This window comes from Condylura cristata, unplaced genomic scaffold (assembly GCF_000260355.1).
Source record: "Condylura cristata isolate star-nosed mole 26May11 unplaced genomic scaffold, ConCri1.0 scaffold00015, whole genome shotgun sequence".
In the NCBI taxonomy this organism is placed as follows: domain Eukaryota; kingdom Metazoa; phylum Chordata; class Mammalia; order Eulipotyphla; family Talpidae; genus Condylura; species Condylura cristata.
This window is the reverse complement of record NW_004567116.1, coordinates 15,720,883-15,792,971: the sequence shown is the minus strand read 5'-3', so window position 1 is coordinate 15,792,971 and position 72,089 is coordinate 15,720,883. Positions and strand designations below refer to the sequence as shown.

Genomic DNA, 72,089 nt, shown 5'->3' with positions numbered 1-72,089 from the left:
GCTACTATAGGATCATGACCAGGACTTTGGGACCTGGCCTAGTGTGACACTGAGGGAGGCTGACAAGTTGGTTTTGTGCTTATCTTTGATTTTTTAGGAATTATTTATGAAAAGAAGCTACAAAAAAGAGGAATTTTCATAGAGTTCTGAAGAGTTCCCTGAGGACATTTTAGGGAAGCTGATCTCTATAGCTTGCTTGGCTTTAGTGAGGCAGTCTCATCACAATGGTTTAACTGTTTTTGTTATTTTTCTTTGTTAAAAAAGATTTATTTATTTATGCATACAAGCACTGTTATGTAGGCCAGAGGTGCAGGGGGTGAGAGGATTCACCAGAGACAAGAGTGGGGAGCAGAACAGGCACATTGATGGCTGAGGGGAGTAGTAGGCAAGACAGGAGAGGTCTGCTGTCCCATGTGGATCGGCTCCCTGGCCAGGGATCAAACTTAGGCTGCAGTGGCTGGCAATAACTTGATAGCACTGAGATTTTAACCCCTGTGCTACCAGGGAGGCCCATGTTATTTTTCTTTTGTAGCAATGTTATTGACTTTCTGCAGTATGACTTTCATTTAGGTAGTATTCATCCTGAGCTGGCTTTATGGGAGGGGTTATGCTAAAGGAATTTATATATGGGGAAACTACTTCTGTCAATATTAATAGATACTTATTCTGAACGTATATGAATGTGCCTTTTGTATTAGGCATATAGCATGGTTGTCATGGAATTAGGATGGTAACTCCAGATTGACTATTTATTTTACTGTGTGGAAATAAAGGCTCAAAAAGGCTAAATAAACTGCTTACTTGACTGGAAGAGCTGGAAGAGAGGATTGAGCTTTAAGACCAATCTGTTTAGTTCCAAAGAATATACTTTTTCCCATTTGTCTACCTTTCTTTTTTAAACTACTCTTTCTTTGAGTAGAGAAGACTAGGTATAGTATTTTTCTAATTGATTTCTTTAAAAATCTCCATTTTGTTTGGTGTCCTGTAATTTTATGAATTACAGGATGAGGACTTGTTTTTGTTTTTCTGATAGGAACATGATGTGTATCTAAAATTTAATGATTCCTCTTTTTCAGTCTAGAAAAATTTAGTTACTATTTCAACAAATGTGTTCTCACTTTTACGTTTTCTATTTCTCTTTCTAGAAATATTAACTCTTTTTATCCCTCATGTCTCAAATTCTGCCATATATTCCCCTTCTCCTAATCTTTCTATGTTGCCCCTGGTGATTTCCTCAATCTGTCTTCTAGTTCCTAATTCTGCCTTCAATAGTATCTAGGTGTTATTTAATACAACCCTGAACTTTTGTTTTGTTTGTCTTTTAAATTTTAATGATCTCAATTTCTATTTTCAAAGTCCTCTTTCATTTTTTTTTGTGAGACTTTATTTTTAGAGAAGTTTTTGTTTCATTGCGAAAATTGAGATTTCACTTATACCCTCTACACATATAGCCTCACCTTTATCATCATCCTCTCCAAAATATTTCATGTCTTACAATCAATGAACCTACATTAACAATTCATTATCCTCCAAGTGCTAGGAAAAAAATATTTTAAATAAAGCACTTATATCCAGAATACATAAAGGACTTCTACAACTCATTCTTCATTCTTGGTATTTGGGTTTGGAAAAATGTCTAATGAAACTTACCCACCATTATAATGGGTTGTGGGAAAGTCATGATGTACTTTGCCCATAGAAAAAACACATCATGACTTTTCTGACAGCACAATAGTGTCACACAAGTAGTTTCACCACCCAGAAATCTTGTGTCCCTCCCTCTCTACTAGCCTTTGACAACACTAATCATTTTACCATCTCCATCGTTGTTTTCCAGAATGTCATATACTTCTAGTTATATAGTATACAGCCTTTTCAAATTGGCTTCTTTCACTTAGCAGAGTGCATTTCAGCACCTTTCAACTATTTTCATGGCTAGACAGTTCATTTTTTTTTTCCAGAATAAATGGTATTCTACTGTCTGGATATACTGGAGCTTACTGGCCTACCCATTCACCAACTGAAGAACATATTGGTGGGCTCCAAGTTTTGGCAATTACAAATAAAACTGATATATACATCTGTGTGTAGATTTTTGTGTGAGTATAAATTTTAAATTCCATTGAGTAAATACTATGGAATGTAATTGCTGGGTCATATGGTAAGACTATGTTTAGTTTTATGAAAAACTGCCAAACTCTCTTCCAGTGTAGTATTTGGTTCTTTTTTAAATTTTTCCAATTGCTTTTTATATTTTCTTATGTTTTCAGAATATAGTCAATCATTATCATTCTCAATTATTTGAAAAGTGGACATCTGATTGCTCAAGTATTTAGAGTTCTAGGGTATTCTAATCCTGCTGTGTGTCTCCTTAATTTTGCATATACTGTGCTTGCAGGTAAAACATAAGATACCCAGTTAACTTTAAATTTTATATAAGCAATGAGTATTTTTTAGTATTGAAATATTGCATGCAATATTTCAGGCATGGTTTTCTTTTAGCTATCTGTTCTTTATCTGAAATACAATTATGGGCATATCTTGTGTTGTTTTCCTAAATTTGACAACCTCACTCTTATTTTGTAGTTTTGAATTTTGTAATTTTGGGTTGTAAACCCATGTTCATCCAGACTTTTATCTGTGAGAGCTCATTTTGCTTGGAATGGAGATATGTCCTTCCCAAGAAGTTTTCATTTCCCTGTGGCAGGCACTGTAGAATTAAACCTAAACCAGCTCACTTTTATATTAATTATTTTGCCTGCAAGTTGAGGCAGCAAACATAAATATTAAAATGCATGATGATAGGGAGGCTCTTCCCAGAAACTTTTATTTTCCCCAGCCAGAATTCAAGCTAAAATAGACAATCTGTACTCCCACCTCCCTTTACTGAGAGGGTTCTTTTCCTATTAGAGTGCTAGCTTTGTGTAGAGTCTTAGAAACATCCAGCTTCCCCTTAGCTGGGATATATATTACACTCAAGTAATCTGACTATACAGATCAAACAGACCCATGCACATGGACGCTCTCTCTCTCTCTCTCTCTCTCTCTCTCTCTCACACACACACACACACACACACAGTTGGAACAGCCCGTTTCACTTCACACTTATCATTCTGGTTTAGATTTTCTCTTTGTTTTGGACCCTTGGGGATTTTCCTTATATTTTTATGACTTCAGCTATGCATTTAAAAAGATGTTTGTTATATATTATAAAACATTTATAGGGAAGGTTTATGGGTCAGATGGTTTGCCTTATTGCCTGAAACTGAGTCCACCTGAGCTCTTTCTAAACCCCGCTATCAAACCTTGCTTGCAATAAGCTAGCCCTTACTTGAGGATTAGGTGCCTTATTTGGTTATTCAGAGAGATTTCCCAACAGTGGAGACATTTACTTTAAGAGGATTTGACCTGAAATAATCCACGAAACAAGTGACCCAGAGTCAATAACAAATTTTGTTCTGTTTGCCACCAGCAAGTTTGAGATATAAGCCTGGAAAATGATTAAAAGGGAAGACAAAAGAGAAAGATTGGGAGCAAGAGGAAAGGAGAATGAGAATGAGAGACTGTTAAAAAGAATCATGTGCAGTCCAGTGGCAAAGGGGAATCTTTTGCTTCTGGAACATCTAGCCCTTAACTTGACCTTCAGTCAGCATCAGCAAGCAAAGGTGATGCCACATTGCAGGCAAAAGAACTGGAGCCTCTGCAGGTTACATTTAGGATTAAAGAAAAGGTCAAGAAGCTTCAGGGCAAATTACTCTCCATCTGCAGTCGGCTTCCTACCTCCACCACAGCTCCCGACTATGCAAAATCCAACCATCGCCACTTGATCTTTGGTCCCCTGACACTGAAGCCCAGGTTCAACCAACCTTGTGAAGAAAACAAAGCCTGTGCCATCACTTGTGACTCTCAACCTTCCCTTCCAGGGGCAGTGTATTCAGTTTCAGCATTTAGTGGGCCCGTCTCTAGTGACCTATTAGCAACATCAGAAATGCTAATGAAGAGAGGGGTTAAGCATCTGTGACTTCTCAAGTCATCCAGCTAATGCAAGAGGTCCAAAAAAAGTGACTCTGTATGCCTGTCTCCCTCTGTTTGTAGCTGAGGCCCATTCAAAGTCTCCCTACAATGTAACATTCATGACCCAACTCCACATAAAGCCTGTGTCTTTTCTGATGCTATGATCCTGGGTGCATGACTCAGGCCATACAAATTATTGTAATACCTCTAGATTTAGCAACTCAGAAGCCAGAGCTCCATGTGCAATCTCTGTTGGAGTATTTTCAAGTGATTACTCACAGAGCAGGTATGTGCAGTATATATCAGTAGAGTTATGTTGGTTATTAGGCTATTGAAATACTTCCAGTTCAGCTGATAAATCCCTACTGCTCGAGTTCCCAGATTGCCTCTCTCACTATCCCGAACACCCCAGTCCTTCCTCTTGCACACCACCCACACTTTTCCACGGTCCAGCTACTAATAAATTAACATCTGGACCAGAATATCTCTTGGTCCAGTACCCAGCACTAAGGTGAATATTAAATTCTGATTATTCCTCACATAACTTGGAATAAGATCTTCTGGGCATATGGTATAATGGTACAAATCTCAGAAATGTGGGCTTGTCACCCTGAGCCTTATCTTTGATTTCACTGACTTAATCTAACTTTTGTTTCTTTGGCAAGCAGACATTGAGCATCTTTTCATTTCACAAACATTTCCTGACTGCCTACTTTGGTTCTGGCGCTGTGCTATGTGGTGGAGACAGATCAGTAAACTAACAAGATCTGGCTGCTGGTTTTGGGGAGGTAGAGTCTTGTAGAGAGACCAATGAGTGAATCATTACTGTAGTAAATGGGATGACAGGAAATGAATGGCCCTAAGAAAGTGTTGAAAGAGGACAGCCTCACAGTAAAGTTGAGGGTTGGGGGCTTTGCACAGAGCTGGAGCAGTGAGGGGAGTCAGCCAGCCTGGAAGGAAAAAGAGGGAATACGAGCATTTCAATCAGAAAGAATTGCATGTTTGAGGCCCTCGAGAGAGAGGGAACTTAATATGCATAAAGGAAAGAAAGCCAGTGTGGTTAGATAGTAGATTCCAGAAGGAGAACTTCAGGGTAATCTCTCAGTGCCAGGCACAGAGTGTGGGTCGTGGGTAACTCCACAGGGAGACACCAGAGCACAGGAGTCACGGGCTAGTTCCTAGACAGAAACTATGGGTGTCAACCGTAGCTCTTCCTTTTTCTGACTCTGTGAACTTGAGTACTTTTCTCTCTCACCCTCAGATTTTGCATCTGAAATCAGGGATAACAACAAGACCTACCTTTCGTGAGTTAACCCATATCAAGCATTTGGGAAATTGTCTTGCAGATAGCAAGCAACAGGAAATATTAGGAACTCTGTGCTAGGACACAGGAAAGACAAACAGCACAGACAGAGGGGTGGCTCCTTCCTATCCATATCTGCCATTCTAAAGCAGTAAGAGTATGGTGCCTGCCCTGAGCGTCCCAACTGATACCCAATGTTATCTGTGTTATTTTCATATCAATAGTTTATGAACAGTTTATTTGTTATCCACCCCCCACGCCCAGCCATGACCCTTTTCAAAATCTGATTCCATATATCTTCAGGGGTTCATTATTGATCTTGCCCAAACCAATCCCTTAACCTATTTCTCAGAAGAAAGGCCACAGAAACATGCTGATGAAAGGAGACCATCCAGACAGTGTCAAAGACACGAGGTCATCATCTACAGAGCTCTTGAAAAAAAAGAAAGAAAGAAGGAGCAAGGACAAAGCTACCTTTCTGAAATCGATCATGATGAAAAATAGAAGGAAAAGAAACTCCAACTAAAAAGGCTCACCAGGGCCCCGCAGCACTCCTGACTGGGCTACAAAAGACTTTTCCGAGTGCTTGGTCAGTGCCTGTAGAGCTATACAGAAGCCTGGGAGGAAACAAATCGTCCTAGGATGCCATCCCAAGATTATAGCTCTGGGGATTCTGGGAGCTGTCATCAAGGTTGTCATGGCATTAATCACAGGGGTGGGAACTGGAGATGCTGAAGGTGCAAAGGGCTGATTAAGTTCTTAAGTCTTTCCCCTGAGAATACCCCATGGGGAGCTCTCTGTGAAGTGCACTCTTGTGAACTCAATAAACTTTGGGATTATTCAAACTGAAGGCAGGGAGCTCCTCCTTTCGCTCCAGGTCATTGTTTTCTGCAGTCTGGTGGACTTTGGGGTTTTGTACTGGAAAAGGCTGCCCTTATGTTCTGTGAAAGGCTAGGTATGCCGCCATGCCGCCACCCCCTCCCCTCCACCCCCCAGATGGGAACCACACAATCTTTCCCTCTGGGGGGACTGAGAAGACAGAGTGAACATTTGTCAAGGTCATGGCTACCCAGCATCCCTTCTTCAAGAGGTTCAGGTTTCCTTTGAGAAATTACTCAGTGGTGGATAATTTTGTTGAGTCCTAAATGTCAGATCCTCTCTCCTCCCCTACAGCAGACAATTGGGCATAGAATCAAAACTCAGTCATTTGGATTCTCCCTCCTAAGTGTTTGCTTTTTAAGTCAGACAGAATTAAAAGTTTAAAGTCTGTTTATTCCAGCTTTGAGACAGTTGAGGGCTTCCTGCCACCAGAACTTTCTGCAGCTGCCTTAGACATGTCTATTCTAAACCACCTACTTCAAACTTCCCTTCAAGCCTGTAAGCACTGTATCCTAACATTAAATCCCCCTTCTTTAATTAAGTTGCCAAAGTTGTTTTTGTTTCTTAAAATCAATGGTCCCTAACTACAGAGAATATTTTCAAGGCAGGAGTAGAAATGATCCCGGGAACAATTGTCTCTGATGACAGATATTTCACTTAATGCATCATCACAAGGACAGGTGGGGTGAGATGCCAGGGTCAGGGGAGGAAACCTACCTGGCTCTCCCATAATTGCTCATGCACTTTGACCTGGAAGCAGCCCTGCTCTTACTGTCCAGGACTATGGAGAGGATCGTGCTCTGTGCCCAGCAGTGTGTTAATAGATGTTGAATAATTGGGTCCAGGGCAGGGAGAGGGGAGAGGGGTCAGAGTTATTCTATCCATTTTGTGGCCAAGGAAATCAAGGCCCATTTAAAGTCAATCTACCGATGTTCATTATAGATAATAAGTGATCAGAGCAAGGTGAATTTTTTTTAATCCTCTTCATGTCACTGATGCGGAAACAGGCACAGCCAAGTTAGATAACTTGCTCCATGTGTTCTTAAGTAATGAGTGCAGATGCAAACCTCATCCTATCCGCTGCCAAGTCCATGGGCATTCCACCAGCCCAGTGACTCTCCCTCTAGACACATCCCCAATAAGTGATTTTCTAGAAATTCCTATTTGGGTGACTTGGGAAGTGACTCAACCAAGTGTCCCTTGAAGGACCAACTGCCATGTTCAGAGGGCTCCCTTTTAACCTGCAATTTTCTCATGATCCTCTAAGGCAACACTTTTTCTCTGAAATGCTCACCTTTCTTCTAAGGTCGGCAACAGGTCAAAAGTAATATCACAGATAATGAAATTGGTTACTGAATAGTGGTGACTTCTGATGTACAACTTCTCAAAGGGGACCCGGTTGGTGGCATGTATATCACTGGAATGCAGGAGTCTCCTTCTGTGGGATGCTAGCACTGGCTCTTTGGGATATATACGAGACCCAAGCTGACTGCCTCGACAGGTGTAATATGGATGAGGTGCTCCCATTATTGGTGATAATAAGACTTTTCAGTGTCTGTCAGTTATGGAACAATTGATGTCATCAGTGACTGGCAGTTGCTCGACTAACTTACTGCTCAGGGGCAGGGCTGCTGAAAGATCAAATGTTTTGAGGAAGTCACTGATATTGGTTCATGAAGGGTTAACACACCCCAATGTGCCTGTCTTAGCTCTTTCAGCAGAGAGAGGAGGGGGTGGGCTGGGGAGGGATGTGTGTCATGTTCAGACATGTATCCAACAGCAAAAGAGTGGAGACGCCATCTTTAACCATATTGTTCCCCATTCTGGTTTGCATACTAATATCTTTGGGCTGTCTTTCCCCAGCTCTGGCAATCTGTTACCTATAACTGGGGAGGGAAAGCAGGCAGCAGAGAGCCTCAGTGACTGAGTAGACACTCTTATTTGTACAGAGCTGCCATAAGTCTTTGAACTGGCTTGGGGATTGAGGGTGGGGCAGTCCTACAGGAGCACCTGAAAGCCCCCACCCCTATCAGCCCCCAAAAATTATCTATAGAATTAGCATATGGCCCACCAAGCCCATATCTGTACACAGGCCCCAAAGAAGTGAAAGCAGGACTTGGTCCTCCATGCTCATGGCAGCATCATTTATAGCAGCAAAAAGGTGGAGACTGCCCAAATGACAATGTGGTAAATACAGACCATGGAAAGAAGTTCTGACGCTTGCCACAATATGGGTGCCTCTGGAAGATGCCATACTAAGAAAAAGATGTCAACCATAAAAAAAAAAAAAAAGATGTATGGGGTGATTCTACTTCTATGAGGTCCTTAGAGTAGTTTAGAATAGTTAAATTCACAGAGAGAGAAAACAGAGTGGTGGTTTCCCGGAGATGGAGGGAGGAGAAAATGGAGAGATATTGTTTAATGGGTTCAGAGTCTCAGTTTAGGAAGATGAGATATTCTGGAAGTGGATTGTGGGGATAGTTGCACAACAATGCAAATATATTGAATGTCATGCTCACTAGTGACTAGTTAAGATGGTAACTTTTACATTATTTTGTATTTTTGCATATTTGATTTATGGTGTACTTTACTATAAATTAAAAAAGACAGTCAGTATATGTGGTCAAATTATTTTAAAAGCATGAGCTAGGGCCCCCCCCCTGTTGGCCTAGGGGTTAAGCCACACACTATCACTCAATGGCTTGAGCTTGTCTGGGCCAGGAGGTTGGCCCACATGGTGATGCAGACCTCTCCTGTCTTGCTCACAGCTCCCTTCAGCAGTGTATTGCACCTGTTCTGCTCCCCACTCTGTCTCTGGTGAATTCTTTCACCCTTTGCCCCTGTACCTCTGGCCTGTACCTCAGTTTTTGTATGCATACATAAAAATAATTTTTTTAAAGTCATAAGCTAAATGAAAGAGTTTGGGTATTCATCATTGTGACCCATAAAAGTGCCCCACGCATGTGAGCTAAATGTATGCAACTTGCCTTAACCTACTCAATCTTCAGGAGATGACAGCAGTTTCTGTTGACATAGCAAGAAATAGAAATTCAAAGCGGTAAACTAGTTGCCTGGTTTCACTGTCGTGAGAAGGAGGATTTAAAACTTGATACGTCAGTCATCAAATGCAGCACAATTTGCATACTCCAAAGTGCCTAAAATAAGTACTACTCATTCAGGATGTTCATTTGCCAGTCAGATGAAGTTGATTTTACCTGCTTTCTGAAACATGGGCAACCCAGACCCAGAAATACTTTAGAATTTGTTACTAGAATTCAACTTATAATTCACAGAACTAAAATATAGAGTCTGTGCAGATAATAGCTAAATAGAGAGTTCTGCAGAATTTCTCTATAAAGATGTAACTACCTGTCATGGGTGATTTTAGTTGGTTGATAGAAAGAGAATCAAGGAATTCAAAGTGTTCCAGTGTCATCAGGAGCCATGTCTGACTGTCCAGGGAATAACGACAGACTGTGTGTTATTTTTCTAAACCCAGTTGGAATAACTTACTTAGCACTGGTCCTGTTTTTCTCTTAGTTTGACATGATAATGGTCATTCTTATTGTTTTTCTTACAAGATTGATGGTCTTGAGGATGTATGTTTTTCTCAGGTATTTATGGGACCCCCAATATTTACATTTGGGTGCACATCATAATGTGAGCCCAGGCATAGCAGTTAAGATCTCAGGCTTTGAAATTTTCCTCCCAAGGCACAAAATTCTTGCTTTATCAATTAGTGCTTTATGGTTTCGACCAAGTTACTTCACATCTCATCCTCAATTTCTTTATCGGCAAAATGGGGCTAAGACTAACACATGCTTCATTAGCACTTTGTAAGCGCTAATTTCTTTGAATGTGTTGATGTGTTTTGTTTCCCAAATCCCAGTGATATGGAAAAGGGCTAAGATTGTTTATCTTCAGAAGTGCACTCTCTACTATTTCCAGGGGGAGAGAGAGAGAGAGAGGCAGGGACGGGAGGTGAGGAAAGGTGGCTTTGAACCAAGTATAAGCATCACACATTCTCCTCTGGTACCAATTACTGTGATAAATTGAAGGTGACAAGTTATTTTATGACATAAATGCAAATCAGCATTCACTTCACTGTTATTTTCCAGTGCCCTGGCACTTTAATGGTCCCCATAAGTTTGCTTCACTTGCAGCAAGTATCGGTATGTTCACAGTCAGCCAGAGAATTTATTTTTAGGTGGGGAGTGCAATGAACTGAGCCCACCGGCTGACATAGAAAAATGATCACATTGCCATCCACAAATTATTCACAAAGCTAGTTAGCATTTGAGCCTTTGTTGATGCAATAACACAATAAATAGAGATTTGTCAAAAGGGCTCTTTTCCACCTGCCAGACTTGACTCTAAATATTGAGCATTCACACTTATGTGAGTGTGTGTGGGGGGGAGGGGGTGCGGTTATATGTGCTTATTAGGAAAACAAAAACCTCTCCCTGAATTTAATGTTCTGTGCTCAAGACAAGGAGTCAAGACCTTTTACTTCTTCATCAAATGCTGTGGCAAGAGAGAGCCCTCCTGTCTGTTAAGCCAGGAAAGATGGTCGATGGGGTGCCCCTGGCACCCTCTACCTGCATCCCTAATGTGGGTGACTTCAACATGAAAGGAGACCTAGAGGAAAGACAGTGTTTTTTGTTGACTTTCACCATTGAAGTTGACTCATGCTCTTGCCAGTCCCATTTTCCCGTCACCCCTCTCTTTTAATGTAGATGGGGAAAAACACAAAAAGTCCAAACAAAACTAACAACCAAACCTAAGCAGGACTATTGTCACCCTAAACAGGACAGCCCCTCCCCACCTGATGTGTGGTGCCCGTTGGCTTGAACAGACAGTGGAAGCTGTTAGAGGAACTGCTTAATTAATTTAAAATGCAACTTCAGAGAGACAACCCTTAATTGTTAAAAGCATCTTTATTGGGACATAAAGATAATCACAGAATTAAATCATTAGCCATCATCATAAGGAAAGTGGTGTACAAAATAAAATGTGATTCCCAATGTCACCCTTTCTCGGCTGAAGAGCTCAGGGCAATCCTCATTTGTTTATTTATTAACCGAGTTTTTAGGGAACACCTACTACCCTGTTCCTGCCAGGAAGCCCTCAAAGGTCCTACATTCTGAAGATATGTGACTTTTTACAAGGGTCTTTTCTGCTTCACCCTAACAATTGCTCTGTGTGTGTGTGTGCGCGCGTGTGTGTACACAGTTTACATTCTGAAATGCAGTCAGCATGCTGGTCTCGAGGCTGAGGGAAAAGGGCAGCAAGAGACATTTTTTATGCATGCTACAGAGCAGGGAATCTTTCCATCAACATCACGCCTTAAGTGCACTGCATTAAGCATTCCATCTGACAAGTTACCACTTGGAGAGAGTCTCGTCCCCTCCTTCAGCCTCCACCCTGAAAACTGACATTGCTTCAATTGCATCAAGTATTTAATTTCCCATTGTTTGAATAAAATGGTATGTAAAGCATGTGTTGCCATGGAGGCAAAATCCAATGATGCTTATAGAGCTTCCTGAAGTTGGTAACTTAGGATACAGGTAGCAAGGAGCTGCACAAGGTGAAGGAAGAACTGACCTTCTCCAAAGACACTTTCAGTGGAAAGTTCTTCAGCTGTAGCCTCACACTAGCACCAAACTCTTCTGTTTAGAGAGAGTGTATCTGTCCCATTCCTTCCTCATGTGTTATCAAGAAAGCCACTTTTTTCTCTACAGGATGTTTCCAGGGTTCAAGTCATTGTCTAGAAGCTTCTCTGAAAAAGCTCCTGAGTTGTGTTATTCTGATTCCTGTGGGGTAAAACCCAGGCAAGGTTCATTTCTACACAGCACTGAAGATTGGGCAATATCTACTAAAATCAGATATGTGTACAATTCCACTCCAAAGTACAGATGCATCCATATCTTCACAAAAGACATGTAGTAGAACATTGATAAGAGCACTATTCACAATAGAATACCATAGCTTGAAGGAGTACTACAGAGCAGTGAGGAGGAAGGAACCATAACTACACACGGCTCACAAGAATGTAGCAGGAAAGAAGTCAGATCTGAAAAAGGACCCCTGTAAGGTTCTATTTATGTTCAACATCCAAATAGATAGAATGTGTGTGGGTAGTAGCCTTTAGGGGAATAAGGAAAATATATTGATTGGCCGTGGATACAAGGAATTTCTGGGGGTGCTAACAATGTTTCATTCCTTGAAGAGGTGGTGGTTTTGTTTACCTTCTTGTTTTATGATACAGTTACAGAAAATAAAAAGTAGTGTTTGTTGTTGTTAATCCCTTAAGGTTGGTCTTGAGGCAAGCAAGCACCATTAACCCCCAGGCTCTGTTTAAGTCTGAGGTTTCCTTGGAGTCACTTCAGAAAAGCCTCAAAGGCAACTCTCAGTGGCTGGCACCCAGCAACATTCAAGTATTTGTGCTCCCACCCAAAGAGTCTCTTCATTGCTGGCAATGAAGCAAGCTGTGGTGCTGCCTAAGTTTCCAAAGGTGCACATTCCTTTAGAAATGAGTTCACAATGGCCTTTGGTTATTAACTTGTTCATATCATTAAAAAATTTCAAATATAGGGCCCTCCCTGGTAGCGCAGCCGGTTAAAGCACGGCACTAAGAAGCTAAAGCCACTTCAGCATGAGTTCGATCCCTGCCCCAGAGGTGACCCACATGGCGCGGAGGTGACCTCTCCTGGCCCGCCCACTCCTCCCCTCAGCAGCGTACTTCATTGATCTGCCTGATCTGCTCCCCACTCTCTCTGGTGAAGTCTCTCACCACTCCTGCACTTCTGGCTTGTACCCCAGTTCTGTATGCACCAATAAATAATCTTAAAAAAAAGAAAAAAAAAAGAAGCTAAAGCCACTTCAGCATGAGTTCGATCCCCAGCCCTGGAGGTGATCCACATGGTGTGGCATACCTCTCCTGACCCATCCACTGCTCCCTTCAGCAGTGTACTTCATCAGTCAGCCTGTTCTGCTCCCCACTCTGTCTTTGGGGAATCTTCTGACCTACACCCCAGTTCTTATATGGTGTACACCCCAGTTCTTATATGCATAAATAAATTTTAAAAATGAAAAAAATCTTTAAACAAAAAAAGGAGATACCCTTAAGGAAATAATAGCTGGAGGGCAGAAGAGACACCGTTTTTCTCCTCAGTAGTTGGAAGAAGACCGTGGGCAGATTGAGATCTTTGTGGCTTCCAGGTGGGCATCTGACAAGCAGTTGGACCAGACAGAGTCTGCAGAAAGGAAGAGATAGTTTTCCTCCACCCTCTTAGAGTTCCTGATTAAAAATTAAAGTGACATATTCACAGCAGAAAAGTGGACAAATATTATTGATTTTTCATAGGTATGGAGGAGCTTTTGTGAGAGAATGAAAACTCCGAGTAACCAGAGGGTGCTTTTATTCTTTTTTGACAAAGAGGCAATACACCTGTGAAGGGATCACAGACAGGTATAGCAAAGGGTAATGTATGGTGAAGCAATATCTAGAAAGATCGTTTGTTGTACAGATTTCTCAGCTACAGATTCCTCATCTCTCCTGATAATCAAGTCTCCTGTCCTATTGGTGCAGAGAGAGGAACTTTCACCTCGGAAATTTATGACCTGCTTCAGGGAAGGAGCAAAGGGGCGGGGGGAGGTCAGAGGTGTGACTTCTGCTGTTTTCTCACACTCCTTCAATTTAAGATATTCGATATGCCCAGATAACATCATTTGGGATAATATGTCCTGGATGTCAGCAGCTGTTTCTTTGACCTCTGCTCCATCATCCCTCACCTCAGTTGTGTCAAACTCTAATTCCCTCAGGATAACCCTTCAGTGTTGGACATTGCTGAGTGGACTCTACTTTTCCCAGCTGAACCTGACTAGGTGGAACAATGAATAATATAAAGACACACCCGCTCCCACCCCCAACACACACAGAGAACTCTGCCATTCCAGGGTCTGATATTGAGACTTTTCACGGGGCTATGAAGCTTTGCTAATTGCTGGTCTTCATCTGAGATGCTAGCTTCCACATCAAGGCTGTGAGGGCTCAATCCTCTGACTTCTGGTTCTTTCTGTGAGTGACTCCTAACACCAATCAACCCTCATCTCTGAGCTCCAGCCAAACTAGACCATTTTTGTTTTCATCTCTTTGACTTATGTCAATCTAGGCTGAATCTAAAACTCCATACCCTTCCCCTTACCTGGGATCCTCTTATTCTCAGGGCTTCCATCATTTCCCTCAGCCGTTTAACATCCACCATCAGGTATGACACAATCACTTCCTCAAGGAGGCATTCCTTACTTATTTGCAACGCCAATTCCCACCAGACTCAGGAGAGCAAAAGCCAGGCCCCAAGAGAGATCACTGCCTCTGGAGCACCCAGTGCCCTTCCATAAAACTCTGTTGGAATGCCAGCCCCCTTCTTCATGTGTAAATAATGCACTTCTCTCAGGATGGATGGGACTCTATTTCTTGAAGTGGAATTGACAGGAGGGAGAAAGGAGAATTCTCATCCCTTTCTGGGCACCTTGCATGGGGCTAAGCACTTTGCTGACATTATTGCCATTTTATCCTCACCAGAGAACCAAAATGCAGATACTATTAATAGCTCCACTTTACAAATGGGGGAACTGAGGCTCCAAGTGGTTAAGTAGTTTGACCAAAGCCATGGAGTTGCCCCAAGTCTCAACGCCTCATCGTTTAATTCATCAGTAATTGTTCATGATGTCATATGTCCCTTACATGGCTGGCAAAAATGTCTCAGAAAGAGCAACAGTTAATTTCCATAATAATTACATGAGGTTGTTTTGAATGTGTCCTGATATTCTATTTTGTCACTTTAGCAATGACAGGCTTGCATTTCTGCATCGCTTAGCTACAGTGGCTTAGTCTTGACCTCTAACCTCCCCCGACTCTTTGAAATTGCTTCATTTCTCTCCCTTCAAAGGGAACCAGCGCTGCTTCAGTTAGGAGCCCCACAACAATTTCCTTCTAAATCCCTCTTTTCTCAGACTGCTTTGAGGTTATTGTTTCTCTAAGAGGCTCCCCCACCCCTATTCCTAACTGGCCTCCAGGGTGCAAGGGCTACTGGCAAAGCAGGTGGGTGTTCAGCCCCGTGGTGTCATGGCCCAATGTATGTGTGGGCTCTTCAGTCCCCTGCACCTCTGGCTATACCCCAGCTCTTGTGTGTATAAATAAATAAACAATAAATCTTAAAAAATATATATCTGTTCACGTCCTGACCATGTAAAGTCAGGTCAGCTACTCTGTCTGCCTCTGTTCCCTTCTGTATAAAATGCAAATGATAATAGTATTCACCTTACAGGACTTGAAGGGGTTGAATGAGCTAACAAAGGGAGGGTGCCTGGCTAGAACAGTGCCTGGCCCACAGTATAAGCTAGATAGATGTGGGCATTTGTCAACATGAACGCTGCATACAAGCATACCTCATTTCATTTCATTTGCTTTACTGTGTATCACAGATAACTGTGCACTTTACAAAAGGAAGTTTTGTGGCACCATTTTCCCAACAGCTTGAGCTTGCCTAATGCTGTGTCACAGTTAGAGAAGACATACACTTTGCTTTTTCAGACATAATGCCATTATCTACTTCACAGATACAGGATATCTTGTATGATCCCTGGGAAGCCCAAGTGTGTGACTCACTTAATTGTGATGTTCACCTCATGGTGGTGTGTCTGGACTTGAACCCACAATACCTCTGAGGGGTGCTGCGTACCTGAGAAGTTCAGACAGAATGTCAGCAGCTGTACCCATGTCCAAACTGCACCCCGGGACTTCTTTACTATCTGGTTTTATTTTCCTTCTCCAACTGGACTAGAAGCTAAGTATCCTGGGCATTTTAGCATTGAATTCCAGGCTCCTGAGGGGAAGAAGAATACACCCTGTAGGGTGAGTCACTGGTCTTCATTCTTTCTTTGTGGAGGAATTTTTTTTCCCCTGACCAGCGCTATCATCTGCTCTCATCTCTCACCAGTGCTCCTATGGCAGAAAAATTCATTCCCCTTTCTAACTGAATCACAGCTTTAATAAAGCTATTGTATTTGACCACAGGCTTAGGAAACGGTAATATAACATAATAAGAGAAGGTCATTAAAGTTCTATAAAGCGAGCTTTCAGCTCCTTCATTTCCAGTGTCCCCAAGCCTTAGATAAGGAATAAACATTTTTAATCAAAATCTAAATAAGAGTAAACCTCACTTTTCATTTCATTTCAAGCATTTTTCCAGTTAAGTATGTGGTGTTTTCTAATTTCCTGTGTAGATCAGACAGACTATAAAAGATTTGTTTTTTTTTTTTTTTAAAGTTTTCAGAGCACTTTTATGACTGCAATCCCAGCACGTCTTTGGTAAGGTTGTTGGAGGAGTGAGCCAAGAATGATTAAAATTCTGGAGACAGATTTGTAAAAGAACAAGAACAAATGAGTACTGGGAGGTAAAAACACTTACTGGAGGGATAACTGGGTATGTAGCTCAGAGAGACTGAGAAAAAGCAGACATTAATTATACGATGCAAAGAGCTATGCTTGCAAAATTTGTTATAAAGGAAAATAGAGACTTCCTGCCTCCCTCCCTCTTTTTCTGTCTTTTGCTTAGATCACGGTTAAAAGCATTAACACTAAAGTCCCAGAAAAAGATTTGAGTCTTATTTCTGTCATTTGCTAACTGGTGGGGCGTTGGCCAAGGAGCTAAACTTCTAGGAACCTGCAAATGGCAGTAAACAACAACAACCCTCCTAATTATTAATGAGACAATCATGAGAAATCAAGGGGAATAGTGAATTAATTCACTTACCACATAAAAAACATACTTTATTATTAATGTGTGGAAGTCCTTAAGATCATAATTTTGAACAAACAAAAACTTCCAAAGGAATTATTCAAAGAGAACTTATGTGAGACATTTTAAGACAGTCTGGGTTAAAGCATAAGAATCCTAAATCATGGATCAGTTGACAGTGGATCAGCAAATTGGGACCTGATACTTCATCAACATCATCATGCCGCAACAAACTTTTGCCCTGTTTTGTAAGATGTAAGATGCATCTTTTTTCATATTTTGACATCTCTTCAAATAGGGAAGTCTTGCAAATCATCGTGTTTTTTTCTTTCTTAATGCAATATAATAATGGCATATTGTCCTATGGATGGATGGCATTTAAAATTTGAAGATGTATAGCCTCAAGCATTAACCTTCCTGGTACACTGTTCTCTGTAAATAAGCCCAGCCAGTTCAGGCCCCCCTGGTAATTTATAAAGCAAGGTGGCCACTGTCCAAAGATCAATGAAATAGCTAAGTTAACACTCTTGGAACAGCAAGAATTATGGTTCTTGTTGGCAAAAACCAACTGATTAATTAATTAATTATTTTAAGTTTCATTTCACCATTTGTTTCATTTGTTTATTGTGTAGATGTATTCAAGATACTTAATTTCTAAGAGCCTTGATTTTTCCCCTCCTCATAGGAGCCCATAATGTGATTGAAAGGTCCTGGTGGGGTCTGAATGTGCCGGACATGGCATGTTAGAAGACGTGGCTCTCATGCCTCCTGCTCCTTCTCATAGTCTGTGCACTCCTTGGCCAGCACTAGACCACACGAACACCTCAAAACCAATTAGTGACAAATTTCTATAAAGGTCCATGACCCAGGACTGAGGATACTGACATCTGACTATCTAGAAAAAAAATCAAGCTTCTCTTAGGAAGAAAGGCAGACGGCAGCTGGACTGTAACAAACTGTGCCTACATTAGTTCTCTGGAAAGAAATTGGGGAGTTTGGTGACCAGGAGGAGGCTGAGAAGACACTAGCTAGCAAAAACCAGGGATTTCTACTGGGGATACACTAAAAGCACAGGTTTCAAGGCCTGGAGCATACTAGGTACTCACTGGGGAATTTTTAGGGCCCATAAATCAAATTGAGGGGAAGTGGGATTGCCTGAGAGCATTAAGTTAAATTTTGAATGGTCAGAACCAACATTTTACTATAAGGATTATGATACACGCATACCTTGGTTTATTATACTTTTATTGGGCTTTGCAGATATTGTGTTTTTCACAAGACCCCCTACTAGCAAAAAGATTACAACCCACTGAAGGCTCAGATGGTTAGCATTTGTCAGCAATAAAAAAGTTTTAAATTAATGTATGTACTTTATTTTTTAGCTCTAGTGTGATTGCACACTTAATAAACTACAGTGTAGTATAAACATAACTTATATATGTACTAGGAAGCCAAAAAACTGTGTCACTTGACTTATTGCAATAGTCACTTTATGGAGGTAGCCCTGAACCAAACCTGCAATATAGCCGAGGCGGGCCTGTAATGGCTTTGAAAAATAGTCAGGACAGTCCCTTCCATCCTGCAGGCCTTTTATAAAGTGACTTTGAAAATCTTCACAAGTCTCAATTGACATCTGACTTGTTTTCACAAATATTCTACCTTGGAGATAATGTTTCATGATGTGTTACCTAGGTCTTAGAAACTTCAAAGTTTCCAATTTTTTTTCCCTCTTGGAAGTTGGCTGCCACATAAAGAAGTCTCAGATTCTGCTGGAGGGGCCCCATGGAGAAAGAATGACCCTAGAGGATGAGAGTGCACACAGAGGTGAGCTGAAGCTACCATTTGCAAGAATGTTCTGGTGGCAGGTAAGGAGGGAACAAGAAACAAAAGACGTTTAACTTGAAATTCAGGTACAAAGGCAGAAGCAACCTTGTCTTGCTATGTGGTTGCATTCTGAGAGCCTGGAAGAAAGCAACCAGTCTTTATTGCACAAATGAAAGAGTGAGTGACATTCTTCAAGACTGCCTGTTCTCACCACTCAACCCACCTGCATTTGAAGAAGTTGCCTCAAGAGTTTTCAGGGCGATGCTTTCATTTTTGACTGTGTCCTGGGCCTTTTTGCTTTATATTTCTGGAATTGCAGCCGCTTAGTCCAAGCAATTCCACTCTTACCATGTCCCATTATCATAGCCTGAATAACTACTATGGTCATATACTTATCTTAAAACTTTTTTTTTTAATACCACTTTTAGGGTGCATTCTTAGGGGAATAAGCCACCTGTTACCTGTCCTCCACACATGTTTCTTTATTCATGGTTAGTACTATGCATTAAATGAAGATTTTGAGACACCTGTCTCACCCTACAGAGAAAAATTAAGTAGTATCACCACCTAGATCACATACAAACGTGACCTGTTGATGACCCTTAATGTGAAAATTAAAATCTTAAAGATAAAAGTAGAAAATGTTGAGAGTGTCTGCATATGATTTTGGGGTGCTGCTCAAGGATTTCTTAAACAGTATGGTTTCACCTACATCAAAACTTAAGTTCTCTATTGAAAAAAGACAACACTATAACTTGTTCCATGTTAATTAACAAGTGACAATTCAGGAGAAGATATTTGTAATGTCTTTAACTCACCAGGATTCATTTAGAAGGTACAAGAAAATCCTGTAAAACAATTAGGAAATGGCAGAGAACACAAAGGTAGATAAAAGCTATAAATAGGTTGTTTATAAAGAGCTATTTAGTAGTAACCCTAAGATAAAATATAATGCCAAAGGATTATTTCACATTGCTCCCATTAGAATGATAACATTTTGAAATTCAAATAATACTGAATGTTGTCAAGGAGTGAATAGTCACATTCACAGTTTGAATTTAAAAATTAAATGAAAATAGTCCTAAGTGTCATATTTATGTCAAGTTTAACACACATGTAAACAAAACAATAGAGTCCTTTTTAAAGATTCATATACATTCAAGGATATTTATCAAACACATTAGAGACAGTTTCTGTGGGATAAAGTTGGGGGATTGGGAGTGGAGCTTGGAGATCAGGAAGAATAAAATAGAGTTAAATCAAAATGAAATGAAATAAGAACACTGACTTGCCAGGCCTGAACACAGGTTATGATCTGAGTCGTATGATTAACTAGCCTAACTGCCCTTGAAATCCAAAATAAATAAATAAATGGAGAGAACAAGCCTCAGGGAGGTTTTCCTTCACAATCCCTGATTTACAAGGGCAGTGCATTAATCACTGAAATGCAAAGTCTTTAATTAGTTCCTGTCCATAGGTGAGTGTTTTGCCAACTGAAATAATAATGGGAAGCAAATGTAGGGATTTTCCTCACTCCCAAAGAGTACTGACCTCACAGATGATTAAGTATCTGCCCTCCTTGCCTGCAGTCCACTCAGATGAAAACCAAGACCACCCCTCAGAAAGCTTCCCCAAGGAGAGAAGTTTGAAATGCGTCATTTTACCAAAGTGAATTAGCATCTCCCAGGCATTAGGGAGCCAGCTTGATGACCAGGGAGAAAGGCAGAGATTACTTTATAATTGACTGGGTGTTCTTTTAAATAAATCTCTTTGCATGTAGTTTCCACCCTGTTAAAATGGATGCATCTACCTTGCAGGGACATTGTAGAAAGCATCTGAGGAAAATGAAAACTTATTAAATGAATGTAACCAAAATATTTTAATCAGAACTAACCAGGGACTATCTTTAAACATATTTGTAAAGGGTGGGAGTGTTTAAACACTGGATTATTAACAATGAGTCATTTACTTGTAAGAACTGGATGAAATGAAAATGTTCAGAGGAGTGTTGGGCTAACGAATCATTTCAGTATCTTTTTTCAATAGGCTTCTGAGGAACAGGAAGTGTCAGGTCCAGCCATAAAGGTTTCATTCTTCATATTTTGGCAGGGTTGGGATTGGCTAAAGGATATCATATTTCACTGCCCTGACTTTAATGGAATAAGATGTTGGCTAATATGATAACAGCATGAGATGAACTCTAGGTGATCTCTTGGGCTTTGGGCAGGGGAATAAAATCATTCACCAAAGTGACAATCTAATTACTGAAGAATGGGACCAGCTGACGGGGTGCAAATACCTTCACCGATGGGGAGAACTTAGAAATTGCACCCTGTCCTTTTTTCAACTTCTAGAGGTTTTTTCTGAATTTAAATTTATTATGTTATGAGTCTTTTAAACCCAGATGGTCATTTTGGAACAGGCAGAAGGGATAAAATTGATTTCACAGCTAGGAGAAAAATACTGGCAAGATTACTGGGGAGTACTTAAGGAATTTGGGGCTATCACCTATTCATACCACAGGTGAATGTGGTAGAAGTTAGAGGTCTGAGTTTAAATCCAAACTCAGTAGCTTTCTGGCTTAGTAAACTTTACCAAGATTCTTCACCTTTCTGAACCTAGTTTCTTCACTTGTATAGAGTTCAAATGTCTAGTGCCTTAAGCACTATTACCACATACTTAGCATAAATCTGTCTTATTTCTTATGGAATACTTCATTTATTTCTGAAATTCCTACAGTCACAAAACAATATAAGATGCAAACTGCTCTGTCCACATACGCCGCCTGCTGAGTGTCTTAGAGATGTCTCACATCTGTTGCTTACAATGTCAACGCCAAGTATAGTAGTTAGATGATTCAAAGTTTGTGGATAATTTATTATGCACCAATAGACAGCTAATATACTTTTTATTGTAAGAAGTGAAGATCTTTGGTAGAAAAACCTTAAAGTGTTGGAATATCTTTGGAACTGTGTAGTGGGAGAAGCTGGAAGAACTGTAAGGAAAAGGTTAGTGAAGGCCTAAAGAATCTTGAAGAGACTGTTAGTAGAATGTGGATGGCCTTTGAAAAGGCTGTAAGTTGAAGGGTTTAAAGGAAAATGAGGAAAGCGTTACAGGAAGTTCAATGAAAGGGGTTCTTGTTATGGCGTAGCAGGAAGTTTAGCAACATTGTCACCTACAATTATGTGAAAAGTAGAAAATGTGCAGGTATTCTAGTTCACATTTTCAGGTGTAATATTGAAGGTGCTCAGAGACGTCTTCTTGCTGATTGTAGCAAATTGTGAGACTAACGAGATAATTTAAAGAGAGAAGTCAAAGGGAAAAAGAATCCAGTAAGTGCTAGCTTTGAAAATGCCCAGCATTTTTTGACAGCAAGTATTGATAAAATGAAGAAATGGCTTCAAGGCAAAGGTAAGTTCTGGGGTACTGCAAGGAAAATGTTTCAGATGATGATGCTAAAAGTTTGGCTGTAAAATTCTGTGTTCACACTTCACTAAAGCCTACAGCAAGGATGAGAAAATAATTGAGATAAACAATAGGACTTCAAAGACACTTATGAGTGCTGTGCCTCTGTATTTTCAAAGGAGGGCTCTCCAGAGTCCAGAAAAACTCTTGGGTATGATTTTTGTCCAAATAAGTAAGCCTCAGTTAGATTCGCAGGTGACTCATAACATTTTAAACAGATTATATTGACAGAAACTTTGCCAGTATGGACGAAATGGGACAGAAAATACAAAATGAAAGGGGGGCTTGAAACCCCTAAATTCTACTCATAAGAAGCCAACTTACAAATTTCACAGCTGCAAACATGGGATATATTTCATGGAAAAGAAAAAACGACTCAAAGAGTAGAATCAAAGGATGAAATTGAGAGCCATGGAGTGTCATTTCTGGCCAAGAGTAGGATTGAACCCTGATGACCTGAAGGAACTTCTAACATTTGCCCTCGTGGATTTCAGGATCACTATGGGCCAGTAATCCTGTGTCTCATTTCTTTTCTCCTTCTTGGTCAGGCGTGCCTGTACCAACTACACCAAGACCATTGTATTTGGGAGTGTGGGGAAACACAGGCTTTAGATGAAGAGGATCTGTACCTGAGGAGGTGCACTTAAGATACTACACCTAGGAGCCTCATCCAACACCTGGACCTGATTTAAAGATGTATTTATTTATGCATACAGAACTGGGGTAGGAGTGGGGAGGGTGAGAGGATTCACCAGAGACAGAGAAGGGATCAGAACAAGCAGACTGACAATGTACACTGCTGAGGGGAGCAAGCGCATGAGGCAGCAGAGGTCTGCTGGGGCATGTGGGTCGCCTCCCTGGTAGGGGATTGAACTTGTGCTGAAGTGGCTGCAGCTAGCCGCGTTACCTGACATCTCAGCCTGACTCCAAGCAAGCTTTCAGAAAAAGAGACACAGGGTGCTGCTACCTGAGAGATCCTGAACCCTAAGAGGCAGGAATGCAGACATTGCAAACAGACAGAACATAGTATTGGCTCTAAAATGCCTGTTTGCCCAACCTGATTCTAGAACAAACACAACCCTTCCTGGTGCGCTTTGGAAATCCCAACGGGACAGGTTGAATGGTCAACAATACCTGATTCCTGACACCTTGCAGAACAGGCAGCAGCAGGGTCTGGGGCCAGCACCCCCAAGTGGAAGGAAAGGAACTGAAATACAAGGGTGCACCAGCCTAGTGGCCTTGGAAGATTAGGCTGACACCTCTAGGGAGGGATGGGGGAGGCGGCTCACACTGCAGGCTCCAGAATGAGCTTGCAACCTCTCCATCCTCCTCCTCCTTCCTGGGGATGCTGAGACCCTCGGGAAACGCAAAATAAGGCGATTGCCACTTTAAATGACTCAGGAAGTGAAAGAAGCCTTCAGCCTGGGAAAGAAAGTGGAACCGGGGCAGCGCTGCAGCTGGAGGCGCCGCAATCTAGCCGGGCAGCGGGAGGCCGAGCCGGCGGCTGGCGCTGGGGCAGACACGGGCGCTGGCTGCCGCCGGAAGTGAACCGGGCGGCGGGAGGAAGCGCGGCCGGCGCCCTGCGCGGGCAGGCGGGCTGGCCCTGGGCTCCCGGGCCGCGCAGGGGCTGCGGGTAGCCGGAGGCCGTGGCTCCCCCGGGCGTGACTCTTGGGCGGGAAGGTGGAAATAGGGAGGAGGCGGAAAAAAGGGCTAGGGCCGGAGGCAGAGGCGAGCTCCAAGCCCCCGAGGCTGCGCCCGCACCAACGTGGACGCTGGCGTGGGCACGGCCCTTGAGGAGCTGCCCTAAGAGGGCACGTGTGGCGGGTGTGAACCCCGCGAGGCTCCGCGGGCCGCGGGGCTGGGTCGGGATGCACCTTCTGCTAGGCAGCCGCCATGGGGCGCACGCACGGGCACAAGTTCCCTGGCCATCACCTGGCTGGATATGTCCACGCAGCTGTCCCTGCCTGGATCCCCCGGTGCCCATGTGGAAGAAGAGGGAAAGGAAGACATTGAAGCCAAGGAGGAAAATGAGAGGGATAGAGAGAATGAAGTGGAGAGCGAGAGCGATATGAAGGAAGAGAGTGAGGGAGACATGGAGGATGACCGAGAGAACAAGGTGCAGGAACAACCAGGAAGGAGAATCTGAGGCTGAGGGAGAAACTGAAGCAGTAAGTGAATTTGACCCAGAAATAGAAATGGAAGCAGCAAGAGTGGCCTAGAGAAAATGTCTAGCCCATCGACTCGATTTGAGCACCTGTTGTCAGGAAGATAAGCACCTCACCTGTGGCCTGTGCCCAGTCATTGGGGCACACCAGAGTCACCAACTCACCACCCTGGACTAAGCCTTCGAAGAACTGAAAGTAAGTATTGACCAATCATAGCTTAGGCCTAGCGATCAGGACACCTGGGCTCAACCGGGTGCTTTAGTAGAGTTCCAATTTCATCGTGTCCCTACAATTCTAGTCTGTTCAGCTTATTAGGAACAATGCTTAGTCACCTTTTTTGGTTGAATCAGATGACATTCTCAACTTTGACCCAAGAAAATTATGTATATGCATAGAATCTACACAATTGCTAGAAAAGGGCAAGCCCTTGGTCTGTGAATGCAGGTAAAGAATTCCTTGAGATTCCTTGAATTCCTTGAGATTCCCACAGATTCGTATAGGTGAGATGGTGCTGTGACTTAGGGCTCTTGTAAGGCCACCTCTGCCTACTTGAAAAGTGGGAAGCCTGGGCATCCGCCAGGTGTATCCAGGCAGGTGTTTCTCTGGTGAAAGACTCTTCTCAGGTGCACTTCTTGTTTGCCTTGCGTTCCTTTTAGGTTATTCATGTTTGATTCTTTGTTGAGAGGGTAGGAGGCCAAGGTGAAGTGGGAGTGGGGATTCCAATGTCCTCCATCATTTCAAGAAGGCAGGGCTTTCATCTGTGTAGAACCTGGACTTTGGACTCCCAAACATTTGCTTAGCAAATAATAGATACTTGGTAATTATTTGCTGATTGAATGAATTTGAAAATGCTTTGACTTTTATTTATGCTCTGTATGTGTTGTCTGTGAGAGAAACTGCTAGAGCTAGCTAGGAAAGAAAGTTTGAATAGAGTGATCAGTTCATTAGAGAACGGTGTCATTTTTTATGATGACTTTTGCTTCCCTAAGCAATCTTGTGATTACTGATGCTGCCATAACAAATATTTTGATAATGAAAAGCTCCTATAAGAGGTTTTCCCTTTTTTAATCCCTATTTTCGTTCTATCCCTCAAAGTATGTGAAGACATGCCTAGTCTAATAAATGTTTATAAAGCACATTATAAAACAAATAATCATAAAGTTCACTCAGAGTAAAAACTTGAATATTACTGGTAATATTGAACTCCCCCTCCCCCCAACCTCCTATGCCCTTTACCAATTAAAACCATTTACTTTCCCCTTAAGTAACATTATCTTGACTTCTGTGGTGGTAATTTCATCACATATATTTGCTTTCCAAAACTTATTTGAACTTGAGACAGTTGGTATTGTCTCTTAATCTCTTAGGTTTTTCTTCATTTTCACACAGTTGTATTTATGAGATTCATAGTGGGTGGCTGTGATTTCATTGCTATTATAGAATCGCATTTTATGAATAAGTCATACATTCTATCAGTGATGAACATTTGATTTTCAGATTCTGGAGTTTCTGGCTATTATAAGATATGTAACTAGAAACAGTCTTGTCCTGTTTCCTGGTGCACATCTGCATATATTTAAGTGCAATATCATACATGCATATAAACCGAGGGCAATTACCAACTCACTGACTGCATATTTTCAGTAATATCATATTGCCAATTATTTTCCAAAAGTGGTTATACCAATTTCCATTGCTTTGTATAGTGTTTATGAGTTTTAGTGTTCTGTATTTTCACCAACACTTGTTATTACAGACTTTTTAGTTTTTTTTTTCCCAACCTTGTGGCTATGTAATGGTATCTTCTTATGCTTTTAATTTGCATTTTTCTGGCTCTAATGACTTTGAGTATCTTTTGAATTTACTCTTTTGTGAAGTGCCCATTCAGGTTCTTTTTTATTATTATTATTGATTTGTCTTTTTTTCATTCATATATTAAAATTTTTAATTTTGGGGGGGGCTTTGTTATTTGCAAAGATGGTTTGCAAATATCTCTTATTCTGTTTTATCTTTTTCTTTTATTAAAAAATATGCCTTGAATATAAGTTCTTGGAATTTATCAGTACTTTCCCTATGGTTAGTATTTTTGTGTCTTGTTCCACTTAACACTGATTTTTTGTGGAGTGAAGGAAAGGGCTTAACTTCATTTTTTCTCCATGCCAGCTCCAAGAGCATTTATTGAAAAGTCTGCCCTTTCTGCACTTATCTGCTGTGCTACCTGTCATATATCAAATGGCTAATTGTGTGAGTGCATTTCTTGACTCTCTATTGATCTATTAGCATATCCTCATGTGAACTATATATTTCTGAGTTACCATTGTTTTATAGCTTGTCTTAATATCTGGCAGAGCAAGTCTTTTCACTGTGTTCTTCTAAAATGGTGTTTCAGACAGTGTTTGATCTTCAAATTTCTTAAAATAATACTAAAAAATATTTTAAAAGCTTGTAGGACTTTTTGGTATTAAATTTCTAAATAAATAGTAGATGAACTAATACCATTATAACTTGAAGTTTTCTTATCTTATTTAAGTCTTTTTTATTTAGCCTTGCAATGCATTTATATTTTTTTCCCTGAAAGATCTTGAATATCACAGTGAAATTTATTTCTAGATATTTGCAATTTTATGGTATTGTAAAAAAATGTTTGTAGTTTTTGTGTTCTCATTGTACATAGGAATATGATTATCTTTTCACATTGATTTTTGTATTAAGATAGCTACTAAATTCTGTACATATCCTAATACTTTTTCTCTAGAATTATTTGACATGCATGGTCATATTTATATGGGGAAAGGGACAGGTTTTTTTTCCCCTTAACTTTATACCTGTGATTTCTTTTTTCTTACCTTAATACTTTGGAAAGGACCTCCAATTACCACTTACTGAAAATAATAGTTATTTTATCCTTGCTACTGATTGAGGGGTAATGTAAAACATTTCAAAAATAAGTGTGAAAGGAGGGCTTTTTTTTTTTTTAAATAGATGCATCAGATTAAAAAAGTTCCCTTCTAGTCCTAATATGTCATTTTTTTTTACATTGAATGGATACTGAATTTTATCAGATGCTTTTTATTGGATCTCTTGGAATTTTCCTGTGAGTTTTATTTTTTAACTATGTTAATATGACAAACTGTATTAATTGATTTACTTTTTAAGTGAAATTAAAAAATCCTATGTTTACACACATACCTCTCTTTCATCTCTGCCCCAACAACAATTGGCAACCACTTTATTAGATTTTTTGGCTTATATTTGACGTGATGTCTTCTGAAAACACAGGTGCAAATATATTGTCTTATTTCCATCCTTTCATGTCCTCATTATATTTTACAAATAAAGCAGTCTTGTTTCTGGGATGAACCCAACTTGATCATGATTAAGTAGTCTTAGTTTTTTAAATTTGATTAATAATTTGCATAGAATTGTTTGGTGTCACTTATCCTTTTTATTTTTTTTAAAGATTTATTTTATTTGTGCATGCAAAACTGGGGTACAGGCTAGAGGTGCAGGGAGGTGAAAGGATTCACCAGAGACAGAGTGGGGAGCAGAACAGACAGACAGATCCACTAAAATACACTGCTGAGGGGAGCCGTGGGTGGGTCAGGAGAGGTCTGCAGTGCCATGTGGGTCACCTCCCTGGCTGGGGATGGAACTTGTGCTGCAGTGACTGTGGTAGCTTTGTCGTGCTATGCTTTAACCCGAAGTGCCACCAGAGAGGGCCCTTTCCTTACATTTTTAAGGGTTAATTCTGTACAGTATTTTAAATTGTGGTTTCAGTTTCTTTAATGGTTATAGGTGTGTTTAGGTTGTCTGTTTTTATTAGTCAATTTTCATACTTTATTTTCCTAGAAGTTTGTTCATTTTGTTTATATTTTCAGATGTACTAGTATATATTTGTGAATCATATTCTCTTGTTCATACTGTAGGTCTCCTCCATATTCCTTTAAAAAACAATAAGTAAGAGTCTCTGATAATTTCTGTTTGTGAACACTTTGTAGCTGTCTTTCTATTACTATTTTTGATAGGTTATCTTATTTCTTTATTTCCTTTTGCTCTTCATTATGTATGACTTCTTGGCTTTCATTGCTTTTAAAAATGATTTCTGTGGATTCCCTAAGCCTTGGCTAGGGACGATTTGAGTTGCTTTTTCTGTGACCTGAGCGTACAAATTGCTTGGAGCCCCCTGAAATAATAAGCCCCCTTATTAAATCAATTGCTTTAGATTTCGTGGAACAATTCTATAAGAGGTTCCTACTCAAGATTACTTTTTAAAGATTTTTCTTTCATCTCCTACCCCATTCTTTTGTTCTGCTCCAAGGCAACACTTCCCACAGTCCTACTACTTGTAAGGTTAAATAGTGGGTAGTTTAATTTGCTTGATCTAGGACTTCACTTGCTGGGTGGGAGGGGCCCTTCTGTTACTCTCTCCCTGGCTCCCAAACCACTTTAGCCCTAACCTTATGCACAGCCCACTTTCTTGAGATTAGTTGTCCTTAGATCAAGAGCTGCTTTTTGTACTCTGCTTATGTTAATATTACTAAACTATAGACCTTATTAGAATTTCACCAACTGCCCTCTACTGGTTTCTGTTCCAATCCGATGGCCACTCTACATTTCCTTGTTGTTGATCTTGATTGTTTTGAGGAGTGTTAATCAGGTGTTTGGTGGAATTTTGATGTGTCTGATGATTTCCTCATGGTGAAACTGGAATTATGGATGGGGGGGTTAATAAATTTTCTTTTATGCTGTGATTTTTTTCACTTAGCAGTGTGTCTAGGAAGTCACTCAATAGAACTGACTTTTTCCTTATACTGCAAATACCCCATTATGGGTCATTCATTAATAATTTATGATACTGCCTTTTTAAACTCTAGAATGCTGATGAAGTTATTTTTCAAGGACTCATTTCTCTGAATTTGGGGGGGGGGTTGATTCTCGATTATATGTTTTATTTTCATGTCTCAGACATTGTATTTAAAAGAGATTACAACAACATTTTCTGTTCTCACCTCTCCGAAAAGGCATGCCATTTTCTCTGTGGGCCACTAGCATAAGAAGTATCATTTTGATCCAATGAAAATGTGAGCTTGGTCAAAGCTTTGTTGCAACTTAGTTTTAGTTCACTTGTGGTTTCAAATATTTTGAGGGTGATGTACATTTATTTTGTACATTTGCTTATTGACAAGACCTCAGTCTTGGAATATTAAGAATGGCTCTGCACATTCATGATGCCTAAAAGAGGAGTGTCTTTGCTATGTTGCATTCATTCAGCAAGTATTCACGCAGCATCAGGCAAGGGTAGGAGCTTTCTAAATGCTGGAGCTATAACAGGGAGCAAAGTGGGGAAAAGCCCTACATTTTCTGGCCTTTCATTGTGTTAGAAAGAAATAATAAAGAACAAATAAGCATGTAATGAAGGTCATAAAGAGAAAATAAAATAGCTGATGAGAGAGGCAAAGATGTATTCTTGCTCTGCTGCTTGCTTTTTGACCTTGGGCAAATTGTGTAACAGTTTGACCCTGTTTCCACGTGTCTAAAATGAGTATAAAATAAAATAGGGTTTTTGAGAAATTCAAATGACTGAGTTTGTGATAAAATGCTTTAGTGATACCTAATACATTGTAAGTGCTCAAATAAATATTAGCTCTTTTTTTATTTTTTATGATTTTTTTTTTTTTTAAGGAGCATAGTTAAGCATTTAAGTTGAGAGTTGAGAAGAGTTTGTACAATTTGTTTTGATATCTCAGTGCCTGGGTGGTAGAACACCAAATTGTTGCCTGTGGCTGCTGCCACTGATGGTAAAGCAAACTTCAGAGAAGGGCATAACAGCAGAAACCAGGGTGACCAAGGAAGGATTGGGCAGAAGACATCTACTAGCTAGGCCAGCAAGACCTTGGTGAATGCCTTGAAGGGAAAAGGTTAACACTTAGTGACTGAGGTGACTTTCGAAGTCTGCTCTACCTGCTGGTCTTTGCTGTATTTCCAATTTGGATTCAGGGGATTTATTCACCAAAGTCTTTTGTGGGTCCAAATTTGAATTAAGCCTGTGCTCAGCTTTATCATAGAAATATAATTAGACAGTCCAAATTGCGATCTCTCATCTGAGTCATGGCTTCTTATCTCTGATGTACAGGATGCTTTTATTGTGACCATAAGTTCTGTCCCTGAAAATGGGTCATTGGGTTTGACAAAGGCGTTCGATCTGATTTGTGAACTTATTTATATGAAAATTCTTATGTTGTCAGGGGAATTTGCAACCATAGTTATACTTAATGAATTATTTTTGTTGGACAATAAAAGTGATATTAGACATTCAATACTTAGAACTCTAGACCAATAGTGTAAAAAAATATTTTGAATATAACCAGAGTAGGGAATATATAGTATGTGTTGTGACCTCATTTACACACACACACATATCTCAAATGGATATTTACTTTGTGTTACTATCTTATTTTGTTTCAAAAATCTGTAATCTGTCACTAACTTGATTTTGTTGCATGTGGATTGAAAAGCACATGACTGGTTTACTTTAAGATCACCTGAAGAAAAGATGGAGTCTTACAAAATGGCAAAGGAGGAAGTGGCTGGTGGAGTTTAAGAAGTACTTGGAAGCATCTGTGGACTTCTTAACATGGATTTGCTATGGATACATCAAATGGTTTTGCTTTTGAAGTCATGTGCCTGGCTAGTGAATATGCCTTTAAGATGGATGTCTGGGGAGAAGAATGCTTGGTTTAGTGATATTCGTAACAACTGCAGGGGAGCTGAGCAGCAGTGGTTTGGAAGGATAAAGGCATATGCTCAGAACACCTGTGACCGCAGGGCTGCGACGTGTGCACTGCCATGTCCTATAACGGTTCATGACTCTGCCTCTTTAATCAGCCCCTAAGCAGCTCTGATGTGGAGGGAGAAGCTCTATGATAATGTAGCCACTTTTATATTTTATTTCTTGTTCTTGTCTGAAAGGATCCAGGGTACCTTCTAATAAAATCATTAAACACTGGCTACATAATGTTCAATTAGTGTCTTATTTGCATATAAGAAGACAAAAAGCCAAGCCTAAGGTAAAGGGAATGACTGTGTCAGTTGGAGTTGCGCTGGAAAGGTTCTGGGGACAATTTTTTTTTTTTATTTTACAAAAGTTTATTTTTACATCATTTTGTACATTTTTTTTTCCATCTCAATTGTAATCCCCGTGGGCTTCCCTTCACCAAGTCACCCGTGTGCCATCACCATAATCCCGCGCATTTCCCTCCCCCCCCCCCCCCCCCCGTTTTTGATCCCATTCCCCACTCCACCCGGTTCTGGGGGCAATTTATGTGAAATCTCAGTTGTAAAAATTCCCCATCTCAGTCTGCCCTTGAAAATAGGTTTTCTTCACCTGTACAAGTCATGGAGGTATATATATTTGTGAGTAAGACAGATAGAACCCTCACTTTCATGGAATTTACCCTCTAGCAGGGGAGAGAGGCAGAATACATTTGGATGGCAGTATATAATATGAAAACAGTAAGTCATGGTAGTAAAAGAGTGAGAAGTGTGGCAGGGTCAGATTACTTTTTGATAAGGTAGTCGTGAAAGACATTTAAGAACATAAGACGTTTGGACAGAGACTTATGTATGAGATCCTAAAAAGACCTAGAGAAACATTCCTGCTGTGCTCTTCAGTGCAACTTGCACCGAGTTTGGTGAGTTTATTCACAGCATAGAGGACATCGGTTTGGCTCACAGAACTCTTATTCATAAAGAGATTAGTTGACTCTCGAGGGGAGAGTGATAACATAGTTCAAGCAGTTAAAATGTGCTATTATAAAAGTGAAAATACTACTTTGTGGAGGGAATATGAACTTAATGGGGTTCCTTTTATAACTCTCCTATTTTTCAAGGAATTTGGCTTCTTTGGTGGCGGAGTGTCATTAAAGAAAGACCATGGACTTCTTTCTGTAGGTTAAGTGGGGAGGAAGCCCTCTAATTGCATCCTGTTAAGGGCACAGTCTTCATGATTAGAATTGAACATTTTTTTTTTAAGATTTATTTATTTGTGCATACAGAACTGGGGTACAGGCCAGAGGTGCAGGGGTGATGAGAGGATTCACCAGAGACAGAATGGGGAGTAGAACAGGCTGATCTGAAGTACATTGCAGAGAGGAACAGTGGGCAGGTCAGGAGCGGTCTGTTGTGCCATGTGGATCACTTCCGGGGCAGGGATCAAACTCATGCTATAGTGGCTTTAACTTCTTAGTGCTGTGCTTTAACCTGCTGCACCACCATGGAGGGCCCTAGAATTGTACATTTTTAATGTAAGAATTAAGAAAAATCTGGGAAAATAGCATTAAAGACAGAAGGAATGGTTAGTGCAAAGGCTGTAAGGTAGAGGTGATCCTGAGGTGCTGAAAGCACAGCAAATCTTTGTGGATTAAAGTGGAGTGAAAGAGGAGCAGGAGGTGAAGTCAACAAAGTCAACTGTGTCTCTCGTTGGTGCCACATTTTTTAAGTCACCTGCGAGGGAGCCTTCAAATCAAACACCCTGGGGAAGGCCAGGGATTGTGCTTTTGTGGGAATTTGTCTTGTGCTCATCACATGATTAGCCTGGAGCTAGGGATAGCTCAGAGTCGGGTGTACATATTATCAACATGACTTAACCACTGTTGATATTTCAGACCTGGGATCTGGGGGACAAAACCCAGAAAGTTCCCTTCCTTCTCTGACCCTTTTTTCTGGGGTGGCCTGTGAGTTTGAAGAATGTGGTGTTCCATCCACTAGCCTGGAAAACGTCTCCCTGCCCTTCCTTTACTCACTGGTCAACTTTTGAGGATAGCCTGATTCTTGAAAACAACCAGTGATCCTAATGATTAGTCTTTGTGTGATAGCACCCATGGGCCAGGCACTGTTCTGAGTGCTGTGTACATATTAACTCATTTGGCGCTCATAACCTTAAGAGTCACATTTTATTGTTATCATCTTTATTTTACAGAGGAAGGTAGCTGAGGCAGCATAGAGCAAGCAGACAACTTGCCTGGGGTCACAGAGTGGGAAATAGCAGCGCTTAGGCAGGCCTCTTAACAGCTGGCGTTTGGGAGAAAGGATACACATTTTCCCTGCTTTCTCTCTCAAGAGTCTCTTCTCTTCCTAACCTTTCAGTTAAAGTAGAATGGGCCAGTAGGCTTTTTATACTGTTGGGTGCTTTTCAGGATAAGGTTGCTTGCCGATGAAACAAGCTTATTTTTCTCAAGCTCCTCTGGGAATAAAGGACCGTGTGCCTAGACGTCAGTTCAGGATGACCAGCTCATCTTGTTCCCGTCCCTATTGGCTGCTTTATTATCCAGAGCCAGGGCTAAACTTGTTGAGTGGCAGGAAGGAGCAGGCAGCTCATGGCTCTCTGAAAAGAGGGGGCCAGTACAGAGAAAGAATGACTGAAACAAAAACTACCCTAATATGTGGGGGGAGGAGGGGATGAGAATGTGGTGAGAGATACAGAATTCTGGACCAGGGAAACTTGAATCCTTTGGGTGGGTTGTATTTTATTTAGGGCGGTGTATGTGCGTTACTGTGGTAAGGATCAAGTTAACATGCACCGGTGGGGAAAAATCAATATTGATGCCCTTTTCAAATGTCAAAAAATAATCAATGTTGGAAGAAAAAATAAATAAAACCAAACAAATTTTTGCAAAGATACTAAAGGCTTAATCCATAACTTACAGCAAATAACATGATGGGCAGTGGCTGGTGTATATTATAATGTGGTAGGTCATTTTTGTTGAGCTTTAAAATTATATCTTAAACTCACTTCAGTGTGTTTTGCTAGTTTTCAACCACATAACAGACAATCTGCTTTTAATTTGAGTAGAATATTAGAGAAAACAACATTACAATGTGTCTAAACTAGAGCCTACAATTAGCTACAGTGTCAGAGTGGACACTGTAGAGTGACTCTACTATTTTTTTTTTTAAGATTTATTTATTTATGCATAAAGAACTGGGGCACAGGCCAGAGGTGCAGGGGCGGTGAGAGGCATCACCAGAGACAGAGGGGGGAGCAGAGCAGGCAGATCGACAAAGTACACTGCTGAGGGAGCAGCGGCCAGGGCAGAAGAGGTCTTCCGTGCCATGTGGGTCACCTCTGGGGTGGGGGATGGAACTCATGCTGAAGTGACTTTAACTTCTCCTCGTTTTACCTAGTTAGTTACAAGCAAAGTGGATCCACAGTATTTTCTCCAGGCTACAGTGTGCCTAGCAAAAATTGGGGGAATAAATACTGAAGAACTGTTGGTGTAGTGTTCAAGGCTCCTTTCAAGTTAAACAAGAGCAGGACACTTGATCGCCCTGGGGTAATAGGCATACATCCCAAGGTATGACCAGGAATGCCCAGGGGGTGGTGATGATGTACTTTGTGCCCCAGGGACTGATCAGTTGAACACCTTGTTTGTAAGATTGGAGCCATGGGTGGGAGTTGGGTGTAAATCATGTGGACTTACCCTCCCTAAAGTCCAAACTCTAGTGTTCCGTTTGACCCATCCTTCTCTGTCAATACGAAGGGCAGGATCTTGCTCTTGAGCAGCGTCCTGCATTGATCATCCTGCACCCTACAGCCTGCTCCATGACTCCTGTTTCTTCTCTTTAGGCAGACTTTGCCTTAGTTGTCTTTGCAGTCAATGAGTTTGAATCCTGGCCATCTATTAACTGTGTCATGCTGGGTAACTCCCTCAGGTGCTCTGAGTCTGAGTGATCGCACCTGGAACATGAACATAATAATCATTTCTCTTTATTGGGTTATGGTGAGAAACAAACAAGATGATAGATGTCAAAGCCTAGCACAGTGCCTGGATGCTGACAGGCCCTCAGCAACAGGTGGCTTACTCTTACTACTGTTACGAGCCATGTAGCATTCTATTTTGAGTTCAATTCCAGACAAGTTAGTCTGGCAGCAGTGTAAGTTCTGGACACCAAACTGGGTGAAAACTGCTCAGCCTCCTCTCCTTCTGCTCCTTCTGCCTGCTCTATTCTGGTGGATAGATAAGCTGATGAAAATCTTGTCTTCAGAGAAGAGGCTCCTGTATATTTCAGTGTCCTGCTGGTGCCTTATGCACTAGCTAACCAAAACACAGCTGGTATGTCTAATTTTAGGTTCACAAGTCTTGCCGGTTGTCCTCTTTAAATTCTGTTTTACATTCTGTTGGAAAATTTTTAGAAACAGAAGGGAGGCAGGGGCTATGCACCCTTTGTTTTCTGGCTAGAAGATAGTCTGTGTTTTCTTTCCAGGAGGCAGTCAGGGGAGATGTTATAGATGTTATAGGAGCCATCACTGTGCCCTTGGGTCTGTGTGAGTCCTTGCAGGGTGTAATCTGTGTTGAGTGGAAAACTGATTTCATGTGTGTGAAGAATGAAAATGCTAAGCTTTAGCTGAGGTGGTAAAATTAAGAGAATATAGGAATTCTGTCTGCTGCCGAGCTTTGAATTCTTTCCAGAGATAGGAATAGTCCTAACTGTTGAGTCGTTTGAGGTCAGATACTGCTCATTCATTACTTCATTTACTCTCAATACAGCTCCCACAATAAGTTGTGTTAATAGGAGTCCCATTTTACAGATGAGAAAACTGATGGTCAGAGTTTGTTGCTGCAAATAACCCAGGTAGTAAGTGGCAAGTCTAAGATCTGAATCCAGCTCTAACCCAAACATATGGTCTTTCTGCCATCTCATTTTGCCATTCCTCTTGCTTAAACTTTCTTTGCTGTGCTGACACATTCTGATGCTTTATTATCTTCATAAAGGTGTGCAGTATATAAATGCTGCCTGAATATTCCAGAACTATTTTTCATTCTGTTCAGTTTTCTTCCTATATATTTTAGGGTATTTTGATTAGTAACAGCTTGTTTTATCCTGTTTTCTCCTCTTCACTTTTATAACTCAGTACTTCATATTTAGTAGTTGATTATTTAATATATTGTTATTCATTTGATGATAACAATAAAACTAAAATTTATTGAGAGCTTAGCATGCCTCGAGTCCTATACTATAAAATTTGTACATTTTGCATTTTTTAACCACAATTTTTTTGAGACAGTATTTATTAATATTTTTAATTATATTGTTTGAAGTTGGTGATATATTGTCACTCAGATGGAGTATTTTGGCAGGAGAGAATTTAACAATGAGCAATTCTTAGTCCTTGCACTCATGGAGCTTCTATTTTATGAGCAATAACTAAGCTACTTTGATAGTAAATATATTCCAAGTAATAATAAGTACTTTGAATAACAGCTGGGGGAAAGAAAGAGATTGACTGAGGTAGTAGAATGAAAGTGAAGCTGTTTAAGATCCTAAAAGGACTTTTTTGAGGTAATGACCTGGGTGGAGTTAGAGCTAGTGGTGGGAAGATCTGGTGTTCCCAGTGGAGGTACTAGTGAGTTGTTTCATCATTTTACATCAGCAACAGATGAAAACCCCCAATTTCCCATAACTCCCACCACTTAATATTATTGAGATCAAAACTTTTTTTCAGTATGATGGGTAAGAAATAACATCTTAGTTACAAATACATGTCTTCATATCTTTATTGGCCGATTTACCTTTCTGTCTTGTTCATGTCCTCTGTTGGTATTTCTTTGAAGACATATTTGTCCTTTCATTATTTATAGACGTTTCTTGTATATTCTTGATGCCAATCTCTTCTGTTGCATATTTTATGATCTTTTTCATTTGACTCTGATGCAACTTCTTGCTACTATCATCTCTGACTGTTAATTCTGATTTGGGAGACATTGTTTAACTTCCACAAAACCACTTTCCTCCATTGGAAAGTGAGAATACTATCTATTAATTGTGTTGTGAAATGCCAATGAAAAGGACATATGAGCTGTGATTTTGAGTTTCTTATTTGATTTTCATCAGCCATTTTCTGAGTTATACAGTGAGAATATGCTACTTTTTAGGTTTCTTGTGAAATGCCAATGAAAGAGCATGTGAAAGCACATTGGACAGTAAAGAATACCCCCAAATGTAAGGCATTTGTCCTTTGCCTTTGTGGTGACTTATCCCTGGGAACTGGCTTTTGGGAAGCATTTCACATCTCCATAGATTGAACAAACCCCTGAGAGGTGGCTGTCACAACATAACACTTGTTTCTTTTATTCTTCGTTCTCTTGGGGGAGGAAATAGGTGCATTAACAAGATGTGCTGACATCAAACTCAGTTGTTCTTGGACTGCATTGGGTGGAATGCAGGAGGAGAAATGCAAAATCAGTAGTCTCATTTCTTTGTCAGTCACAGTGCTTGCCCCAAGGATTGACATGGTGGAATGTAGACATGCAAAGAACCAAATGTCTACAAGGTTAGAATTAGCTTGCCTTTTGTTAGTACCCGGGTCTACTCAGAACAAAGGTTTCAGAAATAACTGTTTCGTTCCAGCCACAATTAGGGAGATACGAAGGTACAATCTCCTGGCTGCCTTTTGACTGATGAGTGACCTCTGCAAATAAATCATTAACAAGTGTGTGATATCACCGTGTAGTTTGGGGATAGGTACACTTAAATATCACCTTAAGCCCAGGCATTCTGTGCCCCAGCCCTGAGCCATGCACTTTAGTATCTGTCCTCTGATGGCACCTCTTCCTTCTAGCCTCTCTCCAAGTCGCGCAGATCCAAGAATCACCTGAGGAAATGTCCTGGACCTGCTTCCAGTGCTCATAGAGCCTCTTTCTGAGTCCATCTCCAAAGGTTTCCACCCCACAGGTGACCTGTGCATTTCTAGGTCCCAGGCCATAGGGAGTCTGAGGATGTCCCCAGAGGGAGAGAGCACATGCTGGCTTGAGAACCTGTACACAAGATACCTGTGATTCAGGAAGAAATGGGAAGTTGGGATAGAAAAGAGGTGGGCTTGGGACTGGAGCCCTTCATTTGTTCCTTCACCCCAGTCTGTGGCTGTTTTGGTCAATTCTGCCCAAAGGAGACTCTCCCTTCTGAAGAGCATCTGCTTGTTTTTATGGGTTAAAAGCCCCTAGAGAAGGGATTCTTCACCACCAATTGTGAGTCTGAGTAGAGCTGGCTCAATACTGACGCCAATTAATCTTCAAGAATATTCTCAGAGAGAGTGGGTCTGGGAAGTGGGATGGGTGAATTCCTTCCTGAAAGGAGAGTGTCTGTGCGTCTCCCCTCTCTCTCCTTTGGGTAGGCAGGGCTGCTGATGCTTTGTGAGAAGGAGGGAGGATTCTGCTGACACGCTGTATTTTTATGGAAGAAGGGTAAGGGTTCCCTTATCTCTCCACACAAGGCACATCTGTCTGCAAACAGGCTGTTTGCTTCTTAGGGATTCCTTCATCGAGCTGTTTCTTTTCTGAATGTGTTAAGGCATAGTTTGGTGCATTCCTTTCTGTTCTCTGGAGCCAGGCAGAAAGTCATAATATATCAGGGCTCTTGCTGAAAGAGCTTAACATGGGCGCTGGCAGCTGGGATGTGGGGGAAGAGAGCTTTCCAGGGACAAGTGACCTGCTTGTTCAGCCAATAAGAAGCAGGTTAGAGGAATGATATCATCAGACAGGCTTTATTGTCTGATCATCTCATAAAAGCAGGATTGTGTCTGGCAACTTAACCCCTTTTTAGTTACTTCAGGTCTCACCCACTCTCTGGTGTGTGATCTCCAGGTTCCTTTTCCTGGCTGCTTGGCTGGGAAAGATTAAAGAAAGATTAAAGATTGAAATTGGTAAAGAACCAGGGGGTATTGTAAACCCCCATTTAAAAAAATACAAATTATTAAAATTTAGAACATAGAATGGGAATGTCAGCTAAACTGTGTTTAAAGAGCACATACAAAGGAGATACTGATTTTAGTCTTGTTATATCAGACTTTTACATATAGACTGGGAGGGGGTGAAAGGAAATTAGAGGGGAATATTTTAACCTATTTGACAAAATCTTACTATTTCCTGTTTTGATGGAATTGAAATCAAGTCTACAAATTTGGAAAATATCACTCATTCTATAGCCACTTTTAAGTAAGACATATTTGTACTGTTTGTCTATAGTGTACTTTTTAATTGTCTTTCTCCTGTGAAAGTAGCAGCAGTTTTACTTCTTAATGCATCCTTTTTCTCATCAGTAAAATGAAGTTGGTGATTTTCTCTTACGCGATAAGGGAGTTGAAATGAAAAAAAATAAATTCATGTGATTTTTAAGTTGTGCTATACCCATGTAAAGTGTTATTATTAAGGCATCGATGGTTTAATATTGTATGCTTGTTTGTTCAGCAGGCTTTTCAAACTCCTTCTAGATCCTGGGCACAGATGAGAGATGAAGGAAGTAGTTCTCACCCATAAAGAATTTAAAACCTTACGAGGGATATAGACAATGATAATAATGTCTGCATGTGTGTGTATTTTAAGTACTTTGTTTTAAATGCCTTGGCTGTATTACTCGTTTTATCTTACTATAACCCAATGAAATAAATACTGTTATTAGCATCATGTTGCAGATAGAGAATTTGAGACAGAAGGACTGGGTGACTTACGTAAGATCACATAATTTAGAGTTGGAATTGAGTCTGGCAGTGTGACTCTAGAGTTTGTGCTCTATAATTGGTGACCGATCAATGTAATAACTACCTTTATGTGACTTTGAAGCATTAAAAAAAAAAAACATGATTAGATCAAATTGAATTGGACTGTAAGTGTAAAATGCACACTAGATTTCAAAGCCCTCATATAGAAAAATATCTAAAATACTTCATTTTGAAAGTATATCTTGCAGTGACAATTTGAATACTAACTAAAATATATTAGATTTTAGATTATATTAAATGGCTATATGTATATAAATAAGTAATATATAAGTTAATATAAAATATGTAAATGGACTTAAGAAAATACATTAAAATTAATTTTACTTTGATTTTCTGATTAGAGAATTTAGAATGACATATGTGGCTTGTGTTTGTGCCACATCACAGTTCTGTTGGGCCATGAACTCTGAATCATCCGCAGCAGTAGCAGCAGCAACAATCATAATGACAGTGACTTCTATTAAGCACTTCTATTATGTGGTCGCATACTGTGCTCCTCCCTTTGCAAACACTATTTCAGTTAAAACTCAGAACAGCCATCGTATGGTCCCAATTTTATAGAAGGGGAAAAAACTAGTTGAGGTTAGTCAATTAGTTAACTAGTTACTGGAAGACCCCAAATTTGAGGCCTTATATGCCTGACTTAAAAGCCCTTAACCTACACACTTTAAGACCATTGCCAGTTAAATCTCAGGATATTTTCCTTTTTAAAATTTGTATTAGAATATCTAGAATTGCATGCTTTTGTATTTGATTTGTAGGGTTCGAAATAAAAGTTGTCAGTCACAAAATAGACATCCCAGATGCGAATCTTTTCTGCAGAACTTCTGCCCTCAATGAACACTGGCACAGTTGAACCCTGAGATGAAGCAGTGAGGCAGCCTGTACAAATTACATTTAATTTTCATTGTAGTAAATCTCTCAAGTCACTGGGAAATATGTGTCCAAATGTGTTTGTCCATAGAGAAGAGGAAGAGGAACAACATAATTCTCTTTAATAGTTCATTCAGTTCTCTTGATTGATAAAAAGAGAAAAAATGCTTCCCATTTCATTGTCCCATGAAGTGCTGTGTGTGCTTGAGAAAGAAACAAACTGCTGATGAGAGACCCTGACTTTTCTTTTTTCTAGAGCAAAGACACAGACCAACTGAGGACAGCTATGATAGAGTTGGTGGAAAGGTTATATATACTTCAAGTGCTCAGACCTTGAAGTTCTACCAATCTTTGGAATTGATGGGGTGTTGATACCCCAAGTATTTCATTCTCCTTGGACTAAGTTCGGGAGATGATCATCTTTTTGAACACTGAATCAAGATCTAATTAAGCCTACCCATCAAGCAGTGTTGTACTATGCCGGGAGATAAGTCATCTATTTCCCCCTTCTCTATTTTATGACTTAGAACACATAATCATTAATTGTTTTTCCCTGAACTGCAGACAAGTGAATTTTTAATCTTCTTTTACTGGACCTTTGAGACTACTATTCTCTGTGTCCATTAAATCCAGCCAGAGGCATCGGAGATACTGACCAGCTTACTGCTGAGAACTGGACAGGCTCTGGACCCTCCTAGTGGGGGGTTCAGCCACCAGCATCTTGTCTGTCCCTCATTCACAGAGCCAGGGGCCATGTGTGTGCTCTTATCCTCATGATTTGGAATCTGGCCCAGAAAGTGCTTTAAACTCTCCAAGGTTTGCTTTTTTATTTTTTGCAAGATGTTGGGGGACTGAGATTCGATATTCTGAGAGATGCCACGCAGGGTTGAGGGGTACTGGGAACTGAACATGCTGAGGGGTCATCACTGGCACCCACTCCCTTCCTCTACCCAGGTTCTTCCTGTGGCACAACTGGTATCGGTGCCAGCTGACTCCGCCCGAGAGTCACAGCCTCTCACCATTAAGTAGGGACAGTGGGTAAAGAGCATAATTTTGTGTGACTTTGTACATCTCTTTATTTTTTTAATTTAAAGTTCTAAAAAAGGAAATAAGACTAGCATTTCTTGAGCACCCACTGACAGCCAGGCACCCAACTTAGGAGTCTTACAGCCTTTGAAAAATTTGTAAAATATACACAATGAACTTTACCATTTTCACAATTTTTACATGTGCAGCTCAGTCACACGAGGCACATTTTATTGTTGTATAACCACCACCGTTTACCTCAGGAGTTTTTCATTATCCCAGACCCCAAATTCTGTGCCTATTAAACAGTACTTCTTATCCCCCTCTCTTACATGCTTGTAATGATGGCAGTGGTCCTGCAAAGTTAGCGTAGTCCCCTATGATTCATGAGGACACTTGCCCCAGATCTAGTATAATTACAGCCGAGAGTCACACTCGGACTGCACTGCCCTGTGTGCTTTCTTTTAAGTTGCGCTGCAGGCTGATACTGGGTTTCACCTCCTCTCTGTCCTGTAATGCCATTGTTCCCCACTTTCTAATGTGAAACACAATGTGCGCAGAGCCACGGACAGTGTCAGCCTCTTCAGAGGTGGCTGCGGTCACCAATATGCAAGATAACTTTCTCCTCATACAGCTTTGAAAGTCTGGGGGCACTGGTCCTAGCTCTTGTCTTCTGCTACAGTTAGGGCTTTAGAGCTAGATTGGGTCTTGAGAAAAAAAAATGGGGTGACTTTTATGTTCTTAGCTTGAAGTAGAAAAACTCCCGATGTAAATAGTTTTCTTTAAGTGAAGATAAGTCAAATAATCATTCACGATGACAGAAAGCTTTTTTTTCTTCAATTTTAATCCTTCAATTTTTTTTATTACAAAAGTTTATTTTTACATCATTTTGTAAATTTTTTTCCATCTCGATTGTAATCCCCACGAGTTTCCCATCACCAAGTCACCAGTGTGCCATCACCGTAATCACCGTGCATTTCCCTACCCCCACCCCATTTTTGATCCCATTCCCCACTCCACGCCCACAAAATGTCTCTGGTATATGGTTGTTCATTATTTTTGTTATTTTCTCGCCTGGTCCATTATACTCCTGCTATGAGTGAAACCATCCGGTATTTTTCTTGACAGAAAGCTTTTTTATTAGGTTCTTCTGCTCTGGGAGGTAATCACTCCAACGAAAGAGACACCTGTGCTTCTGCCATGCCTGCATGCCTATGGGGGGGAGGGGTCAAAGGTGTGGCAAATCACAGTGGCCTCCGGGAATGATGACCATACAGGGAAAATGCTTTGTAATTCTTCATGAGTGCACATATGGTCCTGAAATGGAACTTGCTAGGTGTGAGAGAACTGAGTGGCCCTATTTGAGCATCCATGGGGACCTCAGGATTTTCCCACACTGCTTCATAAGCTAAAGATACTGGTTAGGATCTGACTTGATGTTAGATATATGCAAGTTATCATTTTTGTCTTCTCATTTATCTTCTGTTTGCCCTGCTTTAGAATATTTCCCACCTGGTTGTTTTATCAAGCCCCTTTCTAGAAACCAGATGCATGTGCTGCATATACCTGGAACCAGCTAGAAGAAGGGCCAATATAATTGCAGAATGACTGCCGGATGATAAAGCAGGAGAGGGGAAATGGATCATTCCAAACATAATTTCTGCAACAAAGAAAATTTTCCTAGAAATAAATTGGTACCTTCCAACAGTGCCCGTCGGTTTTATCCTTTTCTGTTTTCCCTCTTTTTATGCTGACCTACTTAAAAAGGGCAGACTCTGTCCGGCTTTATGACCTGTCGTTTCCTGCACAACAGCTTCACAGAGAAGCACTGATTGAGTCATGGCACACTGAGAGCTGTCTCTGCCCCACTTCCTCTAGAATTCCCTAAGGCGTCACCAAGCTTGATTAGTCCAGACACTGAAGTCTGTGAGAACTGAGTTAATTTTTACTTCTAAGTTATGCCAGAGAGGAGCAGAAGATTCCTATATTAGCCTTTTTTTTTTTGAGACGTAAAGCTAAATTCTTATAGGTTTAAAAATGCAGATATATGTAACAAGAAAAGAAAATGAATTTCCCTTGATTTAACTGGTATGTAACAGTCTAGATATTTTTCCATGGGGCAGCAGATATACTTTCCTGTGTCAGTATATAGATTTAATTCTTAATGAGTTGCATCACTTTTGTAAAAGATTTGCCTTTAAAATATTTTCTTTCAAGCCAGCGATTCTTAAACTTTTGTGTGCATGAAAAACCTGGGGGACTTTATTAAACTCTGGGTTCCACCTGAGTTTGATCCAGCAGGTCTGGGAGTACTAGAGGTTGTGCTAGACCTTGGCTTTATTCTTGCCCTCTTGCTTTTTTTTTTTTTAGTTCTCTTCAGCAAATAACCAGAATAGTCCTTTTGAGTAAGTCTAAGTGATTTCAACTTTGAAAAAAAAATACATAAAATTCAAGCCTAGAAAACAAGTGATCTAAGATAGAGCAAAGGAGTAGGGAATGAAGGAAGTGCCCGCTGCATCAGCTCAGGAAAACAGGAGTCCCGTAAGCCATTGTGTCCAGCAGAGAAATGGCAAAACCAAAAAGAGGAGAAGGAACCCCATTCAGGGCTTGCGATGAAGATCAGGGCCGCTGGTATGGTGGCCTGAGCAGACTGACCCTAAGAGCAGAGGGAAGCACCTGCCACTGGAGGTGAGCCAAGCCAAGATCAGCTGTGGGGGGCAGCAGTGAGAGTGGACATCCTGGTACAAGAATGAAGGATGACGTAATGCATGTGTTTTAAAAAAAGAGTCAGTGAGGACTGGAAAATAAGGCGTGGGGGCAGAGAAAGTTGTGTGTGTGAAGGTTGAGATGGTGAGCCCTGTTTTCTTAAAGAGTGCATACCCACGGGCAGCTACAGCCTGCCTAGGGTGGAAAGAGATTATTTACTTTTGATAACAAATGTTCTTTAGTTTGTGTAATGGAAGCAGTATTTAAAGTAATCAGACATCCTAGCGTGTTCAACATGATTCAGTTTGTAAACTTACTTTTTTGAGCCCAACTTTCAGAAACATCTATTTCACAAAACAGGAGTTTTTTTTTGTCTGTGGGTTTTTCATATTTTGCTAAACTTTCAGGAATAAAAGATACAATTAACCAGTGTGTGTGTGTGTGTGTGTGTGTGTGTGTGTGTGTGTGTACTGGATGTTTATGAAATCTAAAGCATTCTAAGTACTTTATCTTCACAGCTTTACTTTGTAATGACCATACAGTGATCTTTTATAATTTACCCAGAGGAAACCAAAGCTTGGAAATCACATCGATTCCCTCCCTTCCCTGGCCCAGTCTCTTGGAAAGCATTGAACCAGAAGCATAGCAGGCTAAGCTCAATCAAACTAACCTCTTATTATGCAGTTAATAACGGCCACTTTCTCTATTATGTATTGATTGCTTTTATTTCCTTCTAAGATGCACTGTTCATTGTTTTCTGTAACTGGTATACTTGAAAACAGTTAAAATCACAGTGTGTATCCTGAATTCATACTAATTTTATGAGTTATTCTTTTTAAAAAGTATCTTAAAACTTGAATTAAGTGGCTTACATTTTGTTTGACTGGAGTGACAGGAAACTTGGGATCTGGTCATACCAAGACCTCCTGAACATACAGGCCTTTTTTCTTATTTTCTTAATCTCTAGAGGTATTGTTTTTAATTAAGGAAGTACCGTTATTTTATATCCTTGTTAATACTTGACACTATAGAATGTCTCCCCTCATGTGTGGTCACTGTAACTCTCCCTCTAGAGGTATTCTTGCTGAAGTTTGAAATTAATAAATTGCCTGGCAATTGAAATTAGTTGAATAGGTCTGAGAATTGTTTTCTTATTTTCTGATTTTTATGTAGCATTTATATATCATTTTATAATTGAAAGAGAACATAACTGCCCTTTTTAATAGCTGATATAATTAGCGTGCACCACAGCCCAGTCCTTTACTCACCTGTGCTAATTGTTAAAATGATAGGTTTTTCATGTACAAATAGTAATGGATGCAAGCAAAACCTAATTGAATTCTTGTCAGCACCGTCAAGCCAGGCCTTCTGCTTATCCTTGTCCTGCTCCAAGACAGAGACATTCACTGGGGGCAGAGTTGATTCATCCAGCATAGAGTAGAGATGCCTCAGTCATTAAGTTGATTCATTCAAAAGTGTTCTCTTGATTGGAGGAATATTAGAATTAGTGTCCTAGTTCTACACTGCTCAAAAGAAAATAAATCATCACTAGACCTATTAGTATGGTATACATAGTAAGAATATACCATGGTATACATAGTAAGAGATATACATTATCTATTAAAGAAATGCTATGAAAACTAATGTTGTTATTTGCACGTTTTGTGGATGTTATCCTTGGTAATATCACTGACTATTTAACATTCCCTCCACACTCTTATTTTATCCCCCTTTATTGGATCCTGCAGCCATATCTCCTCACAATCTTAGAGTCCAAGACTGTATGTATGGCCCTTTTCCAACATAAAATGGGGGAAATGACAAAGGAGCCAAGCAGCCCCCAAAGCATTTAGCCCCAAATAAATGAAGAACTGAGGCAGGTGCTTTAATAGTTTCCTTGATGGATGGAGAAGGCCAAGGGGCCAGTACCCATATTTTCTCAGCCTGTTCTAGGCTCTGATATGTGGAAGCCACCCAGAAGCAAATGTGGCCCTTCTCATTCTCTGTTGACACTGGCAGTAGAAAGAAATGGGACACGCTCTTTTCCTTCCTGCATCAACCCTCACACCCCACCACACCCCCTTTATGAAACAGTGCTAAGCAAAACTACTTCCTGTTGTTCCTTTGTCCCCCAGTTATAAAAAAACATGTTCCCTATGGAAATCTGTGGACAATAGATCATATATTCTTTTGCATCATTAATGGTTTGTAAAGTTTGAATACTGTTCTAAAATTTAAAATATGCATTCTTGAGTCTGACCTGATCATTAATTTGTAAGTACTGAGATTTGCTGTTTTTGCTGAGATATGCAGCCTGGGTGATTCTGGGTATCACACTTTGAGACATACCTACGAAAAAAACTGGTAAATGTTAAGGTGTTTTGCCTTTTGAGCATAAAGTTTAATATATGTGTTTATATATATGTATATATATATATATACACACACACACACATATATATATATATATATACACACACACACACACATATATATATATATATATACACACACACACACACATATATATATATCAAATTATGTATATTATCCTGCTTTTTCCACCTATCAGTATCTCTTATAAATGCATACCAGAGAAAATTATATAACCTTTATTGTGGTGACATTGTTTTACAACATTACTGTTTATGATTTAGGAGTATAGGTTCACACTTCTTCCGCTATTTGGTACCACACCATAACCACCACTAAAAGTACCCATAATCTGCCATAACCCACTGGGCCCTCTCCCCACTTTGCTACCCAATCCCCAATACCTCATCCAGTAGCTTCAACTTAGCAGTCATCTTTCTGAGGTTTGTTTCTTAATATTCTACATGAGTGAAACTACCCAGTAGTTGTCTTTCTCCTTCTTGACTTATTTCATTTAGCCTAGGCCCCTCCAGTTCCATGTGTGTTGTTCCATATGGCAAGATTTCATCTTTTTTTTTTTTAATAGCTATAGTATTCTGTCAGCTATACATATGACTGTGTGAGTGTAGAGTGTGTGAGAGGATTTATCAGAGACGGGGGAGTAGAACAGGCAGATCTACTGAAATACTCTGCTGAGGGGAGCAGCAGGCAAGTCAGGAGAGGTCTGCCACACCCTGTGGGTCACCTCCCTGTTTGGAAATTGAACTTGTGCTGCAGTGGCTGCAGATAGCTTCACAGTGCTGTGCTTTAACCTACTGTGCCACCAGGGAGGGCCCACCATTATGATTTTAGCTGTGGAGTTGGCGTTTATCACCACTGTTGTATTGAAGTATATTCCTTCACTCACTTTATTGAGTTTTGATCATAAATGTATATTAAATTTTAAAATGCTTTTTCTGCTTCTGTTGAGGCAAGATAATATGATTTTTATTTTTTCCTTTTGTTTATATGTCAAGTTACATTGATTTATTTGTGGAATTTGAATCATCTTTGCATCCCTGGAATAAATCTGACCTGATCACCATGTATGACTTTTTAATTTAAAATTGAAGTCACTTTGTTAAGATTTTTTGAGGATTGTTACATATGCATTCATCTGGGATATTGGTCTGGAGTGTGTTGTGGTTTTTCTTTGTTTTTTTTTTTTTTTGGTTCGTTTGTTTTTGCTTTGCTAAGTCCTTATCTACTTTTGGTATCAGAGTAACGTGGATTTGAACCTTAAAATAAGTTGCTGGGAACCACTCTTGCTTCAAGTTTGGAGGAAGATTTTTGGAAAACTAGATATTAGCTCACCTTTGTAGGTTTTGTAGAACTTACTGTGATCTAGTCCTATACTTTTCTTGTTTGGGAGTTTTCATTATTGTTTCATATTCTTTGCTCGTAATTGGTATGTTCAGTTTTTCTGTTTCTTACTGATTGTCTTAGACCATTGTTGCTTCTAAATCTTCATTGGTTTCTTCTGGGTTATCTGATTTCTGGGCATAAAGATATTCATAGTAGTCTCTCTGGTCCTCTGTATTTGTGTGCTGTCTGTTGTAACTTCTTTTCTGATCATAGTGATTCCAGTTTTCATGAGACTAGCTAGCGGTTTGGCTCTTCTTTTTATCTGTTCAAAAAACCTACTTTTGGCTTCACTGACCACACTTGATGTTTATTTTGCTTTGATTTTTATTATTTCCTTTATTGTGACTTTAGGTTTCATTTTTCTTTCTCTTTAAGTTCACTAAGGTGTGGGGTAGATTATTTGAGATCTTGCTTGTTTTTTGATGTTGGCTTATATTACTACATTAGTGCTGTTTCTGTTAAGTCCCATAAGTTACGGTATTTTGTGTCTCCATTTTCATTTATCTTCAGGTAACTTTTAACCTCTCCTTTGATTTTCTCATTAACCTAATAGTTATTCAGAAGCAGTTTAGTACCAGCATCAGAAAGCTTCACATAAGACCATAACCAGACTTTTCCCCAAACCAAAACTTGAAGAAGAATATGGAGAATTGCCTAAACTAAAAGTTAAACCCAATCTAAATCAAAGCACACATCTAGATTTTTACTGAAATAAAGCCATACTTTTCTAGGAATGGTCTTTTAAACTGGTCACCCAAGAGGTCGTGGCTCCATGTTGGGTGCCAAGTTGTTTGCTACAGGGCAGTTTGGGGGGAAACCTAGGGTGTGCTAGGTAAATCCTCACCCACCCATCTAAGAACAGAGAAGAGGATTCAAAAGTAGATGCGCAAAGGGAAACAAAGCAACAGTATTCATCTACATAGGCAGCGTTAAAAGGGAGAGCTGAGAGAAAGATAATTTATATCTGGACATGTGGCAGATGCCATCGTCCTACACCAAACCCATCCATGGATCAGAGACTAAGATTGAAGCTGAATCTGCATTTGGCAAGCTTGCTGCTCCTCCACGGATACCCCTCCTTGCCAGCCGCTTAACTGCCGAATCTCCCCTTCCCCTTGGAAGGTGGAGTCAAGACAGCTCCAGCTTCCACCATCAGGGTGGCTGACTACCACCCACTGGCTTGGAGGTTGCTCCCCACTACTCCTCTTACACTGTGTTTCCTGGTGTCGATCTCATTGTGTTTAGATAAACAGTAGTTCTCCCAGCTTTGTGGACTTGGTAATTGGTTCCAGCTCCATGTTTGGCAAGTTTTCCTCTATTATTTACTTGAATGAGTTCTCTTTACCAGTCTCTCTCACTTCTCTCTTCTAGGATATTCATTACCCTCTTGTTGGATTTTCTAACAGAATTGGATAATGCCTTTTTTTTTTTTTTAATTCCTCTTCTTCCACCTGAGCCCTTTGTGAATTACAAAGTTCAGGGTCACTGATTCAATCCTCCTTTTGGTTTATTCTGCTTCAGTAGTTCCTTCTAGAGTTCTTAATCCCATCCTGGGTTTGTTGCTTTTTTACTTAAAGCTTCAATTTCTACCTTTTGTTTGTTAATTTTATTTTTTTCATTTGTTTCCCTGATTTTTGTTGTATCTCTTTGATTAGGCTGAGTTCTCTTTTATCACTCTATCCTTTTTGAGTTTTCATCTAATTCACTGAGTCCTTTTATTACAGTAATTTTAAACTCTATCCATGAAAGATAGACTCTTTCATATCTTTGTGATTAGATTCTGGAGAGTTGTTGGTCTCCTTATGATGTCATTTATACCCTTAAGATCTCAAAAAGACATCTGTTATAAATTTTTGTCTATTTTGCTACTTTAAATTTCCCTGTTTAAAAAGAAACAATTGTAAGGAGTAACATAGAGAATTGAACATTTTTACTTTTCCTGCAGGTTTCACCATGTTTTATTTGATTTTTGTTTGCCTTTATTATGGCTTTGTTGCTACTGAGTTTTTAGTTGCTTAGTCATCAGGGTGGGGAGGGTCTCGGAGGGGGCCGACTGGTGTGTCTGCACCCCAGAGGGACTGGCTTGTGTCTGGCACCACTGGCATCTTCTCTGATGTCCCAGATCTGAGAATGGACATATTGCACACTGTTGGTGCGCTTACAAGGTCCATGCCAGTTCCGAGGAGCAAAAGAGGGCAGCCTGGCGCTACTGTCCCTTAGCTCTGACCTGGGTGGGTCACCCTAACTCCTCCCGTGAATTTCCGCTAGGTCATGGGTGTGCCTCTGCATAGATCCCATTCTCCCCACTTCTGAGCCACAGCCCTGCTTGCTCTGCCCCTCCCTGGGCCTCTGGGCTTTTCTCCCCTCCCAGCTCCCCATTCAGTGATGTGCTAATGTCTTCCATGTCTTCTCTGGTACAGTTTCTTATGGGCTCTGATCTCCCAGGAGTGTGACACTCTCCCTCTGAGCTGAAGGACTCTCTCAGTGTAGTGTCCCTCTACTACTTTTAGATGCTCCTCTAGGGAACAGTGTAAGAACCTTCTGGGTTACAATCTTGGTCTGAAGGCCTCAGTGCATGCACTTTTACCATTTGAATCTCCTTCCATCTTTGAACTCCAATTTAGAAAACTAAAAATTCTGAAGGCTAATCTGCTGTTACTGCTCAGTGGAAATTTTACCTAATAAGGTACATGTGTTTTCTTCCTAATGGTATAAGCAAATTCGCAGTTTCTATAAGGTTATTGGGTGGGGTGGGGAGGTAGAGGGGGCAGAAAGGGGAAGGAAGCAGGTGTGACAGTCACTGTCCAGGGTTACACAGGTAGAGCAGAAACAGATCAACGCAGTCAGACATGTAGTGGTGCAGCTCTCTGTTTCATAACACCTACCTCCACGCCGCTCGTAGCACTCACATGATGCCACTAAATAAATGTAGGGCTCAGTGTGAATTCAGCCTGAGGCTGCCTTCCCTAATTCCCTTACTTTATAGATGAGAAAAGTGAAGCATTAATTTAGGAAGGGTTCTTGTGGATTCAGCATAGATAAAGGAATATTGGAATTTTCGTATATTTCTGGTGGAAATGTAAAATGGTTTGGTCCCTTTGGAAAACAGTCTCACATTTCCGCAGAAATACAGAGTTGCTGTATGACCCAGTAATTCCACTCTTGGGTATAAACCCAAGGGACACGAAGGCACATGTCACACACAAATACTGTATGCCAGTCACTGTTCACAGACAGTATGACTTGAGTCATACTGTCCAGGACGTGGAAACAGCCCAGTTGGATAGATAAATGAGATATGGTGTAGTCACACAGTGGGGCAAAGAGAAATGAAGCAGTGCTGTATGCTACAGCACGCATAGCTTCTTGAAAGCATCATGCTCAGTGAAAGAAGACATTCACAAGCGAACAAATTCATGAGTGCATTTGTAGGAAATGTCCAGAATAGGCAGATTTATAGAGATAGAAAGTTGAGTCATTGTTACCTGGGGCTTAAGGGAGTTGGAGAATGAGGTTGGGGCATGATTGCTATGGGTAAGGTTTTTTTGGGGTGCTGACCATATTCCAAAATTGATTGTGGTGATGACTGTACAACTCTGTTGAAGGAGCAGTATTCTAGTTATAGAAACCTCAAGCTTTGAAATTGGATTGCGTCAGTATAGTTGCAGCATGGGTAGCTATGTCATGTTGGACAGACCTGTGCTTAATCTGCCCACTTCTCAGGTTTTTGTTGATTTGATCATGTGTAATAACATATGCTGAAGTATTTACAAACAGTTGTTATGAAGGTAAATTAATTAATCCATTTAAAGTCTGTAGTATATCATCCTATAAATGGTGGCTGCTGCTAGCTTTCTCCTAGTCTTAAAAACTACCAGAACTTTCAGCTGAAGGCTAAGAGCTCCCCACTGCCCTCCTAGAGCACAGGATACTTCCCAACCCTTGTGGAGAAGGGGAAGCCATGTACTTACAACTAGCTGTGCTCTGTACTTTGATTAATGAATGCTTCCCAGGGTTGGTGACATTTACAGATTACAGGTTTTAAAGACCATTGCTACCTGCTGGAATGATAATGGAATGCAAACATTTTTAGTTAAAACCTTCTACACTGGGACCCCGGTGTTCCTGCCCAGGCACTGACTAACTATGGGCCTAACCTGGCTGGCTTGCCTGGTGTTGGTTCATTATACTGCCGTTGCCTGTTTGAGTCAAAGGATTTGCTTTGGAAGTGTTCAGCTGCAGGCCCATAGATTCCCAATAGAAACACGAAACAATCAATGCTTAGAAGCAATTATATTTATAGTTATGGGGCAAACTCAAGTTAGCAAGACGGCTTGACAAACAATTAACAGAAAAGTAAAGAAATTAAGAGTCCCAAAAGACACTGTGTCACATTTAAGAGACATTAGGAACTCTCTCCCCATTTCACTGAGTTTCTTGTTCCCTCCCTACTTCCTTCTCCCGCAACTTTACTTTGGCTGTTGTCTTTCTCTTGGCGCCCGGTACTCCTGACTGAAGCACTGTCCAGATCTTCTCTATGTCTAGGTATTTTAAAACTAGGGTGAACCATAATGCCTGAGCTGCCTGGGAGACTGGAGCATTGTTAGAAAGCAAAGGGATTGAGTTTTAAACAGCTTAAGAATATTAACACATAGTGATGTCCTTCTCCCTCTGCTCCAGCTCCTCTTTGCGTTGACATGAGACTTGGTAATATACTCTCTGCCAATGTTTGAAGGGCTGATTACGTGGCCAATGTGGAGATGGGTGTGGAGCTGTCGGGACTCCCCACAGCAGCCCTGCTTCATGTGTCCAGTGTAAGATGGTTAATTTAGGAGCCTGCCTGCCTAGATATAAAACTCTACTGTGATAATATGATCAAAACCACCCAGACAGTATAGAGTTTGTTCAGATTTTAGCTAAAGAAAATTATCATTAGTTTTTTTTTAAAAGGTTTATTTATTTATGCATACACAACTGGGGTACAGGCCAGAGGTGCAGGGATGGTGAGAGGATTCAGCAGAGACAGAGTGGGGAGCAGAACAGGCAGATTGAACAAAGTGCACTGCTGAGGGGAGCAGCAGGCGGGGCCAAGATTGGTCTGCTGGGCCATGTGGATCACCTCTGGGGCCAGGGATTGAACTCTGCACTGAAGTGGCTGCTGCTAGCTTGTAGTGCTGTGCTTTAACCCACTGCGCCACCAGGGAGGGCCAAGCTAAAGAAAATTATGATGCACATTCCTTTCCTTTTATGGTGGAAAAACACAGACATTGGAGTCAGATAAGCTGAGTCTGCATCTTAGCACAGACTACCTATAGCATTTAACCTGAGGCTTCAGTTTCATCTATAAAACAGGACTAATCATATTACATTTTATTCAATTCTGTGGAAGTGGAAACTTGTAAGGAAGAGATAAGAAATAGTGAAGGACGATTGGTATCATCATGGCCATTAGAGTTTCAGTCTACAAAGGAGATCAAATATGAAAGACGGAAGTTGTGCGATTCGGAACTGACCACCTATAGAATACATGTAGGTGCTGAAGAGCACAATGTGACTTATCCTTTGGCTGCTCTCTGCGCTTTGCTTCTCTAGCACTGAATTGGACTATTTCTGATCTTATGGAATTGAAAAATGCAGCTGACATTGCCACCTGAGTGCTTGGCATTTTCTGAAATCGAAGCAAGAAGATTTCACCTTGCCATCTTTACTCTGCAGTGTCTGCATGGCACAGGTGACAGTCGCCCCTGTGTTCCTTTGGAACCAAGTGGCATAGGATTTCTTTCTCTAAGAAAACTACCTGGTGACTGTTCTGTGAGCTTGGGATGCCATATGAGAAGCACACTCTACGTGTTCATATTTATTTATGAACATATATATTCAGGTCTACTGTTAATGTTAACTGCTGACCCAGGATGGGTCTGCTGATTTCCTGTGTGCCCACAGAGTACTAGTTCTTTAAGCATTATTATTTTGTGTAATTTTCACAAAAAAAATATCTATGAGAATATTACAACCCTTATTTTACAAATAAAGAAACGTTCACCTTTCTGAGCTCCAGAAACATAATTAGTGGAGCCTGTACTCGATCTCTTTTGCTACGCGACAAACTCCATGTACTTTACCGATGCGACCTCGGGAGCAAATAAGACTCAGACAACATGAGACTTACATCAGTGTCTTTTCCTGAGTATCTGTGGTGCTGTGCAGATGTTTTGCTTTTGAGGTTTTGATAGTATACAAATAGCTGTGACTTTGCAGGCATGGTGTATGGGTAGAGAACAGGGATTGTGGGTGGTGAGATGTTTTGTTTTAAAATTGCCTTAATCTTCTGCAATTATAGAAATATAGTTTATAGAAATAAACTTTCTAGATGCAAGTCTAAGAGACTTAAAAATAGTTTAATTTCTGTTCAGTTGCCCCCCCTGAAACATTCAATGTTAATTTCTGCCTCCCATTTCCTGCACAATAATTCCTAAAGCTCAAGTTGTCTTTCTAGTTCCAGTAAAGTGGAAAGAAAGCAAGAAAACAAAGTGAAATCGAAGTCCTCACTTTTACTCTTATTTGTATAGGTCCTGGGTGTCTCTGAGGACTTGTTCTTCTACTTTCACATTCCTCCTACAAAGAGGCCACCCAGAATTCTTTTTCTGGAAAAATAGTGCCCAGAAGTCTGTGATTGCTTTTTTATAGTCACTCTGGGGTCAGCTGAAGAGAGAAGCATCTTAAGAGAGGTCCATAATATAGATTCAAAGTGAACCCAGAATCCTCTGGTGATGCTCTTGGGTGCATCCAGTTAGTGCCATGACGTGGGTTGCACATCAGGTTGTCATGGCAATACGGCAATAGCAGCTGGCAGCATGACCATGAAACCCTGGGAGGAGAAGACATTTGGCAACGATGCTGCAATCACTGACAGCGCTCTGTCTCTCACACTGAGTGCTGCCGTAGTGTGCTGGGGCTCTCACATGACTGGCATGAGGCTGCTCTCCACTTCAGAGCTGATTAGCAGGTGCAGTTCAGGTGTTGATTAAGATTTTGTGAGTCTGAAGGTTCTTGGAAACACGGTCCTGAGCACAGTGTATAGGTGTGTACATGCACACATATGGACAAGGACATTATAATTGTGTTTGTATGTGAGGAAGAGAGAACGTGAAGGGGAGGAGATTCAGGAGAAGCATATTACAGGCTTATGTGCATCTGTTAAAGAACAATACAGGCCTTGGCTCAAATACCAAAATTTATAGTCTCTGGAAGAAATAGGGGAAGCCTAGAGTATTCTGACTAAAGTTGTGGGACTCCTATCTGAGAGAATATAATGCTGGGGTTGTAACCAAAGCTAGGGTTATCACAGCAAAGAGGAGGGAGTGAGGGGTACATATTATTCCTAAGTCAGAAGGAACCAAAGGTGGGATTTGGGGTCAAGATTGTAAAGTCAAGAATTCAAGACCACATGAAGAGGAGAAGGGAGGTAAAGTTAGCCTAAAATAAATTGGAAATAGGATTTGGATCCAAAATAGTTTCTTTAAATCATACAGAAACTCTTCTGCCTTAGAATTTTGTCCCAGCAAGCTTGTGGTACAAGTAAGATTATGTTCATACATCTAGTAGGGGTAATAGGTAATGCTGAAATGGAGCATTTGAGTCCAGGTTCGGGTATAGTTATTTAGTGGAAGGTAGCAGGAAGCGAATGGCAAGAAGTTACTTTTCATAGCGGGAAGACTCTTCAGCCAGCCCCATGTGGGGAGGCAGCTATGCGATGGCTCCTGAGGCTTGCTCAGAATGTATCGACCGCTATAGCATGCAAGGCCCTCAGCAAAGGTCTCATAATTTCTCTTTCAGACAAGAACTGGGACTCATTATATGGTGGAAAAAATAAAACTTAACTTCAAATATTATAGCCTGGATGGTTGCCTAAACTGTGGTATCTATAAAAAAGGCCAGGGGTGTAGGTGAAGGTTGGAAAGGGAAGATACCCAGAGAATAATGTTGTGCTTAGAGGACATATTGTGGAGTCAAACCTTGTGGAGTCAAACTGCAACTGTCACTTATTTTGTCTGCAGTTTTGAGCCAGTTTCTTACTCCTTCTATGTCTCATTTTCTTCACCTCTCAAATTGATATACTAGAAGCTACATTACGATGGGACCGCTGTAATGATTAATTGAAATAGTATGGGTAAAATGCTTAGAAGAGAGCCCAATATGTGGGCGGGCACTGAAAGAATCCAAAAGCTGACTACAGATCTATAGTCAGGATGTCAAAAGGGAGAATACGCAAATAAATAGACTTCTAGAAGCAAAAGAGACAATCAAAACAAATGTATTAGAAATTCAGAGGATTCTAAAAGATTACTATGAACATTTATATGCTTAGTGAATTGAATAAACTCAAAGAGGTATACAAATTCTTAAAAAATATAACGTGGCTGGAACTGATCAGGAAGTTATAGAAAACATGAACAGACTGATTACAAGTAGTTAGTTCTACCAAAACTGTTCTTGATCTAGTTTTTCACTATTAAGTATAATGTTTGCTCTAGATTTTTTAATGGGCATTTTTTTATAAACTTGGCAAAATTCCTCTCCTACTCTGGCAAAAGTTTTTATCATAAATGGGTGTTATTTTTGTCAGATGATTTTTTCTGCTTCTCATGATAGGTTATGTGATTTCTTTCTCTTCTTTGATGTAATAGATTAACTGATTTTCAAAAATTGAAGTAGCTTTGCACACCTGGTATAAATCCCACTTGACTGTGGTGTATATTTTTTTATACATTGTTGCATTCCACTTGCTCATATTTTACTAAGGATTAAATGTTTTCTTTGAACCACCTTTTTAAAAAAAGACCATTCAAGAAAAAAAATGGGCGCTATATATACATCATTGATGGAAAATTTGTATTGAAAAGTAGAAAAGAGAAAGATACTCTAAACACCATCACTGCACAAGAGTTTTGACCTATTAAAATAATTTATAATGCAAACAATGATAATGACAACAATAGTAAATAGTATTTCTTGACTGAGTGGGTACTGGAAGTATTTAATTGTTTTAACTGAGGCAAGACCCCACACTCTTCTAAGAGGGTGCTGAAAGGAGGTAAAAGGATACAAGAGATTGCTTTTGCTTAGCAGCTCTGATGACAATGATTGCTCTGGCCGACATGTCCACTTCAGTAACCTTTTACTCTGCCCTTCTCTATACCCTGTTGTAAAATCTGAACAATTTAGGTTTCTAAGCAGGTTATCAGAAAAATATTGGCCATCAATGAGAATGTGATACTGAAACACAGGTCATAGTTCGTGTGTATATAGACTGATGGGTAATTTGCTGCGTCCTGGGAGTGGGTAGTTGTTTTATTCCCATATCGCTTCTATCCCATTCATATGCAGACATGGCAGTGGGGAATCAAGCCATCCCCTTCAGGGGAACTCGGTCCTCCCTGTTGTTGAAACTGCCATTCTCTGCCCTCACTGCAGCTGGCAGAAGTTCGGAAGGGGCTTTCTTGTGGTACAGTGCCAAACTAAATACTGGAGGCTATCCACAGACTTAACTTTGAGATTCCTACCTGACATGGACATTGGTGTGCTGGGGGCCCTGTGCTGTGGGGCGAGGGTGACTTATGCAGTGTCTGAAAGGCTCCATTTCCTGCTTTTTCCTTTTCCACTTTAGAATAGTTACCTGTTAGAAGAGGAAAAAAAGGACCAAAGATGACTTTGAGGGAGGTAGAATCTTCTTTATTGCATGCAGTTCACAATTTCTTTAGTCATTTGTAGAGTAGGCTGCTTTAAACCTTGTAGGAAATTTGGCTGAGACAAGAAGTCTTTCTGATATCTCAATCAATACAGACTCGGATGCTTTTCTTTTGCGCGGCTCTTTTCTGGAACAGATCTATCTTAGGCTATGATGCTTTGTAGCTGATCCGCTTGTTTTTATAATTAGCCTATAATAGAAAAGTTAATAAAACCTTGGTTTCCTACAGCCCAGCTAGCCAGGTGTTAATGGCTTCCAGCCTACGTCAAGCACATTGAATGGTGGTGTTTTTAAGTACGAGCTCTTAATTCATGGTTTTATGTCTTTAATGATGTGTGTGTAAAGTGCCTTTGTGCGAGAGCGCCTGCCTCTTGTGTCTGGCCTAGCCTGGAAGTAGTAAGTATAAGAGCACATGGAGAGTGCCATGGGATAAGACTTCACTCTTCAGATGTTCATTCTTTATCCCAAGAATCACATCCCAGCAGGGATAGCCACAAAGGCAGCCTGTTAATGGAGGAAACAGCTCAATTAAGAAGAAATGAATTTCAAGAAATTTAAACAGGCAGAAAGGGATCATTAAGAAGTCCTGAGCTGTAGCAGAAAGTACACCGGCCTAAGCCAGAGGAAAGTTGGCTTCTTAGTCTTTCTTAGGGGCGTTCTCTGAGCCTTTCTGTCCACATATACAATGAGGTGGTTGGCCTCAGCTCTAGTGAGAACAATTAGATGCTCACTAATTACTTCCGGCCATTCACAAATAGGCTGCCCTTTGTTGCAAATGACAAGGAGACTCTATTTCAGAAATTTTAGTAAAATGCTTTGTTAAGTAATAATATAGCTTTTCATAATACCAGGGCTTTAAGGTTCTGTGAAATTAGAGGCCATCAAAAGGAGAACGCTCCCTTGCTTTCATCTGTGTGAGGGACTCCAACCCTTTTGGTGATATTTTCTTGGAAACCACTACCAGTGCCGGGGAAGTATTTTGAGGAGGAAAGGGAGACTTTTAACTAGAATACTGCTACTTTTGATGTATTATATTTTGGGGTTTCACATTTAAATCATCTTTAGGCCAAGGCATTTAAAAAGTTTGGCAATTACTGGGCCCTCCCTGGTGGCACAGTGGGTTAAGCACAGCACTGCCAAGCTAGCAGCAATTCAGTGCCAGTTCGACCCCCAGCTGGGAGCTGACCCACATGGCAGCAGACCTCTCCTGCCTCGCCCACTGCTCCTCTCAGCAGTGCACTTCGTTGATCTACCTGTTCTGCTCCCAACTCTGTCTGGTGAATCCTTTCACCGCCCCTGCACCTCTGGCCTGTACCCTAGTTCTGTATGCATAAATAAATAAATCTTTAAAAATAAGTTTGGCAATTACTAATTGATTTTTTACTAAAGGAATTTTTGGTATCACCAGTCTCATCGGTTTGTAATACACCCAGCTGTGGAGGAGATGAAATGGACTGTGAAAGGGAGAATCAAAAGCGATTTCAAGGGAATCATTTCTCCAGAGTACTCAACCTACCACATTCCTCTTTGGGGCTCTGAATTTGAATGAATGCAGAAGTTTGAGCCCAGAATAACCCAGATAAGCCCAGAAGTTTGTTCTTAACCATTTTGAACTACTTTGGAGAATGCTTATTTGTTAATGAGGAGAAAATGGGAGTGAGAAAGAGACCTAAATTGTTCTAGAATTTTCTACCCTCAAATTCTCTAATCTGTATAAAGTGCCATGTTAAAAGGCCCACTTAAAGCAATGGGAAATGGAGAATTTAATGTTTAAAAGTCATGATTTATTCTGACAGAAGTCTGGTATGTACCTTTCCTGTGAAGTCACCTCCCTATCTTCAGACCACATGTGTAGGTGAGGTCTAATGGAGAAAGTTCCAGTCACTTCTTATTACACCCTCCATTTTTTGTTACTTGGAACTGTTAAGAGAATTACTTAGGCATTCAGACAAGTTTATCCCTGTACTTAAGCTTTCAGGGTTTATACTAGACAAGAAGGTACTAGGTCTTATAATTTTATTCCAAGGTTAGAGATCCATCAATAAATGATTACCATGAAGCATAACATCCTCAAATATACACACTCAAGAAACAGGAATTACATAAATAAGCATAAATCACTGTTCTCAATCTGATGCAGAATCTGCAGGGACATTAATAACACTTAACACTCTCAGTCTCCTTTCCTTTAGCACCAGGGAGAGTTGCTGCAGAGCATATGAATTCAAGGCTTGTGTCGCTTAGGCACTGGTATGGACGAGGATACACATCATGTATTGCGATTCTAAAGGCAGCATTACAGAAGCTGCTTGAAGTGTTTGGCCTCCTTCAGTTTTTTGTTTTTGTTTTTTGTAGTGGTTTTTTTTTTTATTACAAAAGTTTATTTTTACATCATTTTGTACATTTTTTTTTCCATCTCAATTGTAATCCCCGCGGGTTTCCCATCACCAAGTCACCCATGTGCCATCACCATAATCCCATGCATTTCCCTCCCCCCACCCCGTTTTTGATCCCATTCCCTACTCCACCCCCGCAAAATGTCTCTGGTATATGGTTGTTCATTATTTTTGTTATTTTCTCGCCTGGTCCATTATACTCCTGCTATGAGTGAAACCATCCGGTATTTTTCTTTCTCTTTCTGGCTTATCTCACTAAGCATGATCTTTTCCAGCTACATCCAAGTTGCTGCAAAAGACATGTGTTTCTCTTTTTTGGTTGCTGAGTAATATTCCATTGTATATATGCACCACATCTTTTTTATCCAGTCATCTACTTTTGGGCATTTGGGCTGCTTCCATGTTTTTCCAATTGTAAATAAAGCAGCAATAAACATGAGGGTACAGGTATCTTTTTCAATCAGTGTTTTTGTGTCTTTTGGGTAGATACCTAGGAGTGGGATTGCTGTGGCCTCCTTCAGTTTTTAAGAGGCTAATTAAAAATGGATTCATCTTCCCCCCACCTCTCTTTTAGTCTTTTGCTTCCTCAGTCTCCTTTCTTAGGTTTTCAGAGTTTGACTTCCTTTCTAACACACTATTGGAGCTAAAAGAGCACCAGAGTAAAAGGATTAGCATTTTCTGTTTTTCTTCCAAGTTTGCACCTGTGTCTGTTTCCTTATCTATAAAACCTGAGTGTGAATAAGTCTGTAGATGGCAGCTCCTTTCTCTATCAGCTCTAAGAGTCTCCCTTGGCCGTCTCCTTTGGCCTACTATTCTATCTCTTCCCAGTTCTCAACCTGAGCTACTCAACATGCATCGCTGTTCAGAAATGCTCATAATAAATGTGATTGTGAGGAAACATCCATTAAGTGTAGTTACTGACAAATATGGAGCTCAAAAGTGGTTATTCATAGTTTCTCATTACGTTTGCCTTTCTGATGCCCTAGTGAAAGATAGATTACAGGCATATTTTATTTGGTCAGCACAGTGGTTGCAAAACAGGGTTTTTTCAGCCATTAGAGACTGAAAATCTAAAGGCTTTATACCACCCAGTTTTGGTGAAGACAGAGGGAAATGCCAGCCTCTACATACTGCAGTGGGAGTGGGTCCATGCATCTGTTCTGGGGGTCGGTTTGGCAGCCTCTGCGGTATTGCCCAGCTGTATGACTCAGTGATTTCAAGGGTCTCTAAAGAAATTTGTATGAAATATTAAGAGGTATATCCAAAGATGGTCATTGCTGTACTGTTTGTACTAGTAAAAATTTAGAAGCATTCTGTTTTCATTATGAAGGGGGATATTTAATGGATATGTTTTATCCATTTTTATATATGTGAAATATCCATATTGTATCATATGTGTATTGAAAGTAACACAAAGAATGAAGTTATCTGTATGTACTAACATATTTTAAGGAGAAAAGCAAGACCCAGAACCATATGTTCACTGTCATCCACTTGTATAAAAACAACATAATTGTCTATATACAAAAGCATATATCTATCTAGACACATGACTGCAAGTATAAATACCAAACTGTTAGTAGTAATCACCTTCTGAGGAAGAAAGTGATAGTGGAATGGAGGAGGAAGAGGAATTTCATTTTTGTGTGATACAGATTCATCTCTTAAAATTTTAAAAAGTGATTATGTATTGCTGATGTAAAAATGTTCAAAAGGGAAAGCAAAAGGAAGAATAAGGAGAGGAGTGAAAGAGGCAAATGAATTAGCAGGAAAGTTCATCAATGGTAATTGAATAACATATTTAAAGGATAAACTTAAAACTTCAGGATCAGAGGAAACAAGGTTTGCATGTGACCAGGACTACCTGATGTAGTTTTGAAGTTGAAGAGTTTAGAGAGCCGGGTCCTTGGGCTCACTCTGGGAAAGGCTTCAGAGCTCCCCTTTCAGCAGTACACGGCAAGTTTGTCCATGAGACAGAGATATTATGTGTAAAGAGCAGGTTTATTAGGAAAAGGGGGCAGAAGAATAAAGGACGCTTCTATAGACAGAAGCAGGCAGAAAGAGCTGCCCCTCTGTGGGGGCAGCTTTAGGTTTTATCCTCTTCTTTCGGTAGGGAGGGGCTCATCTTGTGAGTGGTTAGAGTGTTGCTATATTGGACAACTATGCAGAATCAGAGAGAGAGATTCCACAGTGGGCCCCATCTCCATGTCTTCACCCTCAGGTCTGCGTGCCTGCGGCCATCTGATACTTGCTAATCCCTTTGCCTGCTTGGGCCTTACCTCTTGTGATCAGGCACCAGATTTAAGTATCTTGATTTCTGTAGCTGGGTTAATGGTCATGCTCACCCCTCTACCCCCACTTCCTGTGTGAATCAGGTTCTGGTCTTGCGATGCTTCCTTTAGGTTTTCTATTCTTTCCTCCACTACTACCTACCACTTAGAATGATAACTCTACCCTTCCAGCTCCTTGTGTGTGCAGCTTACTCTTCTTACTTCTCTGTGTTCTAGAGGTGACTCAGGACCAGTTGAAGGTGTTTAAGAAAGTTCAGAAAGTGATTGCTGATGAGGAGCAGAAGGCCCTTCATTTTGTGGACATCCAGGAAGAAATGGCCACAGCTCATGTGACTAAGATACTGGCAGACAGCCAACCTCGCATGGATAGGTTGGTGACCCAGGCGGCCCAAGCCAAGGAACAACTTGGTACCTCTAATGAATCAGCTGAACCAAAGGAAGAGGTAAAAGAAAACATCTACATTTATTGGTAGTAGGAGAAACAGAAACTAACTGCCACATTTGTTAACTCTGGAAATGTTCCGTAACTGCAGTCCCTGAGAATGAGTGAATGAATCAAAGCTTAGGTAGGTTATTAATGTTTAGACTGGTGTGCAAAACAGTCTGGGAATATTGGCTGCTAAGACCTATATCCAGTAACTGGCCCTAGCAAAATATTTGTGCCCCATAACTTAAAGTCAATGGGGCAAGTACTAATCACAGTTAAGGAAGAAGCTGGGAATCAGTGCCAGACAAGAAGGCTCTCACAGACCTGTGCTGTAAAATGAGCCCTAAATAAGGTCATCATAGGGCTGAGAACTGGGCTGACTGAACATGTCAGAATTGGGAGCATAAAGCAGGACAGAGGGAAAGATTTGGATTGATACTGTGAATAGTGAAAAGATGCCCCCAGCTGTTTTTACATGGAGCCAACAGCATAAATTGGGGGTATCAATGCTGGATTAAGAGAGGCATGAGGACCGGGCCTTTTAAGGACCAAAAAGACAAGTGTGAATGAAAGGCACAAGTAAAGTGAATCACTTGAAACTCTGTTAACCTGGTCCTTCCCCATGTGCTTTGAACCAGTGATTATTGTTCTCGAAAGAACCTCATCCATACAGGCAACAAAAATGGAAGAGCATGAAGCAGAATCCTGTGGTCTGTGCCCTTCCACTCTACCTGGAAATGTTATTAGCAACTCAGAGGAAGTACGATAAAGAATCCCCTAGCACGCTTACAATGACCTAGACACTTGCAAAGTGTTTGGCACACATGTTCTCTTGCAGATGTATTTCTCTCACATCTAGCTACACTTGGAGGTAAGAATTTGGATCTTCCTGTGTAGACGAGGAAACTGAGCCTTGGAAAAGTTAAATAAACTGCCAAAAGCCTCACTTGGAATTGATCAATCAGAATTTGAAGCCATATTTCTGTGACACAACCATCTTGTAATTATTACACAAAGAGATGTGACTGTGATGAGGATGTAACCTAAATCACAGGAAAAACCAGCTACATTTTTCCATAAGGCTCTTCCAGACAATTGTATTTTAACATCCAAAATAATTGAAAAAATGTGTAAGGTTTAATAGTGTCATTGATAGTTATGTGATTCATATTAAATTTAAATTATTACTTTTTTCTTACTAGTGAATATTTCCCCAAAGACATGTCAATCAAAATGCAAAGAGAATAGCCACCATCCTTATGCCCTCTTTCCACCACTCTCTCCAGCTCTCTGTCAAGAGAGTAGAAATGATTAGCTCTCCTACTGCTAATTCAGATCCTTAATAGTCTGCTTAAATGCCCTTAGCCCACCTCCAGTGCAAAACCCCGTGTTAATCACCTTCCTTGCTGGAGCCTCTCGCCCCTGCCCTCGCAGCAACCCAGCCTCTGCCCCCTGTCCAAGCAGGCACGCACATATCCATCCCCCAGGGTCACAGACTCGAAATTCCTTAAACACACATTTAAAAACAAAACCAAAAAATGCCTGTGCCTTTGCCCTTGCTAATACAGCGCTGTGCTTCTGTTGCTGCCTGGGAAAATCTTGTTTCTCTCTCAGGTACGGTCGCAAATGTCATCTCGGTGCAGCCTTCCCCACCTTGTCCAGGAGAGGCAGTGTCAGTGTCTTTCCTTCTCAATTTCAAAACACTGTCTGTGGCTCCAAAAGCGCCCTGAACACAGTTATAGTTCACTGTCTGTGTCTGCTTTGCCTGCCCCTGAAGAGGAGCGCTGCCAACTTTGGGTCATTAGGGTGATTTATCTCTCACCTTTGCACCTACATAAAGGAATTTCTTACTGAATCGCTGAATTGTTACTGATCTTTATAGTTTTATTAAGGGTATTCTATGCTTTATATACACCGTGCTTGACATTTATGTAGAATATTTAATTTTCACATTCAACCCGTAATACAGGAACAGTTTCCCCCATTTTACAAATTAAGAATTAAGAGAGTCAGAATAACTTGATCATGGGAACACAGCAAACAAGGACTTGAGTCAAGATTTAAACCCATAGTGTCTGACTCATTTTCCTTTATACTATTAGGAACCATCAGTCAATGAAGTTGGGAGGCAGGAAGTAGATCTTTGAAGACTTCTATTGGAACCAACCCTGAATGGCTAAAGATGAGGCTGTAGAGATATACTGTCACCAAAAGAATGAGTGAGGTCTCTTGGAAAGGCTTGAAAATCATTTGCAAAGTGTTGTTGGGTCACAGAAAGAGGCTCAATGGAATTTGGCATGATCACTGATAAAATTAGTTCATGGAATACAGTACTCGGAGGGAATGCATTACCTTCACATATTGTTTTAACAGAGTAAATAAGAACAAAAACACTGTTTGAAGAATAACAAAGATCATCAAATGTCAGAGCTTTCCTTTTACAAGAAGAAAAGCAAGGTCCAGCTTAATGAACTTGTCCAAGGGCACCTAACTCATAATTAGAGGACTTGAACTAGAACCCCAGTTTCCTGAGTCCCCCTTCCATGTTCTTTCTACATTGTGTTAGAGCGGCTCTGTTCATGTTGGGAGAGAAATTGCTAGACCAAGGCACAGGCAAGGCTTTGAGGGTAACAGCTTGATGCTTTTGGAGCTGGCCAGCTTTGCCTAAGACCTGCTGCTATTTTAGAATCTCAGTTTGCTCAGAACCAAATACTGCCAGCCATACAAATAAAAAGGCAAGGCTATTATGGAGGCCTCCTAGGTCCTCGCATTCACGTCTGTGCTTCCAAGGGCAAGTTATCGGTTCATCTCTGCTGGGCAGTTTGAACACAGAATTATATCATCCCTTGTCTTAGCTTTTGAACATCATTGGTTTGTCAGTGTTGAAATAAATGCATGACCCTTGCTGTCAGGTTGGGAGAGAAGAGAGAAATGAAAGTATCTGTATCGGTCTCTACCGATGGTGATTTCTAAAGCTGTTTCTTTTTGTTTTTTTTTTTTTTTTTTTAGGGCAATGAAGACAGACCCAGGTAAGACCATATATATTATTGCTGCTTGTCTGTTCTCAGAATTGAAGTAGAGTGACATTTTTGACTTCTTAATGTCCAGTGAAATATGGACAGTCAAGGAATGGCACAGAAAAGGGATCTCCATCTTAAGCCAGGGCTTTGAAGGTTTTATTTTCTAAGGCTCCCATCTCCTTCCCCATCTATGTCATTTCCTGCCTGCAACCTTCAGATAAAGGTAGACTTTAAAGTACGCAGTAACAGTAACTTTGCTTTATTCTTTAGTACATTCAGAACACCTTGTTAAGAAAAGTAGGTACTACATTTGAATGATAATTAGGCTGTCGGGTGGACTGACTAGATAAACTTTTGCATTGTTCTTTCTTGATTGGAATTGGATTGCTTTTTTTTAATGGCCTGTAGATCCAATATTCTTTATTTCTCACCTATAACATCTTTGTGTCTGCCTCAAGACATCTATACTTTTGAATCCTAGGTCATAAGTATACAAAACTTTGTTTAGGAAAAAGGAATTGCTCCTTTGTGCTTCTGTACCACTATTTGTAATTTAAAAGTGCATTTTATTGTAGCCTCAGCCTTGCAGTGAATCTACAAATAAGGACATTGCCTCTCCTGTCATTCTATTCAGGCGATGTGAACAGGCTCTAGGAACTGCTGTGCTGTGCCATTAACACAGTCCAGGGGCATTTGTCTAAAGTGCAGTGTCCAGATAGACCCTCTCTGTCACATAGGATCAAGGACTGTTAAGACAGGAAAGGATCAGGAAAGTCATTCCAGCCACTGCTATTCAGGCTTCAATTGTAGCAGAAGTACTGGGTACTTCACAGGGGCTTTAAGCAGAACCCCAGTGTACAAAAAAGAAACAATTTTTCTCTGATTAAAGTTGGGACACATATACTTTGCCTTCATTAAAAGACACAGGGAGGCCCTCCCTGGTGGCGCAACATGTTAAAGCACAGGACTATGATGCTATCACAGCCACTGCAGCACAAGTTCAGTCCCCAGCCAGGGGGTGACCCACATGGTGCAGCAGACCTTTCCTGGCCCACCGCTGCTCTCCTCAGCACGGTACCTCGTCAGTCGGCCTGTTCTGTTCCTCACTCTGTCTCTGGTGAATTCTCTCACCCCCTGCGCCTCTGGCCTGTACTCCAGGTCTATAGGCATAAATAAATAAATTAAAAAAAAAAAGACACAAGGGAATTGGTGAAAACCTAGGTTCCTCAAAACCCAGTTTGAAAACTGCACAATTCATTCATTAAAAGAATCTAAATTATTTGTTCAGGGTTACCTTAGGGGAGGCAGGATTAAGCTCTTTTGCTTTTATTTACAAACCAACAAAAACTAGTGTTGTGTTTTTGTTTGTTCTGTTTTGTTTTTGCCTCTCCAAAACAAGTTTTTAATACGAAATGTTAACCCACATCTGCACCTGCTGGTCCCTCCCTCCCTTGGGAGCCATAATTCTCTGCCCAGATCTAGCTTCTTGTCTACTCCAGTTAACACCACATGCTCCACTTTAAATCTCCAGAGCCTCAGGGAGTCAGTCCCTTCAAATGCCAATTCCAGCCACTTTCAGTAACCTGTTCCTCAGTGTTCATTTGTTCCTTCCCTCCCTTTCTCCCCTTTCCCATTTTTCTCCTTCTCTTCCTTCTCTTCCCCGCCCCCCCCCCGCCGCCCCCAGCTCTATTACTTTTCTTATGACCCTACTATAATAACACTGTGCTGTTCTATATTGGGTCTATATGGTGACCCAGACAGACATGGCTCCTGCTCTCTGGACCCCAAGTCTAGTGGGAGAGACACGCATCTAAGGTAGCATCTGGGGGTGCTATGACAACAGGTACCTGTAGGCTGCTCCGGGAGCAGCTCCTTCATCAGCCTTGGAGGAGAAGAGGATGCTTTCAGGAAAGGTTATATAGAGATTTGAGAGATGAGAAGGCAGGAAGGGAGCAGAGGTAGGGTATTCTGCGAGAGGGAATAAAAGCTCCAGATAGTAAAAGAATGAAGAAAACAGTCTGGATCACTTAGGGCCTGATAGGCCTCCTTGAGGTCCTATCCTGCAGGCAGTGAGAAGGTATTATAGAATATTAAACAAGAAGCTGACTAGATTTGCACTTTGGAAGTCTCCCCTGACAGCAAAGTAGGAAATGAACTGGAGGTAGTTCAACCTAGTGCCTGGGAGGCGAGCTAGCCCAGGCCATCAGTGGTAGGAGCCTAAGTCAGCATCTTCGCTAGTCACCTTTGGCTATACCCACTTTTAGAATTATCTACTTAGTACTTCAGCTCTTCCACTCTCAAAACTGGCTCCAATCCTTAAAATGCAATCCATGTCGAGGCCTTTTTCTCCCCAAGAAAGAAAGTACAGAGAAAACACCTTAGCAGGTGTGGTGTGCAGAGTCTACAAGGTAGAAATGTTATTTCTGTTTTGAGGAAGTCTGATGAGGATGAATACATTCATCTGGTGACTGTCTGGCCCTAATCCCAGGTGACTTTGATGAGCAGAATACAGATGACCTCATGAAGAGTTGACCCACCTTCAGAGATGCTGTTCAATGTGTGATGCTGACTTTAAAGTTTAATTGCAGATAAACTCATGTTGTTGTGATAATGCAGTGAGGAAGCCAAGTTTTTTTACTAACAATCAAGATGTCAAGCTGTCTCCCTCAAGCCAGGCTGCCATGGATGTTTTCAGGGAATCTTTTGGACTGGCACTTGACAGAACCCTTTTTTGGTACAATGAGTATTTGAAGAACATGTTCCAATTTGGCAGAAAGAGGAAAGAGTCAAATTTTGTTTTTAACCTTTAAATTCACACTTGTTGACTCCATTCAATTTGTCTATATTGAATTACCCAAACAAATCAAGTTGGCTCAGTTTACTCCAGTTGACATTTTAGGGCAGATTGTCTTTTGATCTGGACTTTCTTTCATTTATGATACACATTTTACCATCTCCATAGGCCAAGTGTTTTGTTCCCAAGGCTTTTGAGTCGCTGACAGCATTAAATGTGGTTTGCGTACAGTAGGACCAGCGAGGAGGTGAGGGTCTGTCCGCGCCAGGGTGGAAGAGCAGTGAGCCTGGGCCTGAGCTCCAGATCCACGTAGACTGTTACATCTGCGTCTCCTTCGCTCACTGTCCTTTCACCCATCTGCTTTCCCACAATCTGCATGTGAGGCCAGGGAGAATTGCATTCCGACACTTCACAGTGGCAGGAACGAACGAAAACTCCCATCCTGCCGAAGCACATCAGCTTATCATCGGTCTACTCCTTCCCTCCCTACAAACTGACGTCTCCCTGCTTTTTCCTTCTCTTCTCCGTTTTCACTTCTCAAGCTTTTTGATAGGAAATAGCCAAATATTTGTGCTTTTTGGTCATGTCTGTTCCTTGTCCTAGATTATTTTGTGTGGGTGTTCTGCTAACCAACAACAGTGATCATAGCTGCCATTTATCAAAGGTTTACTCTGTACAGTGTTTTATATATACATTCTCATTCCTCATGTGAAACTTACATCGCAGTTGTAACCCCACTTGTAAAACTAAGTAATTAATGCAGAGAAGGATTTACTTGCCCTGGAGATCGCTCAGCTAAGTAGAGGAGCGAGGCCTTTGGAGCAGTTGGTTTCATGCCCAGTGTCCTCAACCTGCTTTCAGGCTCTCTGGAGGCTCAGGACACCCTTTGCTGTGACCCTGGGTGACACCCAGAAAGTGTTCACACAGCCTTCAAAGCACCACTCTGGTCCAGCTCCTCTAACCTGAGAACTCTTAATTGCTTTGACATTAAATTTCCACTCTCTATATGCTACTGCTCCTCTCCTTAACCTCTCCCATTATAGAGGATATTCCTTCATCTCATCCTCGTTCAGTGTCCCCTGAGGGTCACCAGCAAAGGGAGGTATTTAACACTTCCTGGGCCCCACAGAACAACCGTCTTTGTCCCTTGGACAGTTTGTTCTTCATATTCAGAGATGGCAAGGATTCTTGGAGGGCATGAAGGAACAGGAATCTTAATATGTAAAACATGTATATTAAGCACTGTAGAGTCATCTTTTAGGAGGGTATCTTTGAAGCCCAGAGTAGTTTTTTCCCCAAGCAAAAAAAAAAAAAAAGCAATTTACACTTTTGGCAGCAATTTTCTGTCTTCTCTATGCTATTATGGGAGATCTTGTGTTCACTCCCTTACAGATTGGCTCCTTCTCTGCCCCTGCCAGAGCCTGCTGAGAAGTAATATATATTCCAGGAGAGGGGTTGGCAGTGGGATCTGTTCCCTTGAAAGCTGTTGTGTAGTAGGAGGAAGAAAGAGGGAAGGGCCCTTGTCTTTAGAGGAAAAGGGAATGAGATCAATACTAAACTTTGATTTGCTATTGAGATATTCTGGGGTTTTTTGTTTGTTTGTTTGTTTTAACAAAGAGGAGAATGCTTTCTAATAGTAACAACCAGACTTGGAATTTGTATAGAATTTTCATCCTCAGAGCTGGCTCTTATTCATGTGAAAGCTCCCGCAGAGATCAGTGTGAATCTGACCTATTGTGACTCTGGTCAGACAGGCGGTGGGCTCGAGGAGAGTCAGCAGCGCCCCTTCTGTTGATCTGCCTGTGACCTAGTATAACCTTGGGCAAATCGTTTACTCTCCTGCACTCCATCTTTATTTCTCTGTAAATAGTAGTCTTTCTTTCCCCCTGTCCCCCTGTTTGACCAGTTTTTTGGGATATAGTTGTGTAGAGGGATATAGTCTTATGGCAAATAGGGGGTGGAAGGAAACTAACTCTTCATAGGTTTTATAATTTGGAAGATTTTTTTTTAATCATCTCCATTTTGTTTCTTTAAAAATTTTCTTGGGACTGTATGCTAGGTACTTTTTCCTTCTCAAAAAATAGAACTGTGTTCTTAGATAAGGCATTCTCTGCCTGAGGACTTTGCTTATAGTCATAAGCAGGACTAAGTCAGTGATATATGTAGGTTTCTTATGTCCTCTGACTGCAAGCTCATGTTTTCGCTTTTGCATTATCTTCATTTTAGAAGACATAGCTAGAAACCAAAGAAAATGACTTTGATCATTGTGACATGTAATGGAACTGTCAGGGCTGCTTGTTATGCAGAAGTGGGCTTCCAGCATCTAAGTTGGCCTTCTGCGGGGAGAGTCTCTTAACTGTCACAGTTCCTTGTTGTGGAGCCTGAACTGACTTTGTTTGCCCCTGCTGCTGTGGATTATATATCCTCTGGTCACCGATGAAGGATGACGCTGTGCTATGTATTGTGCTGTCTACCTATAATAAAGGAACCCTCCTTGCTAGAGTAATTGAGTTTCAGATACTTGCACGTAACAGTCACAACTTTATTTTATTTTGGTCATATTGGTGTATAACCAGAGAATCCATTCACGGACAGAAAATTCAGCTAAGGCACTTCTAGCTTATCATATTGAAATGCTGGCTAGGCGAAGCCTATATTTGAACATAGATCTGCCTGCATTTTATGCTTCATAGTGCTGGGGAAAAAAGGCCCAATAGCAAGGAGCCTGGATGTCATTTTGTGTGATGTGGTTTCAGTCTAATCAACTTCTCTTTGACATATAATACAATAGTTATGATGCTTGGCAGGCCAACCTTGTTTATATCTTTGACTCGATGGTTTATCGGGAAACATTCACTTCTGGGAGCTCTGTACCCCAATCTCTTAAGCAGGAATGATTGCAGAGGAATTCTTTTTTTTTTTTCCCTTTTGTGTTCTTTTTACTGAGGTAGCAGTAGTTTACAACATTGTATGTAATTTGGGGATATAGGTTCACACCTCCTTAAACACCACACCCAGCACAA

General features: G+C 40.7%; 1 protein-coding gene across 1 annotated transcript; it reads left to right on the top strand.

Annotated features, from left to right (window-relative positions):
* Nucleotides 1-23,945: 23,945 nt before the first annotated feature.
* TRIM44 (tripartite motif containing 44) lies at nt 23,946-63,298 on the top strand. The gene is given in 6 exon segments (XM_012725183.1): nt 23,946-24,258; nt 24,260-24,411; nt 24,413-24,650; nt 41,138-41,203; nt 55,781-55,792; nt 63,044-63,298. Coding segments are annotated over 6 exon segments (798 nt in total). The 5' UTR covers nt 23,946-24,183.
* The last annotated feature ends 8,791 nt before the right edge of the window (nt 63,299-72,089 follow it).